Consider the following 72,089-nt stretch of genomic DNA (forward strand, 5'->3'; position numbering starts at 1 on the left):
TGATTAATGAAAAGTATAAATTTATTATTATATTTCATATTTTAATAATCTAAGAGGGAAGGAAGCTATTTTCCAATATCCCTAGATTACGGAGGGAGGATGTAACACCCCATAATTTCAGTTTATTAATTTAATTTGGATTTAAATTAAATAATTGGAATTTTAGTATTTTTATTTGGAATTATTTGGAAAATGATGAAATATTGGCATTGGGCCTAGAGTGGTGGTTAGCAGTAAGGGGGTGTTAACTAAGTAAGCCCATTATAATATTTTATTTTACTTTTCATAAAATAAAGGAATTGGGAAAAAGAGAAGCAGAAGCAGTAGAAGCAGATTTTGGAAAAGGAGAACACGTGAAAGTGAGAAGGGCCAAAGGGGAAGAAGACCTTCGAAGATTCGACTCTGAGGTAAGGGGGGATTCTTCGGGTTAGTATTCCTTATGTGATTGTAGGTAGTATGATTGATTAGGATTGTTATCTAGTTCAATCGTACGTGTCGGGTTTTGGGATTTATGTTAGGTTTTGATGAATTGTATGAATTACATGATTTTGTTGATATTCATGTTATATGTGTTAATACTTGTAAAAAACTTGTCTGAAATATGTTATGATGTGCAAACTGATGGTAATTGTGTGCTATGTTCGTATGTACCTGAAATTGGGGTTATGGGATAGGGTAAAAGCTGTCAAAATATTGATTCTGGCTGTGCAGGTACGTAGGAACCGGTTCCCATGTGGGACGAACCGGTTCCCCCTTGTAAAAATAGAGAAATATGGATTCTGGGTAGCTGGGAACCGGTTCCCATGTAGGGACAACCCGGTTCCCCATAGTAAAAATCAGAGACGTGATTTTGGATGCAGCCAGGAACCGGTTCCCACGTAGGGACAACCCCGTTCCTGCAGCACTTTTCTAAAAATGTTTTATCTTTGAAAACCCATAACTTTTGATCCGAGTATCCGATTCATGTGCCGTTTGGGGCGTTGCGAAGCTAATTAGATGCTTTATTTGATAAAGTGATAAAATGGGCAGTGGCCGACTTTATTTTTAAAACTCGATTTAATTGTTGATGAATTGAAATATGGTATATGTATATGTGCTTATATATGATTATTGATGCATGTATTTATGATTGGTGATGGGATTATGATATCCAACGAGTGATTTTGTTATATAACATGTCGTAGATGATACATGTTTTGTGATTATGCTGTTGGGTTGTTTGATAATTTATTACATTGTGTGCAATGATGATAAATGTAACGATGTATAATCGTGGTGATGATTGATAATTTATGAATGTTAATATGCTGTTAATATTAACATGTGGATTGTGGTGAATGTATGCGTGTGATATATTTGTATTGAATGCTAAGAATATATACATGCTTATCGGTGATGATTTGGTGATGATTTGGTGATGTTGTAAGCATGTTATATGTTGCATTCATTGGCATACATTTTCGGTGATGGATCCCGGTGATGAAATGGATCAAAATGGTGGGCATAATTCCCATTGTGTGGAATTTGTGCTGGTTAAAACTGTATCTCGGTGATGAAATAGATCAGTTGGATGGGTGTATCCCATGTATTGGTACCACATGCATAGTGTCAGTTGAATCATATGCATTGGTTATAACATGATTGGATGAAATCCAGTGTTATGCCTTGGTGTGTTTATGTGATTGATGTATTGAGGAGTTGTTGTTAATATAACTTGATCATTGATGAAATTGATGAGTTGTGGGCCGATGGCCAATATTGTTGAATTGATGCTTGCTTGTTGTAATAATTCCGATTATATGTATGATTGAGTGGATGATAATTACTATGAGATTTTATTGCTTATGACTGCATAATGCTTATTAATTCGAATGAAACTCACCCTTACTTTGATGATTTCAGATTAAGGATGTAGCGGCTTCTCGATTGGGTACAGATAGCTCGTAGGCTAGTCCATAGTTCGTGTCGAGTCATGCTCTGATTGTAACACTGGGGAACGCTAGTTTAGAGACGAATTACTCTGTTGGCTTTGTTGTTTTATAATTGTATTGTAGTAACTTGCATGGATGATGAATATGCAATGTTATGAGTTATAATCCGCTGTGTTGAACATGAATTTTGTTTATATTAAATGGTCCCTCATGTGGCATGACAAATGACTATGGTATTTTATGTTAAAGAAATTGTGACATCCTTGTATTTCATGTTTACTCTGATTATTATTATTATTATTATTATTATTATATTTCCCGCGGGGGTTTTAGAAGGGTGTTACAATAGTGGTATCAGAGCATAGTCGGTCGTTGTGACCAGAGTCTTGTTGTTAATTTTTCCTTTCGGTATGCGACATGTGTGTGAAACACTGTCGGTACTCAGTGTGTTCTAACTGTTTGCTTGCAAAAGTGGGATTGAAACTAGTGGGGGAGAAGTCATGCTTCTCGGATATGTCTCAGATGCAAGATATTAGAGTGATGCGTATGGCAGCAGTACAAGAGTGTGGAGTTATTGTTTTCTGAAGTGAAGGTGACATGGGCTGAAGACTGTGGTTGTTATTCAGTCGGAGTGTCTCGGAGTAGATGGTGGGTATTTCTGAGAAATGGAATTTCGAAGTTGTGATGCTTCAAGTGCTACGGATGGACTGTAATGTTGTTGTGTGAGTAGCCCTATGTGAAAGGTCGCTGTTGAAGCGGTGATTAAAGGAAGTATTGTCGTAGACCATGCAGTAGGATTACTAATACGTAATTGAGATGCTGGTAGAGGTTATCGATGTTGTTGAGAACGCTTTAAACAGCGAGTAATGCGAAGAGACGAGTACGATCTCAAGGATAAGAAGGTTGATGATGGCGTATATGAATTTGGTTTTAGGATGTTGCAGAAATAGAACTTCAGCGATGAAATGTGTTGTTTAAGTTATAAGAAGTTTGGAAGCGAAGAGATGTGATAAGATGATGTCAATAATGAGATTAATTTGAAAGGGATGAGTTTTGGAGCAGAATTTCCGTAAGCAAATCGCAGGAAAATTGGTGAATCGTTATGAAATTTCGAAAATTCATAATTGGAGTTATGGACATCCGATTTGAGTTCCGTTTGAAGCATCGGAAAGCTAACGAGATGAAATTTTTTATAAAAATGGTTGCAGCAGCTGTAACATATTTAATTGTGTCAGGATGATGTTAGAAAGAGGTGAAGTTATGGTTACACTTGTCCTTAGAACTAGACTTGTTCGTTGGTACCGCACGAGACTTCAGCGTCAGAGTGGAACGGATTGAAAGAATAATGAGAAGGCTTGTTGTGAAGCAATTTTAGGAATAGGTGTTCCAATTAAGGAGTTCTAGAGATATTGTATAGAGTGTTGCAGCATGGCGTCGGTGTTGCATTTTTGGATAACAATTAGAAAATTCATGTCTTGAGCCCTGAGTGTCGGATTAATGTACCGTTTGCACCCACAAAGAGGAGAGATTATGTTCTACATTGTGGAAGAGTTATAAATACCATAGACTGGTCCTATGAGGAGATATGATGATGTCGGTTAAAGAAGCATGAACAAGTGTTGAATAGGAATGCCTATTACCGCGATTGTTCGGAACAAAGTCGAGTAGAATATGTCGTTGATGAATAAGATGATAAAGATGATTTAAGTATTAATGGATTTGAGTGATGAGGGAATCAGTAGAAGAAAAAAAAATGACATAGACTTTGGATTGTGGTATATTATGATGCGTCGTTGATGGGTTTGGATGGTGTATTAATGTAAAACCAGTAAGTAGTAACTTATGCGTCGGGACGATTGAAAGCGCATGAAAGGAATTATCTGACTCATGATTTAGAATTGGCAGCCATGGTTTTGTTTTGATGTTGCAGTGACATTATTTGTCTGGTTCGAGGTTGCCTCTAAAAATGTCGATGCTGATGGTGAAAGAGTTGGATTTAATTGAACAATTCAGAGAATTAAGTTTGGTATGTGAAGGTGCTCCTACTAATGTTGGATTGGGGATGCTGAGACTGACTAATGGTATTCTAGACGAGATTAGAGAAAGCCAGAAAGCTGATGTTGAGTTGATCGATAAGTCGACCTTGAATTACAAAGGTAAAGACAATGATTTCAGAATTGACGAGGATGGTGTAATGAGGTCTAGAAGTCGCGGTTGTGTTCCAGATGTTACCGAGTTGAGAAAGAATATTCTAGAAGAAGGACACCGTAGAGAATTATTAGACTATGACGACGTTAATGAGTTTGGATGCAAACTCGGAAAAGACGCTATTATGTAGTAACAACGGTTTATGCTTAAATATGATTGTCGGCTACCTATTGACAAATTGAGGACTTGATCACCCTTAATCTCTTGTTGATAATAGGCGGAATCATATAGATGGTATAAGGTTGCTTGTTACCGTAATGGTATAAGATGTGATGAATGCTGAGATGTGAGAATAACCACTCACCATATTGTGGGAACTTATGAGGAAGTGAATATGGAGGAGTGTAAAGTATTGGACGGTGACTTAAGACGAGTAGTCGTAGTCGTACAGCGAAAGTATGATGTAGAGTGGTGTTATGAGTGCTACTCGTGAGCAGTGAGGAATTATTATGTCGGAATCCTACATAGAGAATATATGTTGATCTATAGGTTGGATTTGGAATCTCGTAGACATAATGATGTCGTGCCAAAGGATTAGAACCCTTTTGAATAATTGCCGAGATGATGGATATCCTATTATGGTTGAATGTAGTTAATGAGTATGTGTTCGGAGAAGTTAAGACAACGAGTTGATACTATGTAATGCCATAATAATTTTGTACTGTTGTAAGGTGTTATGTAAATTTATGAATGTAATGAGGGATTATACTCTACGAAGGACGAAGTTGATTTGATTCTTAGTGGAGAGTGGGACTCAGTTGAGCTATCTTGTAAGCAATGGTATATTGAGGATGATGAGCTATGTAATTATAACTACTGATGTGTGTTTGTTCTGATAGTGGGAATGTTTTTAATAGATGAAGTAACTCGGGAATTTGCTCAGAGTAAGTGTAAGTATTACTTTATCGCTCAATTGGAAGAGTGTACCTAAGGTTGGTACGTGGGTAAATGGAATCTATTACTACAGTGTTGATCAGTTGCGATCATACCATGGATTGTGTAATTGTATTATTCAGTTGTTGAGCGTATTGTATAGATCGCACCTCGAAGTTTCATTGTTGTTAACCGTTGGAGTTATAGCAAGTGGTACACCTGGGAATGGTCAAATGCAACGTAAGAACTGAATTGAATGCATGAGAAATGCTTGTGTTGGTTATGTCAGATGAATTTTGAGACTCGACCAAGAAGGTGTTAACGGAGAATGGGAGAGTCAAATGAAGTACTCTTATCTGGGACTTTTACTTGAAGTATGTTTTCGAGGACGAAAACTCTTTTAGTGGGGGAGAGTAGTAACACCCCATAATTTCAGTTTATTAATTTAATTTGGATTTAAATTAAATAATTGGAATTTTAGTATTTTTATTTGGAATTATTTGGAAAATGATGAAATATTGGCATTGGGCCTAGAGTGGTGGTTAGCAGTAAGGGGGTGTTAACTAAGCAAGCCCATTATAATATTTTATTTTACTTTTCATAAAATAAAGGAATTGGGAAAAAGAGAAGCAGAAGCAGTAGAAGCAGATTTTGGTAAAGGAGAACACGTGAAAGTGAGAAGGGCCAAAGGGGAAGAAGACCTTCGAAGATTCGACTCTGAGGTAAGGGGGGATTCTTCGGGTTAGTATTCCTTATGTGATTGTAGGTAGTATGATTGATTAGGATTGTTATCTAGTTCAATCGTACGTGTCGGGTTTTGGGATTTATGTTAGGTTTTGATGAATTGTATGAATTACATGATTTTGTTGATATTCATGTTATATGTGTTAATACTTGTAAAAAACTTGTCTGAAATATGTTATGATGTGCAAACTGATGGTAATTGTGTGCTATGTTCGTATGTACCTGAAATTGGGGTTATGGGATAGGGTAAAAGCTGTCAAAATATTGATTCTGGCTGTGCAGGTACGTAGGAACCGGTTCCCATGTGGGACGAACCGGTTCCCCCTTGTAAAAACAGAGAAATATGGATTCTGGGTAGCTGGGAACCGGTTCCCATGTAGGGACAACCCGGTTCCCCATAGTAAAAATCAGAGACGTGATTTTGGATGCAGCCAGGAACCGGTTCCCACGTAGGGACAACCCCGTTCCTGCAGCACTTTTCTAAAAATGTTTTATCTTTGAAAACCCATAACTTTTGATCCGAGTATCCGATTCATGTGCCGTTTGGGGCGTTACGAAGCTAATTAGATGCTTTATTTGATAAAGTGATAAAATGGGCAGTGGCCGACTTTATTTTTAAAACTCGATTTAATTGTTGATGAATTGAAATATGGTATATGTATATGTGCTTATATATATGATTATTGATGCATGTATTTATGATTGGTGATGGGATTATGATATCCAACGAGTGATTTTGTTATATAACATGTCGTAGATGATACATGTTTTGTGATTATGCTGTTGGGTTGTTTGATAATTTATTACATTGTGTGCAATGATGATAAATGTAACGATGTATAATCGTGGTGATGATTGATAATTTATGAATGTTAATATGCTGTTAATATTAACATGTGGATTGTGGTGAATGTATGCGTGTGATATATTTGTATTGAATGCTAAGAATATATACATGCTTATCGGTGATGATTTGGTGATGATTTGGTGATGTTGTAAGCATGTTATATGTTGCATTCATTGGCATACATTTTCGGTGATGGATCCCGGTGATGAAATGGATCAAAATGGTGGGCATAATTCCCATTGTGTGGAATTTGTGCTGGTTAAAACTGTATCTCGGTGATGAAATAGATCAGTTGGATGGGTGTATCCCATGTATTGGAACCACATGCATAGTGTCAGTTGAATCATATGCATTGGTTATAACATGATTGGATGAAATCCAGTGTTATGCCTTGGTGTGTTTATGTGATTGATGTATTGAGGAGTTGTTGTTAATATAACTTGATCATTGATGAAATTGATGAGTTGTGGGCCGATGGCCAATATTGTTGAATTGATGCTTGCTTGTTGTAATAATTCCGATTATATGTATGATTGAGTGGATGATAATTACTATGAGATTTTATTGCTTATGACTGCATAATGCTTATTAATTCGAATGAAACTCACCCTTACTTTGATGATTTCAGATTAAGGATGTAGCGGCTTCTCGATTGGGTACAGATAGCTTGTAGGCTAGTCCATAGTTCGTGTCGAGTCATGCTCTGATTGTAACACTGGGGAACGCTAGATTAGAGACGAATTACTCTGTTGGCTTTGTTGTTTTATAATTGTATTGTAGTAACTTGCATGGATGATGAATATGCAATGTTATGAGTTATAATCCGCTGTGTTGAACATGAATTTTGTTTATATTAAATGGTTCCTCATGTGGCATGACAAATGACTATGGTATTTTATGTTAAAGAAATTGTGACATCCTTGTATTTCTTGTTTACTCTGATTATTATTATTATTATTATTATTATTATTATTATTATTATTATTATTATATTTTCCGCGGGGGTTTTAGAAGGGTGTTACAGAGGAGAGGTATACTACTCCCCGGAAAACCTTCGAGGAACATCGTAAAGTGTTGTCACAGCCCAACACAATGCTCACAGAAGTACAGGGAGAGTAGATAGATGGTAGATCTTTCATGAAAGCTGTTTTAAACCAGGATGGTAGAATTGAAAAGGAGAGGCCCGCGTCTCATAGAAAATATCTATGTTATCAAGTTGAAGAAGAAGTGGTCCGAAAATACTAAAAATCTTATGTGGGCATCGTTCAGGATCCTGGAACTGCATTTGATATGAAAAAGATTTTTCACGAAGAAGGCATTTTCTCAGTCAGAGTCACTCCTATCGGAACTAATAGTTGTCTTTTGGAAGATTTAATTGAAGGAGAAACAACCATCTTCATTGAGGAACGAAGAACTTGGTGGAGTAATTGGTTTAAGGATATAAGGCTATGGACTCCTACTCTTATTGATCTAGAGAGAATTACGTGGATTAACTGCTAAAGGATTCCCTATCATGCTTGATGCAATGAATTTTTTGAGCTTATTTCTTCTACCATGGGATCCTTTATTAGCTGCGATGTTAACACGTTTACAAAGTTTAGCATGGATGTGGCTAGAATCCTGATGTGAACAACTTGCTCAGCGCTTATTAACAAAGTGTTAGCAATACAGGTTAATGGTATTACTTTTCGTATCAACGTGGCTGAAGAACTTTCAAGTACTGTGGACCATTTACCCCTCAAAAAGGAAGGTGAATCGGAGTTTAGGAGCAGTGATTCCTGGCGAAGGATTTCCAGAGGACTCTCTCGGTGATGAAGATAACGGTCTAGATTGTGATGGTATCGAGGATATCGAGGATGAGTTGAATTCGGCTAAAGTTGATCTCATTAATGAGATTCGGACATATGGAGTTTACGAGGAGAAAAAGGGTTCCTATATTGACTATAGTTCTAATGAGGTTCAGCCTGTAGCACACAATAGGAGGGAAAAAGGTCTATCCATAAAGGTCCCTTCTGTCTTACCTGAAGTTTTTATTTCAAAAAAATAAAAAAACCTATCCAGGAGTGACAGGTCAATAAAGTAGGAAGTCAAAAAGATTAAAGCAGCTGCGTGGGGGAAACCAGTGAAGGTACGTGTCAAGGCACTTTAATTATACCTCACTGTGGGTCCAAAAGAGTTATAAGCAAAAATAAAACATCAAACAGGCCTTTGGAACTTTCGGCGGGAGATGGGCCTATCTTTTACAAGGATAACTCCTTAGGCCCAATCTCTTTTGACGGTGCTTGTAGGAATTTATCTTTTTCGAAGACCAGGAGTAGAAAATTTAAATCGGTGATTGATTTGGGGGCTATGGTTAAGGTAACACCTTCCTGTTACGCCTGTTTGGTTCCGAGAATCATCACCGACTCGAGAAAGGGTTCTAATCGTATCTTTAAGCACAACACTGAGAGCGAAGATATTTCATCAAGTTCATTTCGGAACTGCAATTCAATGGCAGACTCTGAAGTTTGGCGGTGTAATTCAAGGCTGTTCAAGAATGATCAATCGGAGGTAGGGAAGAATTTATGGGGCTCCATCGCAAATCTTGGAGTAGTAGGTAGGGTGGATAAGAGTTTGAACATTAAGGAAATTGAGGGAATGGATGCAAGAGACAAAGAAGATGTGCGAGCAAAGAAGGGGTACAAAAATAGGTCTCAATGAATATTATGTCTTTCAATATTAGAGGAGGAGGTAGTTCAGTGAAGAGAAGAATGGTTAGTTTCATCTTTAATTCTGGTAAGTTCGATATCTGTTTTCTCCAAGAAACTAAGATGTCTTATTATGTGTTAATTGGAGGTGTTTGATGTATGGAAACATGGCTAGGCCAAAAGAAATGCACACTCTATGGATGGCATGCCATTCCAAGCTAGCAATGAAAGAGATACTGATGAGATTTGGTTTATTATCGAGTAATGAGTGTTGTTTTTGCAGCCTTCTAGATACGCGGGAGCATCTGTTCTTTATGTGTAGCAAAATGCAGAAGGTGTAGACTAAAATCTTGCGATGGATTGGAGAAAACCATATTCCAAGAGGCTGGAAGGAAGAAATGGATTGGATGACTACAGTTTGTAAGAAGAAGGGATGGAAGAATCGACTTCTTCAGTGTGCATTCACTGAAACTATCCATGAGTGTTGGCTCTATCGGAACAAGACTTGCTTTGGTGAGCAAATTCAGCAGCAAGACATTATCCAGCGGATTATGGATGTAATGATTTATAGGTGTTGGACATATCCCAAAATTAGAGATCATATAGGGTATCTGCTAATGCCTTGAAATTGCCTTGGTGTGATATCTGGTTTGCTGAGTCTGTTTAGTGTTTTGGCTAGTGGGACCTTTTGGGTCACTTGATTGTAATGTCTATTTTGAATCTATTAATAAAGTTATCTTTTGATTCAAAAAAAAATGCACTAATGATTTATAAATGTTTGACCTAACCACTTGACCTACTCATATCTCCAGTAACTTCTTCTTGAGAATTTCTACTATATCAAATGCAAATTTTGTATAAGTAATACTTACAAAACTTCTTAAAATCAAATAGGTGATTTTTCACTTTCATTTTTTTCTTTTGAGTGTTGGTTTGTTGTGCTTTCCGTTGTCTATATTTCGTTGGACTTGCTCCTTTAGAGTGTATTTGGATTAAACAACATTTTAACAAGAGAAAGTAATTTTTGAAGAAAATTACTCGACCAAAATCTATTGTTTGGATAAAAATGAAAGATTTTAAATGAAACAAACTTATAAAGTATTTGTTAATAGTAAATTTAATTAATTTTAAATGAGAACAAAATCAAAAGAATGTTAAATTGCACATTCATTCTATATAATGTAAATGTTAAATTGTTAATTATTAGTCTTCCAAATTTTGACTGATGATCCTCAGTTTTTTTGAAAATTTCAAATTCAATCCTAACATATATTGCAAATTAGCCCCTAATCATTTTAAATTTTACAAGTTGGTCCTTTTAAATTTTGAAAATTGTAAATTGATACCTAATTTTCTAATTTTATAAGTCCCAAAACATTTAAAATTTATAAAAAGAGCCAAAATTTCCATTTGATACCTAATTTAATACTTTATCCAAAAAAATGAATAGATTTCAATTGCATCATTTTCATTGCTCAAATTTTAAATTCTTCAAAGTTTCCAACAACTGCATCCAAACACACCATTTTTATATATTTCCATTAAAAAACTAATGATACATACTATGACTTAATAAATTCATTCTCCTATTTTTTTTAATCAAGATATATTAAAAGAACAAATATTCACAAAACAAAATTACAAAAGGACGGTCGAAACCGTGGGGGAAAATTGCCCACCAATTGGAACCTAACTTAAGTACAACAATGAGTTTTTGTCAAACTCATAAAAGTTACAATTGGCTTGAGAAATATTCCCAATAAAAGCCCATCACCATAACAAAGCTTTCACACCCTAAGCCACATCCCGAGAATTCCACACAAAATCCTTGAAAATAACGTCGTTTCTAAAAACCCATAAACTCCATAGAGTTGCCAACCACACACACCCCACCTTCCCTTTTTTTCAGATTCTTCCTTCTGCAAAACAAATACCATTTCCAAAAACTGTCCTTAAAATCTTCCGCTTTATAGTCTGACTTTCCTATCCAACTAGCAACTTGCAACCAAACTTCATCCGCCCTCCGACAAAGAAGAAGGTAATGGGAAGAAGATTTCATACTATCATCACAGAAAACACAAACAAAATTAGAAGGAGTGAAAGAAATACCTCGGTGCACAAGCAAATCCTTTGTTGCAATTCTATTTCGAAAACACCTCCAACCAAAGGCTTTGCATTTTAACCGAGCTTCAATATTCCATAAACATTCATCCTCCTAATTGATAGGTTTGCAAAATTAATAATATTATTAATTTTCTTTATATTCAAAATTTACATAAACAGATTTTTATTTTTCTTGGCAAAAGCGATTGATTAATAAGTTAGTTGATATTTGATTACTGATGGCCGATGACTCTGATAGCTTATAGATTATGATTGATGACTAATAGGTGATTAGCTAATTTAAGTGTTTGGTAAAATTAGCGGTTCAACTAATTGGAAATTTAAAATGATATAAAAGACATTTAATACATATTTGTGAAATATTTGATCGAACTCTAGTATGGTCGAAGGGTATAGCTTCTTCGTTCGTCAGTTCGACACGGTTAAGCATGAAGTCGAAGGTAATTCACATGTTGGTGTTGAAATGTGCATGTTGTAGTCGAAGATGGATCTATCATGAAGGTGTCGAAGATGTTAGGGTTGTTAGCATGTTAAATTAGGTTTTAGTGTTTAAACCCTAATTTGTTAAGTTAGCTTGTTTATTAAGTTAACTTGTGTAATGGGCCTTGTGAAAAAAGCCCATTAGTTAGTATGTTAGGTTTTATTATAAATAGCATACTAGTGTCTCATCATTGCACACTACATAATTCTAATTTAGGGTGAGAGAAGTTATTTGTTATTCTTGTAAACTTGTAAACTTGTAATCTTGTTTTCTAAGAAAAAGTAAAAGAATAGCAGTTATAACCAATCCTTTTTGTTCTTCTTGTCTTCCCTAATTCCCTATTATACTTTGTTCTTGACATCGTTTTTCACAACAATATTTGTTTTATTTTAAATTAAAATAAAATATAGAGGATAAAAATGAATTTAACTTAAAATAATAAAGATAATAATGGAAGAAAAAAATGATAAGTTATAAGTTAAAATACTATTTGAAATAACATCTGAAAAATAAACTATAAACTAGTAAAATAAGCTATAAACTCTTCATGAAAAGACCGTTACCAAATAAGTTTTTTATTGTCATATGAGTTTATAAACTATAAGTTATAAGATATAATACTTAGAGAATTCTTGCCTCCACTCTAATAACTTACACAAGTGCATTTGGTACAAAAGAAATAACATTTTATTTAGTGTTAAATATATTTAAAGTCCCTCTAAAATTTATTGTTAAAGAATCGTCCTTCTAAAATTAAGAATTTTAATTTTTCGTCTCTTTTGATACTTAGCAACATATTTTATAATTTAGCGACTGGATTAATAATAAAATTTACGACTTAGCGAATGAATTAGCGACAGTTTTAAAGACGAATTTAATAGGAAGGATCAAAAGTTAAAATTATTCTTAATTTTAGAGGACAATTTTTTAAAGGATAGAAAAATAAAAATGTCTTATTTTAGAGGCAAAGACTTTAAACATATTTAACCAACCTTAATGATCAATTTAGAAGTGTACATGTATGTATGTCAAAATTATTTCTTGGAACTCGTTGTTAGTTGGAAAAAGAAGTAGGAGGTCCATTAATTTATATGATTAGTGGCATTTTGTATTTCAGGCTAGGTGTCTCCTTCAATATTGGGGTCCGCATGCCGAATAATTCCACAATCTTGATGGAAAAGAAATGTTTCATATCCACACACATTAATTACTAGACTTTTTCTTATGCAAAGAAATGTATCAAAATATCAAATTGATGTGTGCGTGTGTGTTGTCTAGTGGTGAAAGTTTGGATTTTGAAGGTATGTTCTCTTCAAAGTTTCAGGTTTAAATTCTGCTACGTCTAAATTTTATATTAAAAAAAAAGATCAAATTGATGTATTTTAATTTTTTTTTACATTTTTTTATTGCTCATACTCTTTTTCTTTTTCTTTTTCTTTTTCTTTTTTTCCTTCTATTTTCTCATTTCTTTTTTTTTTTTTTTTTTTGATTACAAGGAGGGCCTAAGCCCAAAAAGAGGAACTAAACACACACAAGCCTAGGGTACAAGAAACCCTGTAAATCTTTCTCAAAATTATCAGCAAGCCAATTAGGCATCTCATGAAACATCTTGAAATCACAACCAAGGTCCTTCCCATGTAAAGCTAAGAGATGAGCACAGCCATTCACTTCACGGTAAGCATGGCAAAACTCTACCTTTTCCAGTAAACGCAACTCTCTATGGATGAACCTTACCAGGCTGCAGTTACCCACTTGATCATTATGGGAATTATTACAAATATCAACAGCTTCCTTCGAATCCGATTCCACCACCACTTTCGAAAAACCAAAGCATCTAGCCAGCTTGAGACCTTCTAAAATTCCCCACAGCTCTGCTCTAAGGGGACTACAAGAACCTACACCTTTAGCAAAGCCACCACACCAAGAACCTGTCTCATCCCTAAAAATCCCACCACAACCAGTACCACCATGCAAGGAATGAGCTCCATCAACATTAAGTTTCACAAACTCATGATGAGGAAGCTCCCATTTAAAGTTCTTCTCCACCCTGCTATGCTTCATAATCCCATTATTACCCACAGCAATGTTATATTCTCGAATTTTATGACCAATGATATCCTGCATGTTAAAGGGCCGCACAAAATTATCATCATGCAGTTGCTTATTCCTCCACTCCCATATCGAATGGCACGCTATAGCCCAGTATTGGCTCCAATCAAGATTCCGAGGCAAAACATGGTTAAGGCTATCCCCCATATTGATCTCAATCCACTTCACCAAATCAACATTATAAAAATCCCTGCACAAGCTAACCGGGATTCTATTCTTCCAAACCTCCTGAATCATCCTACAATCTCTCAACACATGTAAGGAGTCCTCTACAACATGACCACATAACCGACAGCTAGCATTCCCAAGACCGAATTTATTCAAACGAACTCCAGTCAACATTCTATCATGCTGAGCCAACCAAATGAAGCATTTAACTCTCTCCGGAACCCTCAGATTCCAAATATGGCGCCACCTATCTTCCCCACTAGCATCATCCCCTTCTTCTAACAACTGGTAGATATATCTCACAGAGATAGCACCATCATCAAGCATAGCAACATCATAAATGTCATCTCCAGAATTCATAATTGGCGGATGGACAGCAGCTATACGATTTTTTATCACATTCGGAAGCCAATTCAAGATCTCCCAGTTCCACTCACCATTCTCCCCAACAAGGTCGCACACCTTAGCATCTACAAGGGCAGAAGGAATACTCACTCCTGTGCTCACTATGGACTCTCCTCTACTAATCCAAGGATCCCTCCAAGCATGAATTTTATTCCCATCCCCAACCATCCAACATCCAAGATCCACTAAGGAAGAAGAAGTGCTAGCAATAGCCTTCCAAAGATTAGAATCCGTGCTCTTAGCCTGGATACCGAATGAACCAACATTCAAATTATATTTCCCTTTGAGGACTCTACACCAAAGATCATCACTCCCATTCATAATTTTTCCTCCCAGTTTCATAATGCAAGCTCTATTCATTGACTCGAGCTTCCTCAAACCAAGCCCTCCATGGTCCTTATTTGTGGAAACCTTTTTCCAACTCACTGCATGATAACTCCTATGCTCATCTGTATCCCCCCAGATGAAAGACCTTTGCATCTTCTGGATTTCTTTGATACTAGCTTTCGGAAGCATATTAGTCATCATGGAGTAAGTCGGAATAGCTTCCATAACGCTTTTGGTGAGAGTAACTCTACCAGCAAAGGATAAATGCCTAGCTTTCCAACTCGTAAGTCTCTTCGCAATTTGATCCGTAACGTAACTAAAATCATTTCTCCGCAACGCCTCCCCTTTCAAAGGAATACCAAGATACTTGCCAAGGCTTTGAGATTCACTAATACCTACAGTATTACACAACTTCAGTCTTAGACTTCTAGCCACATTCTTGGAAAACAGAATATTAGATTTCTCATGACTAATCTCTTGACCCGACATAGAACAAAACATGTCCAAGGTTCTTTTGACACACTCCATCTGAGCCTCTGAAGCTTCACCAAATATGAGCAAATCATCTGCAAACATTAAGTGAGTAATATTAACGCCATGCACACCAACCCTAAACGGCTTCCAATTATTACGCATCACCTCATGCTCAATTAAATGCGAAAGTTTATCCATACATAAGACGAAGAGATAAGGAGAGATAGGGTCTCCTTGCCGAATTCCTCGTTGCGGGCGAAAGAAATCATTCCTATTGCCATTCCAGTTCACATTAGTTTCCAAACTAGTCACTCCATGCATTATGATATCAACCATTTTCTTAGGCAGATTGAGCTCTACTAAAGTTCTCCAAATAAACTCCCAATTGAGTTTATCATAGGCTTTAGACAAATCAATCTTCATTGCAAAGAAACCTTTTTTCCCTTTCTTGTTCTTCATACTATGCATGATCTCATTAGCAATTATTATGTTATCATGGATCGCCCTGCCCGGAACAAAACCTGTCTGGAAAGGAGACACCAATTGAGGCATAAATGGTTTCATTCTTCCAACAAGAACTTTAGTAATAATCTTATACAAAGAGTTACATAAAGAGATGGGCCTGAATTGAGTAACACGTTGAGGTTGCTCCACTTTTGGAATGAGGCAAATATCCGTCTGGTTAATTTCAGAAATAGTACTTGGGTTATTCCAAGTATTTATAACAAAATTACTAATCCCATCGCCAACAACATCCCAAGCTTTTTGATAAAAACCGGCTGGAAATCCATCTGGACCAGGAGCTTTCCAAGGCTTCATTAAAAACAGGGCTATTCGCACTTCCTCCTTATCAATATCTCTCCCCAACTGATTGATATCCTCACTACTAAGAGCTGGATAACTGACATGAGTTTGTTCCCAACTACACCATTGGGAGGGACTCCTAAATAATTCCTTATAAAAATCAGTAACATGTTTTTTCAAAGAATCCGGATCCGACAACCAAGCTCCTTCGTCATTCTTTAACATAGTTATTTTGTTCCTCTTCCTTCTAGCCACAGTATGCATATGATAGAACCTAGTATTCCTGTCACCTTCTATGAGCCAACGCGTTCTAGACCTCTGATGCCACATAAGCTCTTCTTGATTTAAAATTTTGCTCAGCTCTTGTTGGAGATTAGCCTCTAAAGCCTTCATACCTCCTATATTATCCCGCATCTGAATATGTTTCTGAATACCTCCCAATCTTTTCATAATCACCTTCTTAGATCTCTTAATATTGTCAAATGAATCAAATTTCCATTTATCAATTCCATCTACCACATTCTGCAGATTTCTTTTCACATCAAAATCTTCTTTCCAAACCTCCTTAAGCATAGCATCATAGGATTCATTGGTGAGCCAAGCATTTTCGAAGCGGAAAGGTTTATCGGCCCAAACACAAGAGTCCTCCCTAAAATTAACAAGAATAGGGTGATGATCAGAAAACTCCACCCTAGTCAAGACTCTAACATAAGCATCAGGAAATAATAAACTCCAATCATCATTGCTAATAGCACGATCCAGTTTCTCATATATGCGTTGACCACCACGGAAAATAGGCCCTCTCCACGTAAAATTAGGACCTCTAGCCTCCACATCACTGCACTTGCACTTATCTATTCTATCACGAAAACGCCGACATCTATTCATGGAAGGAATAGCACCACCTCTTTTATCACTTACGTAGGCAATGTCATTGAAGTCCCCTGCCAGCATCCACGGCCCACACATATTACTAGCAATCCCTGTCAAAGCGTCCCATAACATACTCTTGCCAATCTCATTAGGTCTTGCATAAACAGCAGTAAAGTGCCACTTCACATCATTATCTTCTGTTATACACACATGAATAAACTGCTCATTAATTTGACAAAGCTGAACATTCATCTCATTTGATTTCCATCCCATAACAATTCCTCCTGCAAAACCACTATTCACACTACTCACTATCTTGTCATAGCCCAGTTTCTGAAAAGTTTTACTAGGAAGGGAAGGATTACATCTAGTCTCAACAACTATTATCATAGCAGGCTTGTATTGGATCACATAATTCCTGCAGTATCTATAGAAAGCTCTATTGGCAGCACCCCTACAATTCCAAACAAAGATTTTATTATTTGGCTTCATCATAAAAACACATTTGATGTGGGAAGGAACTAACACACTCACAAAGTTTCACACACAATCTCCTCCACCTCTTCATCCTCTACTATATTTTTACCAACGTCGTTGTCTTCCTTTAATAACTCCAAGATGTAATTTTTATTACCAAACTTGTAGTTATTAGGGTTTTCAACAGTAGAACTAGTATCAGGAGGCTCTTTAATATCATTGGTCCAGCTAGATTGAATATTAGTCGCCTGGGAGTCCACGCCAAATTTATTAATTAAATTAAAGGTATCAAAAGCCTCTGCATTACCATTAATGCCAATATGAATTTTACTCAATACCCCTTCAACACCTGACGTACTAATACTACTATTTTTGTCCTTTAGCTGAATCCCGCCACGAGTATTGAGTTTAGATGTTCTCTTTTTTTTTTCCACCTGTTGTTGTCTTCTGCCCCCACTCCCAATAATAACTGCCGCTGACTCGTTGCCCACCTCATTATTATATTCCCCTATAATATCCAACCATCTCCTTGTATCAATCATTTCATTATCCTTCATCACCTTCCCATTAATACCTTCAACCTCCTCCACTACATGACCGCCAGCTGTACTCTTGCCACCTTCATGAATAGGCTGACTCATTCCACTCTTTTCCTTTGCATTAATCAAGGAATCTTCCACATTAACCACCTTAATTGGAATTTCAACATTAACATCATCATTAATACCATTATTTTCCGCATCATTAATGATATTAATTTCTTGATCGTGAGCATTCAAAGCTAAAAATCTAGATCCTCCAATTGCGCCCTTAGCATTGAATTTCACCGTCGCCGCCGTATTCCGCCGCCCCTCCACAACTTTCTTCCCTCGCCTCTGTTTGTGAACTACTTTCCATGGACCATCAACGTCCAAATTAGCTCCAATCAGAGAACTCCCTTCTCCTTCCTGGCTATTCTCTAGTCTACCTTTATTCGCACCTCTATCCTCTTCCCTCCCTTTCTCTATAACATTCTGAGGACAACCTTCCTTATAATGCCCGTATCTACCACACCTTAGGCATAAGAAATGTAATCCTTCATATTCGATCTTATAGCAGCTACCTCCAATCTTGAACATGCCCAACAAGGGTTTAGACAAATTGACAGATACACATATCCTGGCATATTTTCCTCTCTCCTGTTTAGTGGTAGTTCTATCAATTTTAATCGTACGCCCAATACGGTTCCCAAACCCAGTCAAAGCTTTGGGACTATAGTATTCAATAGGCAACCCTGCAATTCTCACCCACACCGCAACTTCCTCAATGGTGTCACAATCAGGTTGAAAGTTCGGTTTCCAATCTTTCACGGTGAGATAATGATCATATATAAACCAGGGTCCATTAGCCATAGCTGCCTTCTTATCATCCTCATGCGAAAAGGCTACTAGAAAATAATCATTACTCAAATCAATGATACTAATAACTCCCTTCCGTACCCACATCTGATTGAGTCTATTCTCAAGAGCCTTGTAACCAATCCTCCTTCCTAAAAGTTTCACAATCACTCCCCTACGCCATGGCCTCTGCATCCTCTCTTCCTCCTCCGCCGAAAAAAGGAACTTAGGACATTCATAACCTCCGATCACCTCCTCTTCTATAGTAATGTCTCCTTCTGCATCCTCCATTAAGCCATCATCTTCTTCAACAATCATCACATCATCCACCTTGTTATTCTTTTTCTGCCCAGCAATAATATCCCGAAACGAGATATTAGTCCCATTGCTCTTACTCCCTTCTTCTGTACCATTCACATCAATGGTGTTATTAACTTTTTTAGTACTCCTCTCCTGCAAATCCTTCTCCGCCGCACTTTTTCCGATCTCCGCCGGAGATTTGATAAACCCTAGCAGAGACATATTTTTTTAACTTAAATCTTTAGGATTCTATTTTCTCATTTCACTCTTACCATCAAACAGACAATTATATATTTGATTAAATCGCAAGACTTTATGATTGAATAAATAGAGAGACGACTTTAGAAACGCGTGTCTAAATCTATATTTAACCAACGTTCAAAGATTATACTTAGCAATAAATAGGTCAACATTTGAATAATTCCACAATGGTTGCTGCTAGGAGAAGAACCCAAGTTACATTTTCCAGAACAACTGATAATTGAATGTACTACGTAACACGGGTGGAGGTGGCTTCATTCTTATTATTTTTTTAGTGGAAAATTGTAACTTTCATATTTGGAATATTATATACCTCTCACTTGTTTTGAATAGTAGGAATTTTCCGCTTTATATTAAGTTGGAGTAACCCTTATATTCCTTTCATAATTTCATTGCTTATTAAAAAAAATATATCAATCTTTCATATCCACACATACTAAATACTATGCCGTGACATATACGTACGCAGTGCATTCAATTATGAAAATATCAAATTGCAATGAATCGGCGTGTGAGAATATAAGAGTGGGCAATGAGCTTGCTAGTCACACACAACATTGTATGCAATTCATTACATCTCATAGTAATGAACTTCAAAAATTCTCTAGTTTATAATTTCTATGCTCTGAAAATGTGGATGGCCTTTCTTCTTATTTGGAGTTTTATCATTGGGATCCAATCTGCCACTCCAACATCTCAACTTCAAATTGAAGCAAATGTCATATTGAAGAGTGGATGGTGGAACAAGTATGATGCCCAATTTAATATATCAAGACGTTGTCATTGGTACGGTATATCTTGCAATAAGGATGGAAGCATATATGAAATCAACATAAAATTGTATAGTATTTTTTTAGTTAATTTTTCAGCACTCAACCTATCTGTTTTTCACAATTTAGAAATTCTTGTTTTAAGTTCAATTGTTTTAGAAGGAGTTATTCCAAAAGAAATTGGTCTCCTCTCCAAGCTCACTCATCTTGATTTGTCTTCTAATCATCTTAAAGGTGGGATACCACCTTCACTAGGAAATCTCACAAAACTCACTCATCTTGATTTGTCTTCTAATCATTTTCAAGGTAAGATACCTCTTTCACTAGGAAAACTCACAAAACTCAGTCATCTTAATTTGTCCTTAAATCATCTTGTAGGTAAGATCCCACTTTCACTAAGAAGCCTTAGACAATTAAAATACTTAGACATCTCTGACAATAAGATTCAAGGTTTCATTCCTTCAATAGGAAATCTCACACACCTACAAGAGTTAGACTTGTCTAACAACAACATTCAAGGTTTCATACCTCATGAGTTGGGCTTCCTGAACAATCTCACAAGATTAGATCTATCTTACAATATACTAAATGGAAACTTGCCTCTTTCCATTACAAATCTCACCCAATTAGAACACATTAACATCTCTAACAACTTTCTCAGTGGTTCTCTCCCGTCCAACTTGGGCCAGTTAACAAAATTGAAAGTGTTAGAGTTAAGTACAAACTTCATTGATGGAACCTTTCCCATTTCGTTAACAAATCTCACGCATTTAGAAAAACTTGACATTTCCTATAATTTACTCTTTGGTTTCCTTCCCTCCAATTTTTATCAAATGGCAAATTATAAAACTTTCGTAATAGACCTCAGTCACAATTTTATTAGTGGTGAAGTTCCATCTCCGAATAGAAATTTTCAACAACTTTACCTCAATAATAACAATTTAACAGGAATAATTCCCCAATCTCTCTGTAATGCCGGTTATGTGGATATTTCCTACAACTGTTTCAACGGTCCCATTCCATATTGTACTAACATTTATACGAGGAACAAAGATGGATGTATCAGCACTTCTTTTAGAAAATTCCAACCATGGTCACCTCCCAAGAGAAATAATAAAGTAAAGCACAATCTTGTCATAGTTCTTCCTCTTTTTATTATTCTAATTCTAGCATTATCACTCCTTGTATGCTTGAAACTTCGTCATAGTTCTATAAAAAACAATCATGGAATTACAATGAAAACAAAGAATGGAGATTTGTTTTGTATATTGAATTACGACGGAAAAATTGCATATGATGACATTATTAAAGCAACCGAAGACTTTGATATAAGATATTGCATTGGAACAGGAGCATATGGAAGTGTTTATAAGGCACAGTTGCCATGTGGAAAAGTTGTTGCCTTAAAGAAACTTCACGGATATGAAGCAGAAATTCCATCTTTTGATGAGAGTTTTAGAAACGAAGTGAAAATATTATCCGAAATAAAACATCGACATATCGTGAAGCTTTATGGTTTTTGCTTGCACAAAAGAATTATGTTTTTGATCTATCAGTACATGGAGAGAGGAAGCTTGTTCTCTATCTTGTATAATGATGTAGAAGCCATGGAATTCAATTGGAGAAAAAGAGTTAACTTTGTTAAAGGAGTTGCATTTGGTTTGTCGTATCTTCATCATGATTGTCTAGTCCCAATAGTGCATAGAGATATATCTAGTGGCAACATCTTGCTAAACAGTGATTGGGAGGCAAGTGTAGCTGACTTTGGCACAGCTAGACTTCTTCAATATGAATCATCCAATCGAACTATAGTTGCTGGAACTATTGGATATATCGCTCCAGGTAAATTATTCATTGCACTTTTTCTTTCATTTACATTGTATTTTTTTTTTTTTTAATAAGCAATGGAATTATAGGGAGCAAAAGGGATGCTCCACCCCAATACAAAGTCATTACAACTCAAAACATAAAAGAGGTTGGATGTTCCAACCATAGTAATTACAAAACGGCGCCTTCTTGTAGAAAGAACATAACCAATTCCAAGAGAAGCTAACAATCTCCGACATACAATCTATAAAGCTAAAAGAATCTTCTTTAAAAATGATTGCATTACGCTTCAACCACAACGTCCAAGTCGAAGCGAGCCAAACAACCGACACAATAGCTCTCATAGAAGGACAAGTTATCTTTTCACAATTATAGAAGAAATCTAAGAATTCTTCAATAGACAACTTATCACCTACTCCAATCCACATGAACACCCGGCACCAAACACGACGCGACACTTCACACTCCGAGAAGAGATGCACATTAGATTCTTCCTCCTTCGAACAAAGAGCGCAAAGAGAATTGCTACCCTCTAACAAAATGCCCCTACTCACTAAAAGATCTCTAGTAGCAAGCCGATTATGTAAAAGTCTCCAACAAAAGAAAAGAATTTTAGAAGGCACCTTGACTTTCCATATATTTGAGAGAGCCCTAACCTTTTCCACGATCATTTACATTGTATATAAGCTCTCTTAAAAAAAACCCTTAAATATAAATTTAAAATTAAATTATTAAATATGATCTCTTAATTAAATTAGTTTATTTTTTACAATTTAAGATTATATTATAGTAATAAATTATATATATATTTTTATCATGCAAGATCAAAATTGATAATTTCATACATAAATTTGTATTGAAATAATAGTCATTATGAAAAAGATATATTAAATCCAAGAGAAAAGGAGTGATGCACTGACGCTATAGAAGAGTTTACACTTGCAACCAATCACGATCATGTATCTTACTAAGTCATACTATTATTTTTAAATTACTTAGATGACATGACATAACGATATATTCTCAATGGACGACAATGTAAATTTTTTTTACACTGTTAGTGTATCTCCATTAAATCTTATATACAATGCCTCTATTTTTTTGTTATATATGGGAGAAAAGGATATAGTACGAAATTTTAAGTATTTTCATTAAATGCTTTAATATGACCATATTGATTTGATTAATGCAGAACTTGCCTATACTATGGTTGTGAATGAAAAGTGTGATGTATATAGTTTTGGTGTAGTTGCACTTGAAACTTTAGTGGGAAGATATCCCGGAGATATATTGGCATTACTTCAATCAACATCAATCCAAGATATCAAATTATGTGAAGTATTAGACCAACGTCTCTCACTTCCAAACAATAATATAATTTTACGTGACATAATTCGTGTTGCCGCAAATGCATTTGCCTGCTTAAATCTCAATCCTTGTTTACGGCCAACAATGAAAATTATTTCGCAAAGTTTTGTCATTGAGCTTCCACCATTTAGCATTCCTTTGTCTGGAATTTCTTTGCAACAACTCATGAGTCATGAACTTAAAGCTTTATTTCACATTGTAAATCTTTGAAAAAAATATGGAATAAATTAAGTTGGGTGATTTATAACTTAATGAGATCATTGTTAATATTTATTTGTATATGTATATGTCGTTGCTAGAAATATTAAAATTTTCTTTTCAAACATCTCCAATATAATTAATGCTATTTTGACATCACAATTTATACTTATATCGTATTTACTTTTAATCAATTTTCATCAATACTATGAACAATGTTTTTAAAATAAAATTATAATCTTTATATAAATTACTTTTGTTTTTAAAATTATTTTTGTAATACAAATACAAGTTTTGTGAATAACCAATTTTATTATTATATTAACCATAAATATAAATATAAGTTCTTATATTACATTATGAATTATATGAAATATAACAAATAAAATTATATAATGTTACCTATTATTTGTTAATAGTTTTCATGTTTTGTCCAAAATCTCAGGCAATTTGAGATAAATTACATAATGCTAAGTATTATTTTTTATTTTATTTAAATTTGGCACAAATTTGTGTCAAATTTTGAGACAAATTTGATGCAGAAGTCATTATTTTGATTATTATTATTATTATTATTATTATTATTATTATTATTATTATTATTATTATTATTATTATTATTATTATATCTTTTTGTAAGTTCAATCTCAATCAGTGTGAAAGTTTCAAATGGATTTGAAACAAGCTTCATTATTTTTCTTATTATTATATGTTCAAGTAAATTCATCTCGAATATGTGTAAAAGTTTTAGATATATTGGGACGAATACTATAATTTTTCTTATTATTATATGTTCAAGTAAATTCATCTCGAATATGTTCAAGAAATGTTGTCCAAACTTTATTTGATCATTAACAACTAATTCCAATTTCAATTTCGTGAGTGTTCGACGCCATGTCGAACACCTCTTTTACAAATCAAACACTTAACTTTTGTGATTCCTTACTTGATTCCATGGGTGGGTTTTGATTTATAACATGTTTGATGAAAAGAATGTGAAAACCTAACTTTTGGGATTTGGGTGAAATTCATAGATTTGCATGATTAATGAGGTTTTGATGAATCTAATAATACATATGAGTTGTATGTGTGATATGTATGTGAAATTCGTTTGCAAAAGATTGAACTGAACTGTGAATTGAGTGATGGAATGAGAAATGGGAACCGTGCTGGCTTAGCGCAGAAATTCATTTCTGCCTTGTGTTCGCGATGCGACAATGGTGGCGGCACGAACTAAATCAATTATGGAATGACTTGTTTCTGCCCTGTACTTCGCGGGGCAACCATTGCATGGCGGCGCAAACTGAGTGAATTTTTGAAATACATTGTTTCTGCCCTGTACTTTGCGGCGCGAACTGTGTCCAGAATTATTTTCTATATGTTCATTATGTGTTAGTAATTGATTAATTAATATGTGTGAGGTATAATTGGATGTATTATAGAATATGATGACCGTGAATTATGTAATTGATTGCTAAATGATAGTTGTATTGAGATTGGATTGAATGGCATACTGTGTAATGTTGTGCACAATTGTAAAGATGTGATTGCGTAGTTTAAGAGGTAGTGTGATCGTCTTAAATGCATAATTCTTAATTTGTTGCACACGTACACAAGCATAAGTCTTTGAAAGTGGCAATGTTGGGTAATCTCGCGAACTTTATTACTTGTCCCAAACCTAACGAGTATGGGTTTAAAAGCTTAACGAGTATGGGGCTTTGAGGTGGTTATCTAGTCTACGGAGGATGACAATCGGCATGACCGGAAATGATAACGAAGAGATCCACATGCATATCGCATAGAGTCACACTCGAGTCGTACGTATCGGTGTAAAATGTTGTTATGTGTGATTATGTGATATGAATGTGTGGATGTGAATTTGATTTATATATATATATATATATATATATATATATATATATATGTGTGTGTGTGTGTGTGTGTGTGTGTGTGTGTGTGTGTGTGTGTGTGTGTGTGTGTGTGAAATGATGAATGATATGATATGAATTAGGGAAGGTAATGTGAATACATATTTGATGTGGAATGTGAAATATATGTGTATGAGTGATATATGTGTAAATGTGTAAATCATTGATATACGATATTGTGAATTTGATTGTGATACTTAATTGTATTAAACATGTTGACTTTATATTGAGGATAAATGTATGTTTTGAGAAGAGTGATGAATTGTGAAATGTATGCTTATGTATGTTGCATTTCCCATTATTATATTTTCTATTTAGAATTTGAATTCTCACCCTTCTGTTTGAATTTTGTCCTTTGTTGGTAACGTGCAGGTTCAGACAAGTAGTTGCTCGATTCGTGGCTTAATCGGAGAGCTCAGAGTTTCGTTTTGATCAGGTAGTAAGTCGATGCTCTGGTCATGTAACACTGGGTTAGGATTAGTGTGTTGAAATCATTTTCCATTTGGATTTGTATCTTGATAATAACTTTTGATTTTGTATGATGTTTATTGTTGTTGTTGGAGGCCTTGGTGCCAAATATTTTGGATATGTTGTTATGTTTCCATTTGGATGATATTGAGACATGATCATGGTATGGGACATGGATCATTTATACAATGCACGAGTATTTGTGATTTCCGCTGTGTATGCATATTTTGATTAAATTATGTCAAGTAAACGTGTTATATTGATGACCAAATGTATCTTATATAGACGGATGTATTGTTTGTTGGTTTTTAAAAGCTTTTAGTTTTTGAAAACGTCGTTATGACGCCCCTTGTTATATGCATGTTTACTCTGAGTATTTGTCTATGATTATTAATTGGGGTATTAGAAAGGGGTGTTACAATACGCCTTTTCAAAAGGACAAAATTATGAGGATTCTCACATCCCAAGCATACAATACCTTACAACTGTAGTGGCGACGACTTGAGGTCGACCAGAATATCAGTGCTAGAAGGAGTGGTCGGGAAGATATGCTAACTGATTGTGCCATAGCCCCGATTGTGAGCAACTGTTCTTTGTGGGCCAAATAGTCTTAGTTTGCTTGGACACTACTAGAAAATTTGCTTTTACCAACCGATTTAGTGACGAAAAGTTCTGGTCACTATAGAGACCGAATTAGCCACCAAAATTTAATATTCATGAGTCAATTTTAAGAGGTCACTAAATCGGTCACTAAAATAAATCGGTCACTAAACCGTTTTTGGAATTTCTTCCCATTCTCCATAAACATGGACTATCTTATGCAAATTTCAAGAATTCCTTTCCCTTCTCCAAAAACATGGACTATCATATGTAATTTATGAAATTTCTTTCTCTTCTCAAAAAACGTGGACTATCATATGCAATTTTTGGAATTTCTTTCTCTCCTCCAAAAAACATGGACTATCATATGCAATTTCAGGAATTTCAATCCCTTCTCCAAAAACGTGGACTATCATATGCAATTTTTGGAATTTCTTTCTCTTCTCCAAAAACATGGACTATCATATGCAATTTCAAGAAATTCTTTCCCTTCTTTAAAAACATGGACTATCTTATGCCATTTTGGGAATTTCTTTCCCTTCTCCATAAACGTGGACTATCTTATGCAAGTTTCAAGAATTCCATTCCCTTCTCCAAAAACGTGGACTATCATATGTAATTTACGGAATTTCTTTCTGTTATCCAGAAACGTGGACTATCATATGCACTTTTTGGAATTTCTTTTCCTCCTCCAAAAAACATGGACTATCATATGCAATTTCTGAAATTTATATCCCTTCTCCAAAAACGTGGACTATCATATGAAATTTTGGGAATTTCTTTCCCTTCTTCATAAACATGGACTATCACATGCAAGTTTCAAGAACTTTTTTCCCTTCTCCAAAAAAGTGGACTATCATATGTAATTTATGGAATTTATTTTTCTTCTCTAAGAACGTGGACTATCATATGCAATTTTTGGAGTTTCTTTCTCTCCTCCAAAAAACATGGACTATCATATGCAATTTGAAAATTTTCTATCCCTTCTCGAAAAACGGGGACCTTCATATGCAATTTTGGAAATTTCTTTCCCTTCATCATAAACATGGACTATCACATGCAAGTTTCAAGATATCCTTTCTCTTCTCCAAAAACGTGAATTATCATATGTAATTTATGGAATTTCTTTCTCTTCTCCAATAACGTGGACTATCATATGCAGTTTTTGGAGTTTCTTTCTCTTCTCCAAAATAATGGACTATCATATGCAACTTCAGGAATTTCTATCCCTTCTCCATAAACGTTGACTATCATATGTAATTTTTGGAATTTCTTTTTCTTAACCAAAAACGTGGACTATCATATGTATTTTTTGGAGTTTCTTTCCCTTCTCCATAAATGTGGACTATCATATGCTAGTTTCAAGAATTCCTTTCTCTTCTCCAAAAACGTGGACTATCATATGCAATTTATGGAATTTCTTTCCCTTCTCCAAAAACGTGGACTATCATATGCAATTTTTGGAATTTCTTTCCTTTTTCCATAAACGTGGACTATCATATGCAAGTTACAAGAATTTTTTTCTCTTTTCCAAAAACGTGGACTATCATATGCAATTTTTGAAATTTCTTTCCCTTCTCCATAAACATGGACGATCTTATGCAAATTTCAAGAATTTCTTTCCCTTCTCCAAAAACATGGACTATCATATGTAATTTATGGAATTTCTTTCTCTTCTCCAAAAACGTAGACCTTTGAGAATAAAACTCTTACAAAGGTACTCATTTTCAGTGTAGAAGAGTATCCTTCTATAGTTATTATTTTGGAGTAAGATAATATAAATATTAATATATATTTTTTAAAATTTATATTTATGTGAGTTTAATGGGCTACCTACGGTCCATATGGGATAGTCCTAATGGTAGGAGGTTTTTTAAGACTGAACTAAAAAAATTCAGAAAAATATGAGTTCTAGTTTTAAGGCCTAAAGTCCTATAATTTTTTGGACGTGGTGGACTAATTCATTTTGATCGGCTCTAGCAGAAAGTGTATTAATTGTATGATTAGTGGCATTTTGTATTTCAGGCTAGGTGTTTCCTTCAATATTAGGGTCCGCATGCCGATGAATTCCACAATCTTGATCGAAAAGAAAATTTTCATATCCTCACACATTAATTACTAGACTTTTCTTATGCCGTGAGATATACGTAGCGCAATCAGTTATCAAATATCAAATTGATGCCTTTTCTTTTTTACGTATTTCTTATTGCTCATTCTCTATCATTATTTTCTTTCTATTTTCTCATTTTATTCTCACCATCAAACACACAGTTATATAATTGATTAAATCACAAGACTTTATAATTTAATAAATCAAGAGACGACTTGAGAAAACGTGTCTAGATCTATACTTAGCAATAAATACGTCAACATTTGAATAATTCCATAATGGTTGCTGCTAAGGAGAAGAACCCAAGTTATATTTTTTATGAATGTTTATTTTTATTATAGAGAAAGTTTACTTTTTAAATTTACTAGTAAAGGTACTTTTTAAATTTATTAGTAAAAGACCCGTGCATTTGCACGGATCGCGTAAAGTTGATATAAATATTAAATAAATATTATAAAATTATAGTTAATATATATATATATATATATATATATATATATATATATATATATATATATATATATATATATATATATATAAATTTATCCGAATTAACAGAAAAAAATATTTTATCAAGTGTATGAAGGAGATTGTTAATACATTCTTTTTGTGGAGAGATTACTCACTCCAATTATTTTTATTATGACTTTATTAGGGAACCTTTGCGGTTCTTGTCATAATATTAATTGGTATGTAATTTCTTTGTTTCTTCTTTGTCGGCCTCGTGCCGCTCTTTTGTAAACAGGTTTGAGAACCCTTAGTTCTCCGTATAATATTATCTTCTGTACTAAAAAAAAAACATCTTGAGGTTGACTTTGCTTTTTTTATAAGAAGGGTAACCTTTGTAACTTTTATTCTTAGAATATTCTCTCTCTCTCTCTCTCTCTCTCTCTCTCTCTCTCTCTCTCTCTCTCTCTCTCTCTCTCTCTCTCTCTCTCTCTCTCTCTCTCTCTCTCTCTCTCTCTCTCTCCTCTCTCTCTCTCTCTCTCTCTCTCTCTCTCTCTCTCTCTCTCTCTCTCTCTCTCTCTCTCTCTCTCTCTCTCTCTCTCTCTCTCTCGTGTTTTGAGATGTAGGAGCTTTTCTTTTGCTTTTGGGGTGGAGCATCCCTTTTGCTCCCATTGCTTCTTAAAATATAGGTTTGGTCGTCGGGCATGACAATAATTTTTATAATTGTTTATAGTTTTAATTTTACAATTTCTATTAACAAATATTATAAAATAAAACATATTCTACACCAAATAAAACATATTCTACACCAAATAAAACATATTAGACACACACAAAAAAACATATTGGTTTAATAATTTTATTAGATTTAATAAATTGAATAATATTATATTTGTTAAATTTGTGCAGTAATTTAGAAGTTATATGTTATAGTAATTCTAAAGTCAATAAACATGTGATCTCTAATATATATTCAATTTAAATAAATATTTTATCAACCCGTCAGAAAAATAGGTTCGGTCCGTCGAACATGCCTATAACTTTTAAATTCTACTCTATTGTAAATTTATGGATTCTATTCATCTAATAGAAAATAAATTTAAACACAGTTAAGTTTTATAAAGAATCTCTGACTTCTATTTTAAAACCATGAAAGAACTTTTTTTTTTTATTTTATAATAGAGAATAAACTTTTAAAATATTGTAAACTCTTGAATATTTCCACGTATTTGAAAAAATCTCAATCAATTTAATTATTTTATTTATTAATATTAAAATAATATCATTTATATATTAAATAACCTAATTTATTTAGAATATATATTTTTTAAAAACAAATAGACTTAGTATTCAAGGATAATAATTTTTTTATATATTAATTTAATCTTATAAATTATGATTTAATTATAATAATGTCTAAGAGCATATGCTTTTTGTTTACATATATATATATATATATATATATATATATATATATATATATATATATATATATATATATATATATATATATATATACTTTTATGAGTTAATAACAAACAAATATAATAATTTATTTATAACAATTTTTCATGTGAACATTTTATTTGGATTTTTGGTGTTTCTTTCACCTTTATTTTAGTTTTATATTAAGAACGTGATGTTTAGAAAGAATTTTAAATATAAGAAATATTTTGTATATTATCAAAAACTATTAATTTTTTTTATATTTTAGGAAGTAATTAAAAAACAATGCGCTAGACAATAATAATTTATTAATAATACTACAATAGAGAAAGAAAACCGAATATAGTGAATTATAAAGAGAAATGACATTTTTTCCAATTAAATTAAACCCTTACAAATAAATTTCAAAAAACACATAATTTATTTAAACCAAATCAAATATATTAAAAAAAAATAAACACACAAACCCTTTAAATTTTTATTTTAAGCTTGAGAATGCAAGTCGAATCCAGCTAAATCTGCAAAACAAACAACAATCCCAAACAACAGTAACAGAGTAAATCAAGACCACACCAGATCTTTTCAGCTGCAAACTTTATAAACATTATTGTAATAGTCATCCTAATCTACCTCTGCAAGATATTAGACAACTCTTAGATTTGAATTGTCCACTCAATCATATCCTTAAAATTTGTAGGATCCATATATATATACTTTAATTATGAACAGTTAAAATGTATATGCATGCTATCAAGTAATTTAATATCAAATTATTGAAGCTACAAAAAAATTGTATAGTTGAACAATACCTAGCTATAAACAACACAACAGCCTTCTGTTGAATAGATCTTTAACATATAAGCAAGTAATATGTATGCCTTTTTTAGCCCAACTACATGTATAGTCCAAAACATATAAGAAATCTTAACATTAACAACAAAAGAGTCAAATAATTAAAGAGAAAAAGTTCTCACTTATTCACACAAAGAGATATATCATTACCATATTCTCAATTGCATTATTGGAGAATGATTCGTCAGCATCGTATTCCGAGCTTGCCTTCGTCGACATCACTATACCGAATCACCAATAGAACAATATGAGTTACATAAACAAAAAGCAACTCATATCCATAAAGTTACAGAAACAAAACTACTAACTTGCAAATTGATACGAAACTATTCGTAGTAGCATAAAACAATCAACTTAACTATTGATTTGCAAATTGAAACTGGAAAATTAAAGCAACACATATTCAGAAAGTTATAGAAACGAAAAGATTGAAAACCGTGAACCGGAAGATGGAGCGACCGAAGAAGATTTACCCGGATTTCTGTCAGCGGAGCTTTGCTCTTCAATACAGACTCTTCATATGATTTAAACAACTCAAAGTGTAACGGTGGAGAACAACTCGAAGATAACAAAGAAAAACAACATGACAAAGATCAACACACTTCTTGAAATGATTTGATGATGAAATGAAGTTTACCTTAGTTTTCCCCCAAGTGAATAACCAAAAAAGTTTAGTGTTTGCACATCTTATAGGACTCCTATAAGACTAAAAAGGCAAAGAAAATTGAATGAGGCAGAATTTGAAACGTTAGAAATTTGAAATTAGGTTTTTTAACATGGCTCAATGTCTTTATATATTTTTTTACATATTTCTTATTGCTCATACTCATTTTTCATTTTTTTCTCTATTTTCTCATTTTATTCTTACCATCAAACACACAATTATATTATTGATTAAATCAGAAGACTTTATAATTGAATAAATCAAGAGACGGCTTGAGAAACAAATGTCATTTAATGTTTTTGCACAAAGATTAAGAAATGTAATAATATTGTCATAAGCCATTGTATTTTTATTAAATTAATCTTATAAGTATGTTAGGAGTAGTGCACGTAGTAATAAAATGACATTTATTTTAAAGCATGTTAATGGCCAATCCTGAAAAGACATACTAACAAGCTTTGAAGTGGATTTTAAAGTCCATAAATGGGTCTCTGAATACAGTCCTGATTTATGGTGGAGCCTATTCTGATGATACCAAAGCACAAGTCAAAGGATATGTCAGCTCTCATTATGAAAGGATATGTTAACTCTCATTATGCAGGTTGTATTGATTCCAGAAAATCTATTTCTAGATATATTTTCACTATGTTTGGCATAATAATCAATTAAAAAGTGACACTTTAGAAGGTTGTAACCTTATCAACCACTAACGAACAATATATTTCCCTCATTGAAGCCGTGAAAGAAGTATTGCGGCTTGAAGGTGTTGCTAAGGGGTAGAGACTTCAACGGCGAGTTATCACTATTAAATGCGATAGTCAAAGTGCCATGCATCTAACGAAGAATTTAGCCTATCATGAGCAGACAGGGACATTGATGTGAGGGTGCATTTTGTCCGAGAAACGATCGAGCATGGAGAAGTCTAAGTGTTGAAGGTTTTGAAAGATCACAATGTTGTTGATAAGGTCACCAAGATACTGTCACCCTGCAAGTTTTCCCATTATATACAGTTGATAAAGCTGCATGGCGAAATCTAGTTTATTCATATGATATAGAAGAGTTTGTTTCAAGGTGGAGATTTGTGAGATTTTGGATCGAACTCTAGTGTTGACAAGGTTAACTTCTTGGTTCGACAAAGATTTAGCATGTTGTCAAAATCTTTTCACAAGTTGATATCAAAGTCCTGGATGTTGTAGTCGAACTACGCTCAAGCATGTAGTAGTCGTTATACTAAGTTTGTTAGCATGTTGAATTAAGTTTGTTTGTTTGGCCCAATTGTTTAAATTAGTTTGTATCTTAAGTTAGCTTAGAAGTATATAAATAGACTAGTTCTCTCATGTTGTTGAGAGAGGTTGGTTATTGTTATTCACTAGTAATCTTTAAACACTTATTGAGTAAGTGAATAGTAAAACAATTATAACCAATCCCGATTTTCTTTTCTTTTGTCCTCTTCCCTCTCTTTCGTAAAAACCTATTAGAGTGTCTTATGTTTATTCAAGAAATTGAATTTTTATTTATTTAAAAAAAAAATTGACACCACTATGTTACAAAAAAAAAAAGAAAAAAAAAATTAAATTTCGAGTTATATGCAAGATAAGAATCAAAATGGGAACACTATTATTTAATGGCAAATTTCTTAGATACTCTTGATCAGGGTCGGTCCCGACTTTTTAGAGGCCCACAACAAATAATAAAAATAGATTCCCTAATTAAAAAAATAACATCATTTATTTAAATTATAAATAACATCAACAACATCAAAAGTAATCATTAATCCACGTAACTAACATAAAAAACATATTCTAATCAATATTATCAAAATACCTTCTAGTTACTTAAAAAAAGTATCCCTTCTAGCATTTTTTTTAAGCAAATTCTTCAACCAAGTCTTCATATTGTATATTCTCCAACAAATCATTCTCAATTAATATCAATGTTAATCCATTAAACATTTCTTGTAACATGATAGATCGCAAGTAAGACTTCAACAACTTGAATTTTAAATATCTTATTTCTGGTGAGGCAATAGTCACAGAAATTGTAAATAAAATTTTATATGCAATAACTGTATTAGAAAGAAAAACCAATGTCATTCAAAAATCTTAATATACCAATAGGTCTAATATTTCCTGCAGGCAACATATATATCTCTTAGTAACCTTAACTCCACGCATAATTATTTCCCATCAATATCACATTGCTCATTATATTTCAATGTCTCTTCAAAATGACTAGAACAAGACTCTAAAAGTGCACTGTCTAATAATTGTAAATTTTGAGAAGTAAATAAAAAAACAAAAACACTTTCATATTTTTGGTATTGCTCAAATCTCTTATTAAGAGATATAATAACTTGAACAACAAGATAAAAAAAAAATATTGCCATTCAAAAAACAAACGATAAATACTACTCCAGTTAAAAAAATTCATCCTCCTAGTTGCTCAATATTAGAAAAATTAAGAATATTATTAGTTTATTTAATATTTAGGATTTAGAGAAATAGATTATATATTAGGATTGAAAAAATACTTTAGGAAAATTAGTGCATCGACTCTAATAATTTACACTAGTGTTAAAGTTGCTTGGTGTCGACTGAGGGGAAAAATGTCTCCCTCAATATTGAGCCCTGCATACCAAATAATTCCACAAATTTGATGGAAGAAAAATTCAAATGTCTCCTTCAAAGAGAAAAATATGTATTTTCTAGGAAAGTTATAATCAATTTTTCATATCCACACATATTAATTACTATGCCGTCACATATACGTAGCGCACTAAATTATCAAACTGTAATGAATTGGCGTGAGAGAATATAACTTATATAAGAGGCATGCTAGTGGCACACAACATTGTATGCAATTCATTACATCTCAAAAATAATGAACTTCAAAAATTCTTTAGTCTATAATTTCTATGGTCAAAAAATATGTATAGCCTTTCTTGTTATTTGGGGTTTGATCTTTGGGATCGAATCTGTCACACTAAAATCTCAACTTCAAAATGAAGCAAATGCAATACTCAAGTCTAGGTGGTGGAATACGTCTGACGCACAGTTTAACATCTCAAGACGTTGTTATTGGCCCGATATATCTTGCAAGAAGGATGGAAGCATATATGAATTCAGCGTTAAAAGTGCTAGAATTTATAATGTTAAATTTTCAGCACTCAACCTATCTGCTTTTGATAATTTAGAAATTCTTACTTTAAGTTCATTGAATCTTGAAGGGGCTGTTCTAAAAGAAATTGGTTTCCTCTCCAAACTCACTCATCTTGATTTGTCTTCTAATTATCTTGAAGGTAAGATACCATTTTCATTAGAAAATCTCACAAAACTCACTCATCTAAATTTGTCTTATAATGGGTTTGAACTTAAGATACCTCCTTCATTAAAAAATCTTACAAAACTCACTCATCTTGATTTGTCATCTAATATATTTAAAGGTGAGATAGTTCCTTCACTAGGCAACTTTGAACAATTAAAGTATTTGGACATCTCTCATAACAAATTTAACGGTTCCATTCCAAATGAGTTAGGGTTCCAAAACAATCTCACAAGATTAAATCTATCTTTCAATAGATTCAAAGTCGAGGTGCTTCCTTCACTAGAAAATCTCACAAAACTCATTCATCTTGATTTGTCTTCTAATTTACTTGAAGGTGAAATACCTCAATATTCACTAGGAAATCTCATACAACTACAAGAGTTAGACATCTCTAACAACATGATTCAAAGTTTCATTCCTTATGAGTTGGGGTTTTTAAAAAATCTCACAAGATTAGATCTATCTCACAATAGATTCAAAAGAGAGGTGTTTCCTTCAATAGTAAATCTCACAAAACTCACTTATCTTGCTTTGTCCTTTAATTCTCTTGAAGGTGAGTTACCACTTTTATTGGGAAACCTTAGAAAATTAAACTACTTAGACATATCCAACAACAAGATTCAAGGTTCCATTGTTTCACTAGAAAATCTCATACAACTACAAATTTTAGACATTTCAAACAATTTTTTCAATGGTTCCCTCCCATCTAACTTGGGTCAATTAACCAAATTGCAAGTGTTACAATTAAATAAAAACTTTCTCGGTGGAACCCTTCCAGTTTCGTTAAGAAATCTTTCTCAATTAAAAATTCTTGATATTTCCGACAAAACTTTCATAAACCTCAGTCACAATCTTATTAGTGGTGAAATTCCATCTTACATTGGAAATTTTCAACAACTTTATCTCAACAATAACAATTTAACTGGAAGAATTCCCCAATCTCTCTGTAGGGCCGGTTATATAGATATTTCCTACAATTGTATCAAGGATTTCGTTTCATTTTGTACTAACATTTATACAAGGAACAAGGATGAATGTATCGACATTTCTTTTAGACAATTCCAACCTTGGTCACCTCATAAGAGTAAGAATAAAGAAATGCATTTTGTTGTCATAGCTATTTCAATTTTTATTGTTCTAACTCTAGCATTCTCACTCCTAATATGCTTGAAACTTCGTCATAATTCTAAAAAGAAAAATCATGGAATCACAACGACAACAAAAGATGGAGATTTTTTTAGTATATGGAATTATGATGGAAAGATTGCATACGATGACATTATAAAAGCAACAGAAAACTTTGACATAAGATATTGCATCGGAACTGGCGGATATGGAAGTGTTTATAAGGCACAATTACCATGTGGCAAAGTTGTTGCCTTAAAGAAACTTCACGGATATGAAGCCGAGATTTCATCTTTTGATGAGAGTTTTAGAAATGAAGTGAGAATTTTATCAGAAATAAAGCATCGACATATTGTGAAACTTTATGGATTCTGCTTGCACAAAAGAATTATGTTTTTGATCTATCAGTACATGGAGAGAGGAAGTTTGTTTTCTATCTTGTATGATGATGTAGAAGCCATGGAATTCAATTGGAGAAAGAGGGTTAACTTTGTTAAAGGAGTCGCATTTGGTTTGTCATATCTTCATCATGATTGCCCAACTCCCATAGTGCATAGAGATGTATCTAGTGGCAACATCTTGCTAAACTCTAACTGGGAGCCAAGTGTAGCTGACTTTGGCACAGCTCGACTTCTCCAATATGAATCATCCAATCCAACTATAGTTGCTGGAACTATCGGATATATCGCTCCAGGTAAATTATTCTTTACACTTTTTCTTTCATTTTCATTATATATAAGCTCTCTTATAAAAAAAAAACCCTTAAATATAAATTTAAAATTAAATTATTAAATATGATCTCTTAATTAATATAGTTTATTTTTTATAATTTAAGATTATATTATAGTAATAAATTATATATATATATATATATATATATATATATATATATATATATATATATATATATATATATATATATATTTTATCAAGCAAGATCAAAATTGATAATTTCATACATAAATTTGTATTGAAATAATAGTCATTATGAAAAAGATATATTAAATCCAAGAGAAAAGAAGTGATGGACTGACACTATAGAAGGGATTATACTTGCAACCAATCACGATCAAGTATCTTACCAATTCATACTATTATTTTTAAATTACTTAGATGACATGATATAATGATATATTTTCAATGGACAACACTGTAAAAACTGTTAGTATATCTCCATTAAACCCTAAATACAATGCTTTTATTTTTTCGTTATATGTGGGAGAAAAGGATATAGTACGAAATTTTAAGTATTTTCATTAAATGCTTTAATATTACCATATTGATTTGATTAATGCAGAACTTGCCTATACTATGGTTGTGAATGAAAAGTGTGATGTATATAGTTTTGGTGTAGTTGCACTTGAAACTTTAGTGGGAAGACATCCCGGAGATATATTGGCTGAGGGATGTCAACTTGCCTCCATTAGCAGGGATCCCCGTGGGGATTCCCCATTTGGGGCCCCAAAGATGGGGATTGTTTTCCCCGGGAGGATGGGGATGGGGAACAAAGTCTCCCCGAAGGCACTTCGGAGACGGGGGTGGCGTAAATATCCCCCGCCCCGTGGAGTCCCCGCCCCGCCTAAAGTAACATAATGTCCTTAAATTTTATATAATTTTAAATTATTATGGAAGTTTATTTGTCATTTCATATAATTAATCTTATACACAAACTTAAAATATATATATATATATATATATATATATATATATATATATATATATATATATATATATATATATATATATATGTGTGTGTGTGTGTGTGTATTGTTAGTAGAAGAGTGAGATATAAATGATTATTTCAATTTTTTTAGTTTAAAATTTTGATGGTCATGACACTCAATATTATAGATTAAATATTGTTAAAACAATATATTTATCATAAAGAATAATTTCTAAATTTCTTGTGGTTAGTTCTTTAAGCTTTTACTATTAATTTGATTTAAAATAAAAAATAAAAAATCATGTTTATGAATCTCTGCATGAACCATGGGGATCCGTGGGGACCCGTGGGAATCCGCGGGGATGGGGATGGGGGACAAAATCCTCCCGTAGCGGGGACCCGAAGTGGGGATGGGGAATAGATTCGAGGGCGGGGATTGTGATGGGAATGTATCCCCCGCCCCCGCCCCGCCCCATTGACATCCCTATATTGGCATTACTTCAATCAACATCAATCCAGGATATCAAATTATGTGAAGTATTAGACCAACGTCTATCACTTCCAAACAATGGCATAGTTTTACGTGACATAATTCGTATTGCCACAATAGCATTTGCCTGCTTAAATCTCAATCCTTCTTTACGACCAACAATGAAAAGTGTCTCGCAAAGTTTTGTCATTGAGCTTCCACCATTGAACATTCCTTTGAGTGGAATTTCGCTGCAACAACTCATGAGTCAAGAACTTCAAGCTTTATTTCATATTGTGAATCTTTGAAAGAAAAACTTTGGAATAAATTAAGTTGAGTGACTTATAACTTAATGAAATCATTGTTAATATTTATTTGTATATGTTGTTGCTAGAAAATAATACTAAAATTTATAGAACATAAGCCTACAATATGTTCAGAACTCAACCATATAATTTATCGAACCTTCCAAATATATTTGCAAAATCTTCATACCAACGTTTAGTAAATTCTATTTTTACTCTTAATTTAGTTGAAATATTTAATATATTTGATTTCTAATTCTTTCAAGGGGACAACTTCACTGCCCATCACAAAAAGTTGGGTAGTGTACCTTCAACCAATCACATGATGCCATTTAAGTTTAACACATTTAATTATTTATTGAATACTACGATTGTTTGTTATTTTCAAAGCATTTTACATGGGAGATAACCTTACCCAATTGGGTAAATAAGAATTCACCTTCTTTCAATCCTCACTACTTGTACTCCGAAATATAAAGTTAAAAGAAATAAATATCTATACATCTAATATAAATATTGAAAAAAATATATGTAGCACCAACAGTGATAATGTAAATTAAATATTTTTACTAGTCAATTAATTGAAACATATATCCTGTCAAATTACACTTTTATCTTTAGGATCTTGCTAACCAGTACCCTCAGGACAATTGTTAAGCATTCTAAAAAAAGAAAATATTTTATAAAAAATTTGAGATTCCAATTTTCAAGACATTAAATACGCAGATTACCGAAATAAATTTACTATTTTAAAAATCTTAACTTTTATCCTGAGGACACTGGTTAATATTTCTCTTATTTTTAATATATTGATATGAATAACAAGGTAAAATTATCTTAAGTGCACTACGTTTAATCTCATAAGTATTTGTATTTTTCTAAATCTTTGACTTTTGATGAAGACAACAGTCATTGTAGTTGAAGACGTCAGTGAATTTATGATCTATGTGTATATCAAATTTCTTAACATTTCTTCTTTGCTGGATAATTCATAACTTTGAAATTATAATTGAACCGTTGACAATTTTGAATTTATTCTTCTTTGCCAAAGCATGCCTTAACTTCATTCTCCATTCATGATAATTAGTGTATATTCAACGATTCAATAATTTATGTAATTTTAAGTAAATTTTGTGAATTGGATTTATTTATAACTAAATAATATAGTTATAGAAAATGATCAAAGTTGAGAAAATATTTTCACTTTAAATTTCATCAATTGTTCATCTAAAGTAATATTTTGATCAAATTGTTAGGGGCAATTCGGAGGGGGTCAACGAGCGAGCATTCTTACTTGGGACACACTTTGTGAGAGACACACCACATCTCCACCTAAAATCTTAAGGTGATAGGTGTGTGGTTCTCTCACTTATAAAGTGTTAATTCTTCCCTTTTCTAACCAATGTGGGACTTCTTCCTCACACTTGATTCTCAACACTCCCCCTCAAGTGTGAGTCTTACACAATGCTCCCCCCATGTGGAAGCTCTCTCTTCCACAAACACTTGTATCTGTTGACTTCAACTACATGTATCCGTTAACTCTCTTCAACTAGATGTATCCGTTGACTTTCAACTACAAGTTTTAGACGGTCCCTTTTCTCGAACCAAAGGCTCATGATACCATTGTTAGGGGCAATTCGGAGGGGGTCAACGAGGGAGCATTCTTACTTGGAACACACTTTGTGAGTGACACACCACATCTCCACCTAAAACCTTAAGGTGATAGGTGTGTGGGTTCTCTCACTTATAAAGTGTTAATTCTTCCCTTTTCTTCAAGATTTTTAAATTTACCTCCACTTATTTCTTACATATGTTTTTCGTTCCCTATAACGACCAAGAGATTTATCATATTGAATTTGGCTCGGATAATTAGTTCAATAGCATTACGATCGAATATTGGTTAGTAATTGTAAACCTGACCATATTTCTAAGAAAAAAATCATAAATATTATCATTCTAGATCCCTTAAGTAGAGAATCTAATCTTTTTTTTTTTAAAATTAAAAACATCAATTTTAGAGTTTAATTTGGGAAAACAACAGGTACGAAAATTAAAACACCCATATATCATAAATAAGATTTCATATAATTATCAGGCCAACAACAACAAATAACACCAAATTAAAAAATAGTATCAAATGATTTGCCATTCAATTGTATATAAGATGATCAAATGCATCATTAGTTGCCGCAATTTCAGGCCCACATCACACAATTTTCCATCCCAAAAATCAGATTAACAAGAAAGCAAGAACCATTGGATATCACATAAAGAATAGTTAACAAATTTCAAAACCACAATCATTTGAATTAGTATATATTAATACCCTACATTATCGCAACTTTAAGGAAATTCAGCCTATGGAACTGTGCATATAGCAAGAGGCAGACAAACATACCATCCAAGAATAAAATGCCACTAAACGAATTATTAGTTGCATAAATTCATGACATATTTTATATGTTTCTTTGCGTGTTTTCTTGGCACTGACTCGTATATTAATCATAACATTTGGTTATATTAATAAGGATTAGTTATGACTACGTATTTTCGTCCCCCTATTTTGTTTTTTTGCAAAATTAGTCTATAGTTTTGTCTCTTTTTTAACATAAAACTCAAAAGGAGGACCAAAATCGTGATTTTAAATATGAAGGGACCATAATCGAAAAAATAACAAAATAGGGATCAAAGTTGCAATTAAGCCAAACCAAAAACATATTTATTCTTTTTTGGAATTAAAGAAGAATTTTAATTTCGAGTAAGAGGAAATTTGATTATGTTAATAGCCGCTTGAAATTGCATACTTTCACTAATGATCTCGTAAACAATTTTATGAACATGTGGGATTGAGCCTCCATTAACATGTCACCAATCATTTGGTACTTAAGGTAGAAGCTCACAATATATTTTTAAAACTAACTTCTTAAGAGTCATACTTCTTGTTTATGCCTTGCCAAACTTCTTTGGCAGACTTACAGAAAGTTCGGTAATAGACCATTCAGAATAAAATTCTTAAAAAGGTACTCATTTTCAGTCTAGATGAGTATCCTTCTTGGGTTGTTATTTCGTATTCAAAAGTATATGTTGGATTTCGGTTCCCTTCCCATGTGAAGAAAAGTCCAAATATCAATAGTCCATTTGACTCACTTATTTAAGTGAAGAGTGTCAGTTTAGGGTTAGGAGAGATAGAGAGAAAATAAGGATTCAAAAGTGAGAAAAGAGGAGAGAAACTCATTCCCGTTTTTTCAGCACCAGTCTCACTAAATCGATGGTCCTCGATTCGTTCACCGTTGGATCGAGCCGAAATTTTGTGGACATGTTTGCAACTCATGTATCTAACTTTTAACAGTTCAGAATTTGAAAACAAGGTTTAAGCTTAGAGATATGTACATCACATTTGAGCTGCAGATTTGGGTTTATTTTCAGCTTTTTGATTCTTATTTGTAAGTTAATTCTGTTTTGTGATTTGTAGTTGTTAGCATTTGTTTGTGAATCACTTTAAGACTCTATTGTATCCTTAATTGATTATAGTGGAGCTATTTCTTTAGTCTGGACAACTCGTGATTTTTACTCTCAAATTAAATGGTTTTCCATATTAAAAATATTGGTGTTCTTTTGTGCGTTTATTTTTTCCGTCTTATATTTGTTGTTGATCCTCAGGGTTCCTACAACTGTGGAGAATTTTTTATCCACTGCGTGTTGTTTAATTATTGTGTCTTAATTTCCCATAAAGTGGCACCAGAGCCCTTGGTTAAGGGCTATTTTACTTGTTTGTCTTTTGGAGTCAAATACAAAGATGAAGATGGTATTGTTGAATGGTTCTAATTACCATTTATGGAAGGGTAAGTTGAAAGACTTACTATTTATAAAGAAATTGCATTTACTGGTTTTTTGTTCCGCAAAGTCGAATTCTGTGTTCAATGAGGAATGGGAGTTTGAACATCAACATGTATGTGGTTTTATTTGACAATATGTAGAAGATAATATTTATAATCATATTGCTAATGAGATACGTGCAAAACTTTGTGGGAGAAGATAGAGTCCTTGTATGCCTCTAAATCAGGAAATAATAAATTGTTCTTATTGAATAGCTTCATAAGTTTGAAGTATAAGGAGGGAACTTCTATTTCAGATCACTTGAGTGAATTTCAAGGGCTCCTTGATCAGATGTCAGGAATGGGTATTAAATTTGATGATGAATTTTTGAGACTATTTCTATTGCTATCTTTACTAGAGTCTTGGGAGACGTTTTGAGTTTCTATTACAAGTTCTGCTCCTAGAGGTGTTGTTTCTTTAGAAACGGCTAAGGGTGGTATTCTTAATGAGGAGATGAGAAGGAATGCACATGGTTCTTCATCTCAATCAGAGTTTCTTGTCACTTAAAATAGGGGAAAAGTTAGAAAAAGGAACGGAAGGATGGTAGAGAGAATAGAAGAATCAAGTCTAAGCCACGATACAAGAATATGGAGTGTCATTATTGTCACAAAATAGGACACATACACAAGTATTATTATCAGTGGAAAAGGGATAAGAAAGGAAAGAAAGGTAAGTCTAAACAAAGAGATTATTATGATCATGATGATGATCGTGTTACTACTAGTACTAGTGATGATCTTGTTATTCTCTATGTTCATGAGTCTGTTAATCTTGTATCAGACGAGAGCATATGGATAGTTGACAATGGTGCTACATTGCATGTTACACCAAGGAAGGATTTCTTCACATCTTACACCTCTGGAGATTTTGGTGTGTTGAAGATGAGTAATGATGGTCTATCTAAAGTAATTAATGTTGGTGATGTTTGCTTTCAAACCAACATGGGAATGAAATTTTTGCTTAGAGGTGTTAAACATGCTCCATATGTCCGCTTTAATTTGATCTCTATGCATATGCTTGATGATTATGGTTATGACAATCACTTTGGTTTTGGAAAACGGAAACTCAACAAAGGTAACTTGGTTGTGGCTAGAGGGGAGAAGCTTTCTAAATTGTATTGGACAAAAGCTTTGGTTTCTAGGGACAATATGAATGCTATCGACATGGAAGCATCTTTGTGGCACCAAATACTTAGTCATATTAGTGAAAAGGGGATGCATGTTTTGGCCAAAAAGGATGTTCTTCCTGGATTAAAAAATACATATTTGGATATGTGTTGTCATTACATGGTTGGTAAACAAACTAGAGTATCTTTCAAGAGACATCCTCCTTCAAGGAAGTCAAAGTTTCTTCAATTGGTACATTATGATGTTTATGGTCCATTAAAGGTAAAATCCTTTAGTGGTACACTTTATTTTGTTACCTTTATTGATGATTGTTCCAGGAAATTATGGGTTTATGCCTTGAAGACAAAAGACCAAGTCTAGGAGAAGTTCAAAGAATTTCATGCTTTGGTAGAGAGCCATACAGACGAGAAGCTGAAATGTGTTCGTTCTGATAATGGTGGTTAGTAGTATGGACCATTTGATTCCTATTGCAAGCAGTATGATATTGCATGTGAAAAGAATCCTCCTAAAACTCCTCAATTGAATGGTTTAGCAGAGAGGAAGAATTGAACATTGATTGAGAGAGTAAGGTGTATGCTCTCTGAAGCTAAGTTGCCAAATATTATTAGGGTGAGGTACTTTCTCAATGGTTCTCTCCCATCTAACTTAGGTCAATTAACAAAATTGAAAGTGTTACAGTTAAGTACAAACTTCATTCATGGGGCCATTCCAATTTCGGTAACAAATTTCTCTCAATTAGAAAATCTTAATGGGAGGATTCCAACCATGACATATTGTGAAACTTTATGGATTCTGCTTGCACAAAAGAATTATGTTTTTGATATATCAGTACATGGAGAGAGGAAGTTTGTTTTCTATCTTGTATGATGATGTAGAAGCCATGGAATTCAATTGGAGAAAGAGGGTTAACTTTGTTAAAGGAGTCGCATTTGGTTTGTCATATCTTCATCATGATTGTCCAACTCCCATAGTGCATAGAGACGTGTCTAGTGGCAATATCTTGCTAAACTCTGAGTGGGAGGCAAGTGTAGCTGACTTTGGCACAGCTCGACTTCTTCAATATGAATCATCCAATCGAACGATAGTTGCTGGAACTAGAGCTGTCAAATAAGCCCAATTTTTTAAAACCCCAATTTTTTGGCCCCACTAAAGCCCCACTTACTAAGCCCTCTCTTAATGAGAAAATTTTTAGGCCCTATAATTTTAGGCCCCTTAGTTAATGTGTAATTTTTGGACCCTATTGAAGGGGTCTTACTCTGTTTCAAAAAATTCATTTATGTAGTAATGTTTTACTATTTTCTTTGTTTTTCATTGAGAAACCTCTGTTAGTGTGACAATTCAAAGGACCAAGTAATGTATAAATAAAACTTTGTTATTTTCTGTATATAAAAAATGATGTTTAATCTTACTTTTTTTTTCTGCCAAAGTAAGTCTTTTTGCAGTTATATTAATTTTTTATATTTATTTAATGTTTTATTATTCATTATTGATTTCAGTTAAAATATTTTACCAGATATTTTATTTTAGTATATATCTCCTTGATTTGAGTAGATTTTATTTACATTCTAACAATTTAATTTATTTGATTTGAGTAGATTTTATTTACCTTTTATTAATCTAGTTTATTTGATTTGAGAATATATCTCTTTGATTTGAAGAGTAAATTCTGTTTGCCTTTTCTTATAAAAAGAGCACTCTTTTACTGAAATAAAAGAGTTCTCAACTCATATAATATCCAACAAGGGATCAAAAATTTCTAAACATCTCTTGATACTGTAAGCATCCTTTCTCCTATTATCATTCTTTCAAAGTAAAACCTTCGTCTATCTACTATTACTATTATTAATTATCTTGGAGTACTAACCATTATAATACTATTTTTCATTATTTTAAGCTAATTTGAGAAATAAAATAAAACTGGATTAATAGACTATTATAACATAATTATTAAAAAAATTGTAATGGAAAATAAATAAATATTGGGTTATGACTCACTTTGTTTTTTTCTTAAAGTTTATTTTTTGTTGCTACGAAAATCTAAAAAATGACTAAAAGTAATCCATTCATAATGCTAATTGACCTAAACATATAAAGTATCTTCCATATAAAGAGATGATTTATATGAGTAAAGGTTATCCATTTAATTATTTTTTTATTTTTTTATTTTGAGAATATTAATTTTCAAAATCAATTTTTTTTAAATTATTAATTTTTGATTTGGGGCCCAAGGGCCCTTTCTAAATTTTTGGGGCCTTATATTTTTGGGGCCTATATGTTTAGGGGCTCATTATTCTTAGATATTTATAGGCCCTTTCATTAAGTGGGCTAGGGCTCAAATTTTAAGGCCCCCTAAATTGACACCTCTAGCTGGAACTATCGGATATATCGCTCCAGGTAAATTATTCATTGCACTTTTTTCTTTCATTTACATTGTATATAAGCTCTCTTATAAAAAAAACCCTAAAATATAAATTGAAAATTAAATTATTAAATATGATCTCTTAATTAAATTAGTTTATTTTTAATAATTTAAGATTATATTATAGTAATAAATTATATATATTTTTTATCATGCAAGATCAAAATTGATAATTTCATACATAAATTTGTATTGAATAAAATAGTCATTATGAAAAAAGATATATTAAATCCAAGAGAAAAGGCGTGATGCACTGACACTATAGAAGGGTTTACACTTGCAACCAATCACGATCATGTATCCTACCAAGTCATACTATTAGTTTTAAATTACTTAGATGACATGACATAACGATATATTCTCAATGGACGACACTGTAAATTTTTTTTACACTGTTAGTGTATCTCCATTAAATCCTAAATACAATGCCTCTATTTTTTTCGTTATATATGGGAGAAAAGGATATAGTACGAAATTTTAAGTATTTTCATTAAATGCTTTAATATGACCATATTGATTTGATTAATGCAGAACTTGTCTATACTATGGTTGTCAATGAAAAATGTGATGTATATAGTTTTGGTGTAGTTGCACTTGAAACTTTAGTGGGACGACACCCTGAAGATATTTTGTCATTACTTCAATCTACATCAATACAAGGTATCAAATTATGTGAAGTATTAGACAAACGTCTCTCACTTCCCAACAATGACATAGTTTTACGTGACATAATTCGTGTTGGCGCAATTGCATTTGCCTGCTTAAATCTCAATCCTTCTTTACGGCCAACAATGAAAAGTGTCTCACAAAATTTTGTCATTGAGCTTCCACCATTGAACATTCCTTTGAGTGGAATTTCGCTGCAACAACTCATGAGTCAAAAACTCAAAGCTTTATTTCACATTGTGAATCTTTGAAAGAAAAACTTTGGAATAAATTAAGTTGAGTGATTTATAAATTAACGAAAGAATTGTTAATATTTATTTGTATATATTGTTGCCAGAAAATAATATTAAAATTTTCTGTTCAGACATCTCAAATATGAGTAATGTCATTTTGACATCACACGTTACACCTATACTGTATTTATTAATTATAAATACGGTGACCAATATTTTTTTAAATAAAATAATAATATTTTATAAAAACTATTTTTATTTTTAAAACATGACTTAAAAATAAATATAAGTTTTGTCACTAACAAATTTTATTATTGCATTAACTACAAAAATAATTGTTATTAACTACATATTTTATTTAGAACTCATTAATCAAGTTGACTAGTTCATTCACCAATAAAATACATAACATTAACTAAATTATAACATTACATTATGAAATATAATAATCAGTCTTTACTCTCTATTGGTGAAGATATTAAATTATTAATTATATGAAATTTAATAAATAAAATTGATTAATGAAAAGTATAAATTGATTATTATATTTCATATTTTAATAATCTAAGAGGGAAGGAAGCTATTTGCCAATGTCCCTAGATTACAGAGGGAGGAGAGGTATACTACTCCCCGGAAAACCTTCGAGGAACCTCGTAAAGTGTTGTCACAGCCCAACACAATGCTCACAGAAGTACAGGGAGAGTAGATAGATGGTAGATCTTTCATGGAAGCTGCTTTAAACCAGGATGGTAGAATTGAAAAGGAGAGGCCCGCGTCTCATAGAAAATATCTATGTTATCAAGTTGAAGAAGAAGTGAACCGAAAATACTAAAAATCTTATGTGGGCATCGTTCAAGATCCTGGAACTGCATTTGATATGAAAAATATTTTTCACGAAGAAGGCATTTTCTCAGTGAGAGTCACTCCTATCGGAGCTAATAACTGTCTTTTGGAAGATTTAATTGAAGGAGAAACAACCATCTTCATTGAGGAACGAAGAACTTGGTGGAGTAATTGGTTTAAGGATATAAGGCTATGGACTCCTACTCTTATTAATCCAGAGAGAATTACGTGGATTAACTGCTCAGGGATTCCCTGTCATGCTTGGTGCAATGAATTTTTTGAGCTTATTTCTTCTACCATGGGATCCTTTATTAGCTGCGATGTTAACACGTTTACAAAGTTTAGCATGGACGTGTTGGATAAATTTAAATGCAGTCTTGGAAAGCTAAAAGACAGATTCTCTAGGGCAGACAAAACTTTCATAGGAAATAGTTAATCATTAAATGTTATGTCTATTTATGTTTCCCTGGTCTCTATATAAAGACCCTCTCTTTGTAACCTAATTTTCACTTTTGCAACAAATCCTTTGCAAGTCAATATATATCGGAAGAGAGTAGTTTGATCTGTTACCTTCAAATTGGTATCAGAGCGCATGGCAAACATGATGAACCAGATGCCATTGCCGCAACTGTCAAAATCAAACTATGAGAACTGGAGCATTCAGATGAAGGCGCTGCTTGGATCGTTAGATGTGTGGGAGGTTGTAGAAGAAGGGTTTGAAGAACCAGAAACCACGACGGGAAATACAGCAGCCCAGAACAAGGCGTTGAAAGAGACGCGGTCGAAAGACAAAACGGCATTATACATGTTGTTTAGAGCAGTAGACGAATCTGGTTTTGAGAAGATTGCTGGTTCAACTACTTCGAAGCAAGCGTGGGATACACTAGAGACGGCGTTCAGAGGAGCAAATAGAGTCAAGCAAGTTCGTTTGCAAACTCTTCGAGGAGAATTAGAAAGGATGAAGATGAAGGAGACGGAGTCCGTGTCGGACTACATCACGCGTGTGCAAACAGTTGTAAATCAACTGAAATGAAATGGAGAAGCAATGACCGATGCTCGAGTTGTCGAAAAGATTTTAAGATCTTTGACTGAAAAATTCGAAAATATAGTATGTGCAATAGAGGAGTCGAAGGACCTTGCGACAATCACTGTCGAAGAAGTAGCTGGTTCACTTGAGGCACACGAACAACGCAAAATACAAAAGAAGGAGGAGACACTTGATAATGCAGAACAGACAAAGGAATCCACTAGAGATGAAAGGGCACTTTTATCTCAAAACTGGCGTGGTCGAGGACGTGGTCATAGAGGTCGAGATGGTGGTCGAAGCTATCAGAACAACAATTTCGAAAGAGGACAGGCAAGTCAACAAAATTGGCGTGGTCGAGGACGTGGTCATAGAGGTGGCAGGTCGAACTCCAACATCGAATGCTACAAATGCAATAAACATGGACATTTTGCGAAGGATTGCAACTCATACAGTTGCTACAATTGTGAAAAAGGGGGACACCTTGCAAAAGACTGTCGATTCAGGAGGAAAGTCGAAGAGACAACAAATTTCGCACTAGAAACAGAATCAAACGAAGGATTCCTATTAATGACCTAAAAGGAGACAAACACAGAAGATGACACTATATGGTACCTTGACTCAGGAGCAAGTAATCATATGTGTGGTCACAAACATCTATTCAAAGAAATAAAGAAAATTGAAGATGGTCATGTATCTTTTGGAGATGCGTCGAAGGTAAAGGTCGAAGGCAAAGGAACAATTTGTTATTTGCAGAAAGACGACGTACCTGGAAAAATACAAGATGTTTATTATGTACCAGATCTAAAAGAAAATATTCTAAGTTTGGGGCAACTTACAGAGAAGGGATATTCGATATTTATGAAGGATCGAATACTGCATTTGAAGGATAAATCAGGGCACCAAATTGCTCAAGTTGAGATGGGAAGGAATCGAATGTACAAGCTGAATTTGAGAAGCGTTCGAGGAAAATGTTTGAAAATCGACACTGAAGACCAAGCAACTCTGTGGCATCTACGTTTTGGTCACTTACATCATGATGGGTTAAAGAGATTAGCGGAAAGAAACATGGTACATGGATTGCCTAACATGGAGTTTGAAGGAAAATTTTGTGAAAATTGTGTTTTTGGCAAGCAGACGAGAACTTCTTTTCAAAAGAAGGCAGAATATCATACTAAGCACATCCTTGAATTAATTCACACTGATATCTGTGGACCAATCACTCCAGAATCCTTTAGTGGCAAGAAGTATTTCATTTCCTTCATCGATGATTTCTCAAGAAAGACTTGGGTCTACTTCCTGAGAGAAAAATATGAAGCATTCGAAGCATTCAAAAGGTTCAAGGTAATGGTTGAAAAATCGACTGATCGACACATCAAAGCACTCCGTTCTGACAGAGGAGGAGAATATACTTCGACAGCCTTCATGAAGTATTGCGAGGAGCAGGGTATAAGTAGATTTCTAACTGCAGCATACTCACCTCAACAAAATGGGGTTGCTGAAAGGAAAAATCGAACAGTCCTTGACATGGTTCGTTCAATGCTCAAAAGTAAGAACATGTCGAAGAAATTTTGGGCAGAAGCTGTGCAATGTTCAATCTATGTTCAAAATAGATGTCCGCATTCAAAGTTGGGAGATCGAACACCGCAAGAAGCGTGGAGTGGACAGAAACCGACTGTATCTCATTTTAAAGTATTTGGTAGTGTTGCTTATGCACATGTACCAGATCAACGAAGAACGAAGCTTGAAGACAAGAGTCAGAAATATATATTAATTGGGTATGATGAGAAAACAAAAGGATACAGGTTATTTGACCCCATAAGCAAAAAGGTGGTAGTAAGTAGAGATGTTCGAGTGAATGAAGCAAGTAGGTGGGACTGGAACAATTCGACAGAAGACATAGTCGAAACTGAAGAACCCTCAGTCGGTATACCAACAACCCAAAATCAATTACCAAGGTTTGAATACTCTGACGGTGAAGACGAATCCTCACAGCCCAGAATGAGAAGCTTGCAAGAGTTGTAAGATAATACAGAAGAAGTACATCTTGTGTGTCTACTGGAAGATTCTGAAAACATTAGTTTCGAAGAAGCATGGAGAGATGAGAAGTGGAAGAATGCCATGGACGAAGAAATTAAAGCTATCGAACACAACAAAACTTGGGAACTAGCAGAGTTACCAAAAGGAAGTCGAACCATTAGTGTGAAGTGGGTGTTTAAGAAAAAGATGAATGCTCAAGGAAAAGTCGAAAAGTACAAGGCGCGACTTGTGGCAAAAGGATACAGGCAGAAGGAAGGAATAGATTATGACGAAGTATTTGCACCAGTTGCAAGAATGGAGACAATTCGACTGCTGATTTCTCAAGCTGCTCAGCTCAAATGGCCAATATTTCAAATGGATGTCAAATCAGCATTTTTGAATGGTGTGCTCGAAGAAGAAGTCTATGTCGAACAACCACCAGGATACATGAAAGACGGAAGCGAAGGAAAAGTGCTAAGACTCAAGAAAGCACTTTATGGATTAAAGCAGGCACCTCGTGCATGGAATACACGTATTGATACTTACTTCAAAAGGAATGGTTTCCAACAATGTCCTTACGAACATGCCCTATATGTAAAGAAGTATAAAGGAGATACACTACTCGTTGCACTATATGTCGACGACTTGATTTTCCTGGGCAACAATGATCAAATGATCGAAGAATTCAAAGGTCGAATGACACGAGAATTTGAAATGACGGACTTAGGTCGAATGAGCTTCTTTCTTGGTTTGGAAGTTCGACAAGAAGAAACTGGAATTTTTGTCTCACAAGAAAAATATGCAAAGGACATTCTGAAGAGGTTCAAAATGGAAGGTTGCAATCCAATCTCGACACCAATGGAGCCAGGAGCCAAGCTTTCAAAATTTGATGGGGGGGAACGTGTCGAAGCAAACAAATTTCGAAGCTTGGTCGGAAGTCTTCGATATCTCACATGTACTAGACCAGATCTTTCTCTAAGTGTCGGAATCTTAAGTCGATTTATGGAAGAACCAGTTCACTCACACTGGAAAGCTTTGAAGAGAATTCTTCGTTATATCCAAGGAACTGTGTCACTTGGAATGTTTTACTCAAAAGCAGAAGATTACAAGCTAACAGGTTACTCCGACAGCGATTGGTGTGGAGATATAGACGATCGAAAAAGCACATCAGGATATGTATTCTTTATGGGAAACACTGCTTTCACATGGCTCTCAAGGAAGCAACCAATTGTAACACTGTCAACATGCGAAGCAGAATACGTGGCTGCATCATGGTGTGTATGCCATGCTATATGGCTTAGAAGATTGTTATGTGAGTTAGAGCAGAAGCAGGAAAATGCAACCATAGTACAAGTCGACAACAAATCAGCAATCGAACTGGCGAAGAATCCAGTGAATCATGAAAGAAGTAAACACATCGACGTACGTTTTCATTTCATTCGAGAACATGTGAAAAATGGAAGCGTCGAACTGAAGCATGTGGCAAGCAAGGATCAAGCTGCAGATATTTTCACAAAACCATTGTCGAAGGAAATATTCGACAGAGGCAAGATAATGCTGGGATTAATTGATCGAAGGAGCATTTAATTTATGGGGGAGTTTTGTTGGATAAATTTAAATGCAGTCTTGGAAAGCCAAAAGACAGATTCTCTAGGGCAGACAAAACTTTCATAGGAAATAGTTAATCATTAAATGTTATGTCTATTTATGTTTCTCTGGTCTCTATATAAAGACCCTCTCTTTGTAACCTAATTTTCACTTTTGCAACAAATCCTTTGCAAGTCAATATATATCGGAAGAGAGTAGTTTGATCTGTTACCTTCAGGACGTGGCTAGAATCCTGATGTGAACAACTTGCTCGGCGCTTATTAACGAAGTGTTAGCAATTCAGGTTAATGGTATTACTTTTCGTATCAACGTGGCTGAAGAACTTTCAGGTATTGTGGACCATTTATCCCTCAAAAAAGAAGGTGAATCGGAGTTTAGGAGCAGTGATTCATCCGGCGAAGGATTTTCAGAGGACTCTCTCGGTGATGAAGATAACGGTCTAGATAGTGATGGTATCGAGGATATCGAGGATGAGTTGAATTCGGCTAAAGTTGATCTCATTAATGAGATTCGGACATATGGCGTTTACGAGGAGAAAAAGGGTTCCTATATTGACTATAGTTCTAATGAGGTTCATCCTGTAGCACACAATAGGAAGGAAAAAGGTCTGTCCATAAAGGTCCCTCCAGTCTTACCTGAAGTTTTTATTTCAAAAAAATAAAAAAACCTATCCAGGAGCGACAGGTCAATAAAGTAGGAGATCCTAACTCTCTGTTCCTCTTTGTTTTAGTCACCGAAGCTTTAACAAGTCTTATGAAGTAGGCGGTGGAGATAGGACTCTTTAAAGGTTTCAAGATAAATGACGAAGCTGGGATTAACTTAGTGCAATTCGCGGATGACACTCTCATAGTGTTCCACTATGTATTTTGATAAGTTTCTCTCTTTACTCACTTCTTTATGAGTTCTCTTTATAAATAAATGAGGAAAATTGAAGATTTTGATGACTTTAACTAGTTAGAGACCCGTGCTTCCGCACGGGTGATTTTTTTTCTGGTGTAGTATTTTTGTAATGATATGAATAATATAAATAAAAGGAATTATAAGCAATATGCATAGTTAAAAGGAATTGTTTTACTTGAATAGAGTTTGAGTTTTATTGATTGCTCTGTTATACTCCTAATTCTTTGAAAACCGAATATCCATAGGAATCGTTTTGAAATTTGAAAATAAATACTTTAGTTTTCAAATAAAAGTCATTATTGTTTAAAATAAAATAGGCATTGTATTGAAAGTGGCCCTTAAGATTAAACATTATTATCGTATTCATGTGCTAATTTTGTGTGTAATAAAGAACCATATAAAAAAGATCATGTGAGTTGGAGAAAAAAAATAAAATTTTAACAAATGCAAATGTAAAATTTTAAATATAAATGAAAAATATAAAATAATTTACTTAATTGTAAATTTAACAATAATTATATAGAAAACAATGATCCACAAAAAAATGTTTAAGATAGGTTAAGAATACAATAGCAAAATTGGGTCAGATAATTTAATAATTGACGGTCCAACAACAATTAAAAGAAAATGATATAGATCACTATGGTTTAATTATAAATGAAAAATGATCATATAAATTCAATTATATTAAATAATCATATAAAAAATACAATAAGATGGAGATAATAAAAATGAAATATTAACATTTAAAAATAAAAATTATCTCTCAATTAATAGTAATTGTTGATTAAAATAAAATAGCTACTATGTTGATAATGACCCGTGAAATAAAAAAATAATTTGATGCGATATAAAATATATTTAAAAACAAATGTAAAATAAACAATAATCATGGAAATTTAATTGTATTAAATAATGATAAAAAATCGTGAGATGGAGAAAAAAATAAAAATAAAGATATTATCTCTCAAATAAAGACAATGATTGATTAAAATAAAATAGACATTATGTTGATAGTGACCCGTGAGATAATAAATAAATAGAGAAAAAATTAAAATGAAAGTAAGAAAGTGTGAAAAAATGTGAGAGAAATTTGAAATTTTAATTAAGATAGAGAAAATGTGTAATGATCGATTAAAAAAAATTAAATATTGAGTTGATAATGGCCCGTGAAATAATTAAATATTTTTGGGAATAATAATTAAATGATCGATTATTAATATTTTTTGCGATAATAGATAAATGTTGAAAAATTAAAATGAAAGTATGGAAAAATGAAATGCGAAAGAAATTTGAAATTTTTAGTAAGATTAAAATTTAAAAATAGATTATTAATATTTTTTGTGATAATAAATAAATTAAGAAAAATTAAAATGAAAGTAAGAAAGTGTGGCAAAATGAAATGTAAAAGAAATTTAAATATGACTTCCATCATCCATGGCTTACATGTGATGTCATCATTCATGCAATAAAGTTGTAGGGAAAATGTTATTTAATTCGGACCAATGAAAAACTAACACTTGGTGCATCCATTCAATAAAGTTGAAAGAGTGAATACTTAATTTGTTAGTTACAAAAATGACCTTTTAATAGTGCAAATAAATTTTGGTGAAAGGGTAATTTAGGCAATTTGGTCAATCTATTATTAATGAATAGATAGTAGATAGTAGATAGTAGATAGTAGATAGAAGACTTGATGATTCCGCGTTAGCTCAATCTATTAAAATGAAAGTAAGAAAGTGTGGCAAAATGAAATGTAAAAGAAATTTAAATATGACTTCCATCATCCATGGCTTACATGTGATGTCATCATTCATGCAATAAAGTTGTAGGGAAAATGTTATTTAATTTGGACCAATGAAAAACTAACACTTGGTGCATCCATTCAATAAAGTTGAAAGAGTGGATACTTAATTTGTTAGTTACAAAAATGATCTTTTATTAGTGCAAATAAATTTTGGTGAAAGGGTAATTTAGACAATTTGGTCAATCTATTATTAATGAATAGATAGTAGATTTATATACGGGAAAATGAATAGTTCATGTAAAATATAAAGGTGAAAGTAAAATAGTAGGGTTATGTAGTAAATATTTCATAATTACTTTTACCTGCCTTTAGTTTGAAGGTTATAAACAACCATCTCTCTTTCTTTTTGGTGGGCTTCTTCATTTCAATTGAGAACTTGAACCAAAAACTTGAGAGAATTTTACCTAGAACCCCCGAGGTTATTCCTATGATCCCACATTGCAAACAATTTTACCATAAACCCCAAAATCAATAAAATTAGAAAAATTTAGATTTTTCAAAAACTAGGTTTTTGTTCGGATATTTAATTCAAATACTGTGATTTTACAAATAATTCATGTTTGCTGGTCAATTTTTGAGTTTTTAGTGTATCTTATCATGAAATACCTGAATTTTTGGATAATATATGAATTCTCACTTGAATTTTTAAATTGTTAATGCGGAAATTATGGGGTTATACAATATTTTTCTAATAATACATGAATTGTAACTGAATTTTGTAAGTTGTCGACATCAAAATTATAGGGTTATACGAGATTTTTTTTATAATACGAGTTTTTTTTATAATACATGAATTTCCATCAGTTATTGTATATTACTGGTACCAAAATTATGGGGTTATACATAATTTTTTTTATCATGCATAAATTCTCACCACATTCTATTAATTGTCGGTACCAAAATTAAGAAAACCCAACCGAAAAATTCGATCTAGTTTACATAACACGAACAATATCAAGTAGTAGGAGTCAATATTTGTGGTTTTTTAGGTACACTCAAATATCAACGTCAAATGAAACATGTTCCACAACTTCATTTAATGAAGATATGTTTAGAATATATCAGCAATAACATCTAATTGCTCTCGGTTTTCAGTCCAGCACGTGTATTTCAATCATGAACTAGTTTCAACATATGTTGTATTTTTCGTTAATGAATATCTGATGGTAGAACAGTATGTCAATCTTGCCTTATACACGTGCATTGTAGTCATCAAATTATCAGGATCTATGTCTTTTAAAATATCCACTATGCATTTCGACGACATGCGATATTTACTCATGCCATTCACAAACTTTCTTTCATTAGCTTTAAGACAACCTAATATGTCATAACCCTCTAAATCCTCAACCTGGAACGTTAATACAACAACTAACTGTTATGTTCCAACCGCTTGACACAAATATCAACATAAATAAACGTTTAACCCTTCTACTACATGTGACTTGAGAGGAGTTCTGGTTCTTGTAGTTTCATCCCACCTCAACACCTATAATCAATTCATTTTTCCTCCCTCTTTGGTTAATTTGTTGTATCAGAACAAAGAGTAACAACAACAATGTGATGTTGTCTCCTAATAGATTGCGCCCTTAATAACACTTCTGTTGGAGAGAGAAATATTTGTAAATTAAAACATAAATGAATAAATCAGTCGTAAATAACATAAATCGATTAAAAATTTCAAAATATCAAATAAAATATGTAAGTAAAACACACAAAGTTAGTGGTGAAAAAATGTGTAAAATATGTAGAGGAATCATCCACCTCGGGCGCGTATAAGGAGACAATGCTAATTGAACTACTAGATTTTTCAGGTGTAGTAAAAAACTCTGGTATACCGGTTTTTAAAATTTTTCGATAGGAGCGAAACACATACCTAACTTTTTTAAAAAAATCTGGTTAAAAATCATTGATTTTTTAACAAAAATAATCGATAAAAATGCGAATTTTTTCCTTTGAATCAATAAAATGTCTACCGAACTTTTTAAATAGACTATCCAATTTTTGGTATTTATTGAAGAAAAATACTTGTGAGAATAGATGCCCTAACATATCTGCAAGACAAGGTTGCTGTTGTGTTCACGCGTTTTACAATTACTTGGAGCGAGTTTCTATTACTGTTACTATCTTTTAACTATCAGATTTGTTTCTTGCAAAGTGAATTTTTTTTCAACCGGTAACTTTTAAATGGAATAAATAATAACAAGGGCATTTTTGTCTTACTAATTTTTTTTGGAAACGTTAGAACTAGAATGAGTATGAGAGGTTGAGAACTTAAGCCTACAATATGTAATCAAATATGTAATCAAGACTCGGTATACGCAATAGCCTAAACCTTCTCTAGGCTTGTAGCATTGTTATTGCCCTATGGGGTTCAGGTCTGTTTCTTAGAAAGTTATTTGTCACAATGTTGTTGTCTGCATCAATGGATCGGCCAGAGCATGCGTGGTCTACCACTTGGCAATACTTATTGGACGCTATTTTATATGAGCAATGACGCTTGGCAAAAAATCCAGGTTATGATAATTAACAAAACTATGTCACTTTTGATTTGTAAATTTCCATATATGACTTTAATTCATTGCAGGACTAATACTCACCGATGACGAAATCAAGCAACTGACATTGATGGAAATAGAGTCGCTGTTACAAAATAGCGGAAGAACTTTGAAAGATTTCAAACCAATGCCATATCCGGATGATTATGTCCTTGATACTCTTGGTAATCGATTAGTTTATGACGAAAGAAACTATGATGTCGTTGCTCAAAGTCTTCTACATCAAAAGCTATTTGCTTCTTTGACAGGTCAATATTATATTGTTACATGTCGTGCGCCGAACTTATTATAACATAACAGTCTAGCTAATTTTTTTATGGGATTGGCTACAGATGAACATACACGTATATATTCGGAAATCATGAAAGTTGTTGATTCACAAAGTGGAGGAGTTTTCTTCCTATATGGCTATGGTAGAACAGGTTTACATTTTATAACTTACCTACCCATTTAGAAATTAACAGAACTGATGTAACTGACATTTTATATACAACATAACAACAACTCATATACACACTTCATATGGCATAGAGACAAGTACAACTCATTGTATATATCATGTGGTCTTTATTCAATATAGTTATTTATTTTGACATACTGCACCAATTTACATACTGCATCTATTATAGTAAACATCTTGCTACATTGATCTGAAATAGAAGTACAATGACACATAGCTTCTTATACCATGCAACTAATGAAATAACATTGAACTGCAAACTCTGAATTTATTGTCATGTTTATCAGGTAAAACTTTCATGTGGAACACCCTCTCCGCCGTAATTCGTTCAAAAGAAGGTATTGTACTAAATTTTGCAGCAAGCGGTATCGCAAGTTTATTGTTACCAGGCGGACGAACAACACATTCCAAATTTAAGATTCATGTCCCAACTATTGAAACACCAGTTTGCAAAATAGACAAAAAAGACGAACTTGCTTAACTTCTGAGATTAACTGATCTTATAATATGGGATGAAGCTCCCATGGCCAATAAGTTTTGCTTTGAGGCACTTGATAAAAGTTTGAAAGATATAATGAGTGAAACTAATAACGGGACAAATCCAATTTTTGGGGGAAAAGTCATTGTATTTGGCGGTGATTTTAGACAGATCCTACCTGTTGTACCAAGAGGGAGTCGGTCTGATATTATTCACGCTACCATTAATGCGTCTTACATATGGGACTATTGTAAGGTCTTGAAACTTACAAAGAATATGTGGCTACAAAGTGGTAATTCTACCTCATCAATTGAAGAAGTTGAACAATTCTCAAATTGGATACTTCAGATAGGTGATAGCAAAGTTTTGGAAACTAATGATGGTTATGCTGAACTTTCAATTCCTGAAGAATTTCTAATCTTTAACTTCAATGACCGAATAGAAGCAATTGTTTCAAGTACCTATCCCAATTTGGTGGACAACTACAAAGACCCGCATTTTCTACAAAGTAGAGCTATTTTGGCTTCAAGATTGAGGTCGTCGACGAATTAAATGATTACGTCACACAACTTATACCAGGTAACTTTTATTCATTTATTTTTATCAACAATCTAGTATATGTTACTTGAATTCATTTATTCATTTATACCAGGTAACTTTTAGTCTAAATAACTATACACCTAAATTCTTTCTTTCCATGTTATAGACACTTATGAGTATTGATATCTATTTAAGTGCAACATTAGAATCAGTGTTACAATAGTTATGAATTTAGGTATTGATATAAATCGGTCGTGCTTTAGGTAAAATCAGTTTTACACCAGCTGAAAAGTTTATGCATATAATGACTCAAAGTTAATATCTTCATCACTTTGTGCATATGATGACTCCTTATTTTACTACTGCTTTGCTGCATTGAAAAGTATTTGATTGAAGTAGATATAAATGCTCCAATACCCATAACAACATATTTTCCATTCATAACTAATTTTACATTCATAACACACATTTAATTAGATTTAACAGGACTGTTGTACCTATTACAAAATGCAATTTTTCGGTACATAGAACACGACTAATGTCACTGCTACAAAACACTATAGTTCACATTAAGCAATACTTAGATACCTATAGTTCAGTTAACATTCCAAATTTTTAACATTGCACCACGAAACAATTCAGCTTCAACGGTTCAACAATGTCACGCACAACATATACGAAAAACACAAAATGGTAAAACCCAACCGATCACCTATCGTAAGCCTTTTCATCCTTGCATAGTTGTACCACCCCTCCCCTTTATAAAACTCCTCTTGACTGTTACGAACATCACAGAGGATGTCGCATTCATATATAACCCCTGTATCCACGTCACACAAATCTATCTCTGAAGATAAAAATCGACAGAAACTTATAATTTCCTTTGGAAAATGCTGCACAATATATTGTTATGCAACTGAGTTAATTTGTTAATGAAATATGGAATCAATATATTGAAAAATATGTAGATTTTTACAAGAACATTTCCAAATGCAGTGTAGCTTGAAGTAATTCTTTTTTCCCAGTAGTATTCATCAACACCACCATCATCGAACGAATCATCTGAACTGCATTCATTAGAGTTGAAAATCAATAGCCCATTAAACATATTACAACCAATTCATTTATATAAAAAAACAGTTTGATTAAAGTTTTTACCTGCTCTCAAAATACCAAAACATGTCTTCGATAAATAAATCATGATTCATGTTGCCTTCAACAAAGTTTGATGGGTATGAACTGAATTGCCCAGCAGTGTCAACATTTATAGCCCCATGTTTACTTGAGCTAATTAGTAAACAGTTACACACAGAGAAAGTCGAGTGCACTATTGAAGAAAATTTTATAACCAATTTAACACTCAATAACGTAAGATAAGCATGTAATTTGGAGTTACTTTTTCGGTTCCACATGCAAATCTAACTGCTGGAATAGGTAGTGTTAATTGCAAGTAAAATTTAGGCACTCACATGTGGTGCACTCAGCTTTTACGGTTTCCACATGCAAACCTAAAGTCATAAAAGTATTTGTTGTTTTTTGTTTTCTTACTGCATCACTTATTTATTTATCTACTTTTACTAACAATTGGGTCTTCCAATTCTAGACCAAGTATGAAAAACCATTTCATAGTAATGGCAAAACATTTTTTCAGGCCCAATTATATAAAATGGCTTTTATTTGTATACCCTCTTTATTTAATTTTATGCTTATATTATGATTAATTTATATTGTTTAAATACTAATATATCTTTTTGAATATAACTCTACTTATTTTTTTACATATTGATATATTAAATTTTAGGAACCGAAAAGGAGTATCTAAGCTCCGACTCCATTGCCACTTCCGAGGGAACTGAATTTGATGTTTTTGAACATTTAACTCCTGAATTTTTGAGTGCTTTGAAAACTTCCGGTCTGCCTAATCATTCTATCAAATTAAAAATTGGCACAACTATCATGTTATTGAGAAATTTGGATCAATCAGAAGGTTTATGAAATGGAACAAGAATAACCGTTACAAGATTGGCCAATCATGTTATTGAAGCACAAATCATTTCAGGGAAAAATATTGGAAACATCATTTATATCCCAAGAATTTCATTGTCACCATCTCAATCACCATGGCCGTTCAAGCTGGTTCGAAGACATTTTCCTATTATTGTCTCTTTTGCCATGACTATTAACAAGTCTCAAGGGCAATTATTGGACTTTGTCGGCTTATATTTGCCAAAAGAGGTATTTAGTCATGGGCAACTTTATGTCGCTTTATCTAGGGTTAAAAGCAAACAAGGTTTGAAAATTATAATTCATGACAAAGTCAAACAAAGTTTGGATACTACTACAAATGTTGTTTTCAAACAAGTTTTTCAAAACCTTTAGAAGGTATATGTCACTGAATATCTATATGCAATTTAATTTTCAATTTCATTTTACTACCTATTATATTTTATTTGAATCCTAACTTTATATTATTTCTTTTTAGGTTCTTCCACTTCACTTTTTGGAATGTCAACAGTTTTTTTGACATTTTATTTCACTTAATCTTTTAACGTAGTATGTAAACAATTTTTTTTCAACTGTGCAATGTAGTATATTTTATAAAATTCATTAACACAAATATAACTTATCTTTTTATTGTTTTATTTTATTCATGTTGTTCATATTATTCAAGTAATGTTACAACAATTTATTTTTTACACGTGGGGGAGCACGGGTATGTTACTAATTGGATTGTATATAAGATGATCAAATGCATCAATAGATACCGCAATTTCAGACCCTTTAGACAAGCCAATGACAAAGACACTTTACACAATTTTCCAACCCAAAAATCAGACTAACAAGAGAGCATAAACCATTAGATATCACATAAAGAATGTGTGTCCCACATTTCAACCAATAGTAATCAAACTTCAAAACCACATTCATTTGAATTAGTATATATATTAATAGCCTACATTATCGCAACTTATAAGGAAATTCAGTCTATGGAATTGTGCATATAGCAAGAGGCAGACAAACATACCATCCAAGAATAAAATGCCACTAAGCGAATTATTAGTTGCTTAATTTCATGACATATTTTATATGTTTCTTTCCCTGTTTTCTTGGCACTGACTCGTATATTAATCATAACATTTGCTTATATTAATAAGGATTAGTTATGGCTACGTGTTTCTTATAATATATTATGTTAAACTGCATTATATTTAAGTGAATAGAGACCAAATTGTTGTCCATATATTTGAGGTCAACAAAAATGTCATTCACGTTCAAATAAACAATAATCAATAATTTATATCAGGGAAGTGCTAGGTTAGCATAAGCCAATAATGTTTAATGTTAAGAAAAGGTAGAAATTCAAAAGAATTTGAACTAAAAATACTAAATTATTAAAGTTAATAATACTCATTTTTGGAACATCAATTCAGAAACCACAGTTTACATAGTTGGAACAATATTTTAAAAATAACTGAAAAAAGAATTTTAAACTTGAGTAAGAGGAAATTTGTCCATGTTAACAAATGCTTAAAACTGTTTACTTAATAAGCATACCTTTGTTGATGATCTCGTAAACAATTTTACAAACCTGTGGGATTGAGCCTCCATTGACATGCCACCAATCATTTGGTCCTTAAAGTAGAAGCTCACAACACATTTTCAAGATTACATACTTAGGAGTCATACTTGTTGTTTATACATTGCCAAACTTCTTTGGCAGACTTACAAATTCGGTAATAATCATACCGTTTAAAAATATTTTTGGTCTTTATAAATATTTCAATTATAGATTTTAGTCCCTATAAAAAATATATTGACTTTTAGTCCGTATAAAAAATATATTGACTTTTAATCCCTATAAAATTATTTTTGCACTCACTTTTGATTTCACTACAGGGACTAAAACTGAGTGCAAAAGTAAATTTATAGAGACTAAAAGTCAATATATTTTTTTGGAGCAAATAGAGATATATATATTCCAAAAAAACAAATGAAGTACAAGTTGATCCAATGGATCCAAGCCTCTAGATGACACAGAACACAAGCTTACTTAGAGATCATTACAAAACACCCTAAGCTTCCTATCCATATGCGCCCTAGCACAGATAACTTCCTTGATGTCTTGGATATTAAGTTCACTGTCAGTGCCCTGGAAAACTCTCCTGTTCCGAGCACACCAGGCATAGTAAATGGTTTCTGCTACACAAATTCTCATCAGCTTGGCTTGCTGACTTTTGCCTCTGCTTCTAACCATGATCCATTGCAACTCATTTTCCCAATCATGCGGGTTATGATCAATATGGATCCAGTTAAGGACCTACTTCCACAGCGCGAATGTTTCCCTGCAAGCAAAAAAAAATGGCTGCAAGTTTCAACTTCCCCATAGAAAAGACATTTTCTATCAGTGATAGTGCCAAATCTATTCAACCTGTCTTTCATATTCAATCTCTGATGGCACGCCATCCACATCACAAAAATGGCTCTAGGCCTAGCCAGGTTATTTCTCATTAAATTCCTCCAAGGCACAGTCGGTTTAGGGCTTTTGAGCTTTCGATACATGCTACTGGTATGATAAAAGCCTGTTACCTCAGCATTTTTCCATGCTTCAGCATTCATCACTGCTAGTTTATGTTTGAAGAGAGCTTTGATGATCCATGAAGCTGTCACCTTGGGTATATAATTAGTAACATTGACCCTCTTCATATAGTAGTTATGTACTCATGTAATCCATAACCTGTCCTTTTTTTGGTAGAGATTCCACAGCATTTTTCCCAATGTAGCTTTATTCCAAATTCCAAGGGCAGTGACATTCAATCCCCCCTGAGATATAGGGTTGCAAATTTTCTCCCAAGAGGTAGGAGCAGTTCTTCTTTTATCCTCCTGACCAATCCAAAGGAACCTTCTGCATATTCCTTCTATGTGAGCAATTATTTTCTTGGGCAGGGGAAAATCCGGAGCAAATAGTTTGCTATGGAAAACAACACACTTTTAACTAATTGTAATCTACCTGCATATGATAACAGTCTAGTGCATCATTGGTTCAATCTATTCAGCATTTTATCTATGAGAGGTTGACAATTAGCAATGGTGAGCTTCTTGCTATCAAGGGGCACTCCTAAATATTTAAAAGACATAGTACCTATTTGAAATCCAGTTTCCTACATCATGATATGCTGGTTATCTCTGTCAACACCCCCAAAGAAGATCTTACTTTTGGTTATGCTCATGTGCAGACCAGTAGCTTTGGAGAATTCCCGGACTTTGTCCATGACAAGTCTGATGGATGTGGTATCTGCCCTAGCAAATAGAAAAATATCATCAGCAAAACAAATATTCACAGTCTTCATTCTGGAACATTTAGGGTGAAATTTAAACTCAGGAATATCTTTCAGGGTTTGAAGCACTCTGTGGAGGTACTCAATGATTAGAACGAATAGTAGTGGGGATATGGGGTCCCCCTGTCGCAACCCTTTCTTAGCCTTAAGGATATCACTTGGTTCACCATTTATGAAGAATCTGTAGGAGACTGAAGTGACACATGCCATGGTCCATTGCACAAATTTTTGAGGAAACCCAAGAGCACACATAATTTGATGCAGAGCTGGCCATTCAACCGTGTCATATGCTTTTTGAATATCCATTTGAATCATACACCTTGGAGACAGGTATTTCCTTCCATACCCTCTGATGAGTTCCTGTGCAAGCATAATATTATCATGGATTATTCTCCTGGGAATGAAGGCAGATTGGTTTTCATGGACAATAGAATTTATAACATTGGCTAGCCTTTTGGTCATGATTTTAGACATGATTTTGTAGAAGGTGTTGCAGCATGAGATAAGTCTCCAATCCTTTATAGTCTTTTCCTCATTAGTCTTTGGTATCAGACTGATAAGGGAACAATTTAAACCTTTGTGCATATTGCCAGTCCTGAAGAATTCGTGGATTGCAGCAGTCATATCAGATTTAACAGTCTGCCAAGACTCTTTAAAAAAATAGGCACTGAAGCCATCTATTCCTGGGGCTTTGGAGTTACCAATTCCCTTTAATGCATCCCAAATCTCTTGTTCAGAAACTGGACTAATCAAGCTAATAGCTTCCTCCCTGGACAGAGTTTTCCCTCCCATAACACAAGGTTTATCAATACCAGCAATAGTACTAGAGGCAGTTCCTAACAGGTTAGTGTAAAAACCAATAGTCTCTTTGGCTAGTTCTTCCCTACTAGTAAGAATCTCTCCATTCAAAGAAGTGAGAGAATTCATACTGTTATGCCTATGCCTTTCTCAGACAGAGTTATGGAAGAATGTGTTATTCCCATCACCAAGCTTCAACCACTCAACCTTAGCTTTTTGTTTCAAAATGCATTCTTCCATCTAATTGAGCTCTAACACTCTATCAGTCCTGCTTTTCACCAACTCCGTAGAAGGGCAATCAAAAGGATTATTCTGCAGCATTTTATGAGCCTCTTCAAGGTCATCTCTAGCTTTTATAATCTGAATCCTGATGTCATTGACCTCTCTGTGGAGAGGTTTAAGAGCCCTTTGAAGCTTCTTCAGCTTAAACCAAAGTTGTTGCATAAGAGTGCCCTAGACTCTTTGGTTCCAACAGTTTTTAACAATATAATGATAACCAGCTTTCTTTGTCACACAATTTAAGAATTTAAATATGTGTTTCCTCTTCTGTTGAATTACCATATGCCTCACCCTAATGGGGGAATGATCAGAGATGTGGGGAGGGATAACTTCCACAATAACATCCTAATAAGTTTGGAACCAGAGGGTATTGCCAATAAGTCTGTCTATTCTGGAATAAATGGCCCCAACTGAGTGTTTGTTTGACCAAGTGTAATGAGATCCCTTGGTAGGAGCTTCAAACAGACCATTCTTCACCATCATATCCATCAAGTCCTTGTACTCGTTTATGGCCACAGGGTTACCACCAATCCTGTCTTTGCAAGTCAGAACATTGTTGTAATCTCCCATCACAATCCAAGGCATGTGTATGTTATCACCTAACCTGTCAATGTGGTTCCATAATGTTTTCCTTTTCTCAAGTTGATTCATTGCATAACAACCATATCCTCCCATTGTAATGATGAGTATAGTTATCAATGTAAGACCATTTATTGCCTAACTTCATAGGAATTCTCTCAGCATTAGCTAACTTTATTCTAGTTTCCAATAAAGCAATAATAGGCACCTGTAAACTATGGAGGAAGGATCTGACTTCCTTGTGCCTAGCTTCTTTATTCATGCCCCTTACATTCCATGTTGTGATCATTTGCATTTGTTGGTTTCCCCTACAAGATTAACTCCAATCCCAATGGGTGTGAAGACATTTTGAACCACCATATCATCAGGAGGCGTAAAGACAATTTTCTTCTTAGCCTTATCATTCCAGTTGGAGCTGACTTGAGTCCAATTCTCATCACCATCTTCTTTGTTTTTGTCTTCTACTTCAGTTCTTTTATCTTTGTGCTCAGGCTCCTGTGGTTTCTGTTGCTAAACTTTTTGGAGAGGTTTTTGCTGCACTATTACTTTCTTTGTGGCACAATCATGACCAATTTTCAGGTAAGTCTGACAATACTTGGGCCGTCATTCATATTCAAATTTTTGCTCCCATTCCTTTCCACTATGGTCCCTAATGGTAATAGAATCTTTTACAGGTCTAGTGATATCCACTTCAACTAGGATCCTGGCGTAAGAAATTCACAGTTTCCTCGTTGTGCACTCATCCGTAGTTATAGGATTCCCCACAGCACTAGCAATTTTTGATATACTCTTCTCCCCCCCATAGGTATAGTGGTAGATTAGGCAAGGTAATCCAGAGAGGAAGCACACGGAGCAAGTCAGCCTTTAGTTCAAAATCAATGGACCAGTGTTTCAAGAAAATCGGTTTCCCATATATGAAGTATGGTCCTTGCTCCATAACCTTGCATTGGTCTTCATAGTCCTTGAAGCGAACAATGAAATATCCTGCTTCATTGAAGTATAGTTCCGGAAGTGCTACGAAGTTCCAGGACTTCTCCATGAAGTTCTTCACAGCGTGCATAGATAGTTATTCACCCAGTGCGAAGAGAATTATCGCGTTCTCCCAATAGTTCAATTCATTCGCCACATCACTTTCTTCAATGATTTATATTCGCAAAAGTCAATATTTTTTTTATATCGACTAAAAGTCATTTTAAATAATTTTATAGGGACTAAAAACATATTTAACCCTAATCATACAAATCATCAACTAGACCATTGAGAATAAAACTCTTACGAAGGTACTCATTTTCAGTCTAGATTAATATCCTTCTCTAGTTATTATTTCGGAGTAAAATAATATAAATATTAATATATTTTTTTAAAATTTATATTTATGTGAATTTAATGGGGTATCCAGGGTTCATATGCGTTAGTCCTAATAAGTAGTAGGTTTTTTAGGATTAGGCTAAAAAGTCTAAAAAAAATAAGAACTCTAATTTTAAGACTTAAAATCTGATTTTTTAGGCATATAAGGGGACTAACTCATTTTAACAGCTCTAACAGTGTATTAATTCTATGATTAGTGGCATTTTGTATTTCAGGTTAGGTGTCTCCTTCAATATTAGGGTCCGCATGCCGATGAATTCCGCAATCTTGATGGAAAAGAAAATTTTCATATCCTGACACATTAATTACTAGACTTTTCTTATGCCGTGAGATATGCGTAGCGCAATCAGTTATCAAATTGATGCCTTTTCTTTTTTAAGTATTTTTTACTGGTCATACTCTATCATTATTTTCTTTCTATTTTCTCATCTTTTACTCATCAAACACACAAGTTATATAATTGATTAAAGGGAAATGCTAACAAGTGCCCAAGGGGCACTTTTTAAGAGCTTAAAATAGTAAGTTTTTCTTGGAAATATAAGTAATTAATGCATCGAAAATTGAAATAGTTAACTTTTTAAAGAATATTTTCTTTAAATAGAATGCTTAAAGAGTGCCCCCGGGACACTCGTTAGCATGACCCTTGATTAAATCACAAGACTTTATAATTTAATAAATCAAGAGACGACTTGAGAAAACGTGTCTAGATCTATACTTAGCAATAAATACGTCAACATTTGAATAATTCCATAATGGTTGCTGCTAAGAAGAAGAACCCAAGTTACATTTTCTTTTAAATGTTAATATTCTCGGGAGAAAGTTTACTTTTTAAGTTTATTAGTAAAATATTCGTGCATTTGTACGGATCGCGTAAAGTTGATATAAATATTAAATAAAAATTATATAGTTATAGTTAAAAAATATATATAATAATTTATGCAAATTTATTGAAAAAAAATTTTAATATTGATTGTCATTTAAATATTAATTTAATTTATCAAATTATAGTAGTTGTTAGGATATACATAAATTTGTAATTTCTATTAAACTAAATATACGTGGAAAAACAGGTTTGACCTGTCAGGCATGACTATAATTTTTATAATTGTTTATAATTTTAATTTTATAATTTCTATTAACAAATATTATAAAATAAAACATATTCTACACCAAATAAAACATATTATACAGACAAAAAAAACATATTGGTTTAATAATTTTATTAGATTTAATGAATTGAATAATATTATGTTTGTTAAATTTGTGCAGTAATTTAGAAGTTATAAGCTATAGTAATTCTAAAATCAATAAACATGTGATCTCTTATATCTGTTCAATATTTTATCTACCCGTCCAAAAAATAGGTTCGGCCCGTTGGACATGCCTACAACTTTTAAATTCTATTGTATTGTAAATTTATGGAACCTATTCATCTAATAGAAAATAAATTTAAACACAGTTAAATTTTATAAAGAATCTTTGATTTCAATTTTAAAACGAAATCTTTTTTGTATTTTATAATAGAGAATGAGCTTTTAAAATATTGTAAACTCTCGAATATTTTCACGTACTTGAAAAAATCTCAATCAATTTAATTATTTTATTTATTAATATTAAAATAGTATCATTTGTATATTAAATAATCTAATTTATTTAGAATTTATATTTTTTTAAAAGAAATTGCCTTAGTATTCAAGGATAATAAATTATATATATATATATATATATATATATATATATATATTAATTTAATCTAATAAATTATGACTTAATTATAATAATGTCTAAGATGATATGATTTTTTTTTACAAAAATTAATATATATATATATATATATATATATATATATATATATATATATATATATATATATATATATATATATCAAACATACTCTATATATGCTTTTATGAGTTAATAACAAACAAATATAACAATTTATTTATAACAATTTTTCATGGGAACACTTTATTTGGATTTTTGGTGTTTCTTTCAGTTTTATTTTAGTTTTATATTAAGAACGTGATTTTTGTAAAGAATTTTAAATATAAGGAAAATTTTGTGTATCATCAAAAACTATTATTTTTTTATATTTTAGGAAGTAATTAAAAAACAATACGCTAGACAATAATAATTTATTAATAATACTGCATGCAACAGAGAAAGAAAATCGAATATAGTGAATTATAAAGAGAAATGACATTTTTTCCAATTAAACTAAACCCCAACAAATAAATTTGAAAAAACACTTAAATTTATTTAAATCAAATCAAAAATATAAAAAATAAAAAAACACAAACCCTTTAAATTTTTATTCTAAGCTTGAATCTAATCATCAAACTTGATCTCAAACTAAAAATAATTTCAATGATAAAACAATATATGTTGTTTGAATTGCTTGTAGGTTAATCTATCTAAGTTGATCCCCTTGACAACTTTCTTTATAAAATCTTATACAAAGTAACTGATAGAAGTCTATGATAATACCTGAAAATCATAAAATTAAAATAACCATATTACATCATGAGTTTAATTTTTATATTTGTATTATTAACAAATTACAACTAAAGATACTTGTAACATTAGAAGCAATAAAATTACAGTAAAATATTTTTAATGATCAGACAAAAGATTCAGAGCCTTAACATATAAAACAAAGACAGAATTAGAGTTTTCCAAATGATAAGAACAAAGGAAATAGATTGTATGAATCGAAATTGATTGCATATAAGAAGCACTTGCAGGTACAAACCAAACACATATCCGAAAATTATAATACAATTCAAACAAAGAACTGATTCTGGCTGCACTAAGCAAAGACTTGCAATGATAAGAGTAATAAGAAGAAAAAAACAACATCCCAACATTTCTTAACTATTTAGGGGAGAAGTAAAAAAGGACATATTACCACGTATTAAATAATATGAGATGTAAATTAATGTATTTTTAATGCATGTTTCAACAATTGTATTTGGAATGCTTTAAAATAATTACCTTCTCCTGCATAAAGAATCAATAATTGAAAGAAAAAAAAACAAATCCCAACATTTCAAGCCAACTTAACTATTCAAGGCACATGTAAAGAAGGACATATATATGTTCCTTCTACACTCCAACAGGACACAACAAATAATAGGCAAGAGCATGCAAGTCGAATCCAGCTAAATCTGCAAAACAAACAACAATCTCAAACATTAGTAACGGAATAAATCAAGACCACGCCAGATCTTTTCAGCAACAAACTTTATAAACAATATTGTAACAATCAGCCTAATCTACCTCTGCAAGATATTAGATGTAACACCCTTCTAAACCCCGCGGCAATTAGAAAAATAAATCAGAGTAACATGCACAAGGGCATCACAATTAATAAATAAAATAAACCGCATCGGTCACATGTCATGCATTTACTGAAGAAACATCTTAACATAACTCATAAATAAACTATCTCATGTTTACACAGCGGAATAATCATCACAACTAGAATTTCATCATCAATGCTTTAATCCTCAAATAAAATAAACAAAACAGAGTTAATGTTATATATAGACTTAAAAACAGCGTTCCCCAGTGTTACACCTATCAGAGCATGACCCGACACTAATCGACACATTGACTCATGAGCTAATCCTCACCGAGTCGAAGCCGCTATCCTCAATCTAAAAAATATAGTGTAAGGGTGAGTCTCATTCGCAATTAACAAATATTATTGCATTATAAATAACAGTACATCAACAGTTATATTATTCACCCAACACATCTATATCCAGATCATCCGTCAACACACAAACACATAGCACCAAAAATAATACAAGAGCATACATATAGTCATGTTATTAAATTCATGCAAATGAATGCAATTGACTCTATGCATGTGGTACCAAACATCATCAATGGGAATCACCCACCGACCGATCTATCATCATCCAGATACGGCCCTGCCAGCACAAATTCCACACAATAGGAATTCTGCCCTTCACTGAATCCTCTCATCATCTAGGATTCAGCCATCATCAATGCTTATGAATGCATGCAAACATATATATAACATACTTTCATCATCACCATTCTATGAGTAGCATCATCTATACTCATTTCATCATCATCATCATCATCATCATCATCATTATTAAGCATG

The 72,089-nt window shown here is 33.1% G+C and overlaps 3 protein-coding genes across 3 annotated transcripts; all 3 read left to right on the forward strand.

The window, feature by feature from the left end:
- Positions 1-20,100: 20,100 nt before the first annotated feature.
- Positions 20,101-23,644, forward strand: LOC131611054 (MDIS1-interacting receptor like kinase 2-like). Its single transcript, XM_058883180.1, has 2 exons — positions 20,101-22,081; positions 23,259-23,644. The coding sequence occupies exons 1-2, from the start codon at positions 20,101-20,103 to the stop codon at positions 23,642-23,644; spliced, it is 2,367 nt and encodes a 788-aa protein (XP_058739163.1).
- Positions 23,645-35,027: 11,383 nt separating this feature from the next.
- Positions 35,028-47,372, forward strand: LOC131611055 (MDIS1-interacting receptor like kinase 2-like). The gene is made up of 2 exons (XM_058883181.1): positions 35,028-37,290; positions 46,987-47,372. The coding sequence occupies exons 1-2, from the start codon at positions 35,028-35,030 to the stop codon at positions 47,370-47,372; spliced, it is 2,649 nt and encodes an 882-aa protein (XP_058739164.1).
- An 11,724-nt stretch (positions 47,373-59,096) lies between these two features.
- LOC131611056 (uncharacterized) lies at positions 59,097-59,603 on the forward strand. Its single transcript, XM_058883182.1, has one exon. The coding sequence runs from the start codon at positions 59,097-59,099 to the stop codon at positions 59,601-59,603; it is 507 nt and encodes a 168-aa protein (XP_058739165.1).
- Positions 59,604-72,089: the final 12,486 nt, after the last annotated feature.

Source organism: Vicia villosa, linkage group LG6, assembly GCF_029867415.1.
Source record: "Vicia villosa cultivar HV-30 ecotype Madison, WI linkage group LG6, Vvil1.0, whole genome shotgun sequence".
Taxonomy (NCBI): Eukaryota; Viridiplantae; Streptophyta; class Magnoliopsida; order Fabales; family Fabaceae; genus Vicia; species Vicia villosa.

Bases quoted from the DNA above. Each gene is read 5' to 3' on its own strand.
- LOC131611054 (XM_058883180.1), top strand. From the start codon at position 20,101: ATGTGGATGGCCTTTCTTCTTATTTGGAGTTTTATCATTGGGATCCAA. The intron at 22,082-23,258 runs GTAAATTATTCA...TGATTAATGCAG, and splicing joins TATTGGATATATCGCTCCAG to AACTTGCCTATACTATGGTT.
- LOC131611055 (XM_058883181.1), top strand. From the start codon at position 35,028: ATGAACTTCAAAAATTCTTTAGTCTATAATTTCTATGGTCAAAAAATA. The intron at 37,291-46,986 runs GTAAATTATTCT...TGATTAATGCAG, and splicing joins TATCGGATATATCGCTCCAG to AACTTGTCTATACTATGGTT.
- LOC131611056 (XM_058883182.1), top strand. From the start codon at position 59,097: ATGGCCAATAAGTTTTGCTTTGAGGCACTTGATAAAAGTTTGAAAGAT.